The sequence below is a fragment of the Mustelus asterias genome, chromosome 6, assembly GCF_964213995.1.
Source record: "Mustelus asterias chromosome 6, sMusAst1.hap1.1, whole genome shotgun sequence".
Lineage (NCBI taxonomy): Eukaryota > Metazoa > Chordata > Chondrichthyes > Carcharhiniformes > Triakidae > Mustelus > Mustelus asterias.
The window spans coordinates 67,085,074-67,157,162 of record NC_135806.1 but is presented as its reverse complement, the minus strand read 5'-3'; positions in this window follow the sequence as shown (position 1 = coordinate 67,157,162).

Genomic DNA, 72,089 nt, shown 5'->3' with positions numbered 1-72,089 from the left:
AATTTTGGCAGATGGAGTTTAATGTGGATAAAGGTGAAGTTATCCATTGTGACAGAAAAAATAGAAAGGCAAATTATTAGCTAAATGGAAAGCAGATTCAAAATGATTTGATTTGATTTACTATTGTCACATGTATGAGCATACAGTGAAAAGTATTGTTTCTTGCGTGCTATACAGACAGAGCATACCGTTCATAGAGAAGGAATCAAGAGAGTGCAGAATGTTGTGTTACAGTCATAGCTAGGGTGTAGAGAAAGATCAACTTAATTCGAGGTAGGTCCATTCAAATGTCTGATGGCAGCATCCGGGCAGAGGGATCTGGGAGTCTATGTTCATGAATTGTAGAAAGTCAGTATGGAAATGCAGCATGTGCGTCGGGATGGGAGAATTGGGTCCCAAATGTTTCCTCTTATGGGACAACCTGGAACAAGAGGTCACAAGTATAAGTTGAGAGGCGGTAGATTTAAAACTGAGATGAGGAGGAACTACTTCTCGCAGTGAATTTGTGGAACGGTGGAGTCTGTATCATTGAATGGTTGGTTTCAAGAAGGCGATAGATATATTTCTAGTAAAAAAGGGGATAAAGGGATATGGGGAACAGGTGAGGAGGTGGATTTGAGATCAAGGAGAGACCAGCCATGATCTGATTGAATGGCAGATCAGGCTCCAAGGGCTGAATTTGCCTACTTCTGCTCCTAGTTCCTATTTTCCTATGTCCTATGTTCCTATGTTGTCTTTGCCTGATTGCCTTGAATTTTTCTATAATATCTTTAATAATAGCTTCTAATATTTTCACTGTGATAGATGTTAAGCTAACTGTCCTATAGTTTCCTGTTTCCTGTCTCCCTCACTTTTTGAATAAAGAAGTTACATTTGCCATCTTCCAATCTAAAGGAACCCTTCCTGAATCTGGGGAATTTTGGAATATAACTTTTATACATTATTGCACTGAAATTTACCAGGTGATTACAGACTTATATCTTCACGTTTTGAGCAGGTTTCAGATATCAGGATCTCACGTTAGCAAATTAGATGGACAAGTCCAAACTATCTTACTTATGTTGCAAGATCCATATCATGATACCATTTGATATATGTACATCATAGTCCTTGGCAAGGCTCTACCTGTATTCTATTTTTGGGTAACCCAGATTACAACATGTATATCTGGATCTAATGCCAATTGGCAGACCTTAACTGAAAATATATTGCGCTGCACTTAACACTTGGCCATATAAAATTGCAACGTAAAGTGAAATGCAGAGAAGTTGAGTGCTGGCCAAAATGAAAGCAGGTATGGAATATCCTGCATGTACTTAACACCTCTGCTGTTATAGCAGTTGTTGCTTGGCAGTCTTTAGAAATCAATTATTGGAACAGTCAAGTTCAGCCATGCATTGTATGCCATTCACTATCGCTTTGAGGAGTTGAAATGTAGCTCTCCTAATTTGCCCTAAGCACTCTCTCAGAGAATGCAGCAGATACATAAGCTTCCATAAGTGCCCAAATACTGATGACACAAACACTCAGACTTTTAGTGCATTGGCTGAAGTTCAGACACAGGATTTTGAGGAGACAAAGAGGCTGTGTTGTCCCATGGAATTCATTTTCTTGTTTATTTCCTATAATAACAAGAGCGCAATCAGCACTCACACCATCAAATGCGAGCACTGAGTTGTTGACAGAATAACGCTGGGCAGCCAGCTTTCCACATGAAACACTGGCCTCCTCTGATACATCCCTGATATTCTCAGTCGCAGCCAATTCTGGCTTGCTTTGAAAGCCAGGGAGATAATTAGCATCAAGTTCCAACACATATTTTGATGAAATACAAGTGTTTTACTTTAGTGCTTGTAGGTCAACAACTGTTTAAAAAGTAACCAGAAACCAAGCTAACAAATAAAGCTGATCAGAATGCAGTCATGAAGAGAAAGCAAATATACAACAATCAGTTTTTATATAGTGTCTATAATGTAGAAAAGTGTCCAATTATTTTATCTGCAATTTAAAACAATATAAACATTGACTGTGGCAGGAAAAGGAAAGATTCTAAAAGAATAAAGTACAAAGATGAAGTAGAGTGAAAGGAGTGAGGAATGTGCGTCATGCATAAACACCAGTATGGACCAGTTGGGCCGAATAACCAGTTTCTGTACAGTAAATTTTATGAAAGATGTGAAAGACACTTAACAGTGAATTCTGACCCTTTTTTAATGTGGGCTATAATGTGGCAGAGTGGATTTCCTATTCATTGTAGAAGCTTCCTGATTTTCACTCCAAATCAACAGAACGCGGGTGGCATGGTGGCACAGTGGTCAGCACTGCTGCCTCACAGTCAAGGACCTGGGTTCAATTCCTGGCTTGGGTCACTGTCTGTGCAAAGTCTGAACGTTCTCCCCGAGTCTGCGTGGGCTTCCTCCAGGTGCTCCGGTTTCCTCCCACAGTCCGAAAGAAGTGCTGGTTAGGTGCATCGACCATGCTAAATTCCCCCTCAGTGTACCCTAAGAGGCACCGGAGTGTGACGACTAGGGGATTTTCACAGTAACTTAATTGCAGATGTTACTGTAAGTGTTGCTAGCGGAGTGCCGCAGGGATCGGTGCTTGGTCCTCTGCTCTTTGTGATTTTTATTAATGACTTAGAGGAGGGGGCTGAAGGGTGGATCAGTAAATTTGCTGATGACACCAAGATTGGTGGAGTAGTGGATGAGGTGGAGGGCTGTTGTAGGCTGCAAAGAGACATAGATAGGATGCAAAGCTGGGCTGAAAAATGGCAAATGGAGTTTAACCCTGATAAATGTGAGGTGATTCATTTTGGTAGGACTAATTTAAATGTGGATTACAGGGTCAAAGGTAGGGTTCTGAAGACTGTGGAGGAACAGAGAGATCTTGGGGTCCATATCCACAGATCTCTAAAGGTTGCCACTCAAGTGGATAGAGCTGTGAAGAAGGCATATAGTGTGTTAGCTTTTATTAACAGGGGGTTGGAGTTTAAGAGCCGTGGGGTTATGCTGCAACTGTACAGGACCTTGGTGAGACCGCATTTGGAATATTGTGTGCAGTTCTGGTCACCTCACTATAAGAAGGATGTGGAAGCGCTGGAAAGAGTGCAGAGGAGATTTACCAGGATGCTGCCTGGTTTGGAGTGTCGGTCTTATGAGGAAAGGTTGAGGGAGCTGGGGCTGTTCTCTCTGGAGCGGAGGAGATTGAGGGGAGACTTAATAGAGGTTTATAAAATGATGAAGGGGATAGATCGAGTGAACGTTCAAGACTATTTCCTCGGGTGGATGGAGCTATTACAAGGGGGCATAACTATAGGGTTCATGGTGGGAGATATAGGAAGGATATCAGAGGTAGGTTCTTCACGCAGAGAGTGGTTGGGGTGTGGAATGGACTGCCTGTAGTGATAGTGGAGTCAGACACTTTAGGAACATTTAAGCGGTTATTGGATAGGCACATGGAGCACACCAGGATGGTAGGGAGTGGGATAGCTTGATCTTGGTTTCAGATGATGGTCGGCACAACATCGTGGGCCGAAGGGCCTGTTCTGTGCTGTAATGTTCTATGTTCTATGTTCTATGTTGATGTAAGCCTACTTATGACACTAATAAATAAAAAAAAGGGTGCTATTTGTGTCATCAGTATTTGAGCATTTATGGAAGCTTATGTATCCGCTGCACTCTCTGCAAGCATGTTTGGTGCAAATTAGGAGAACTACATTTCAACTCCTCAAAGCGATAGTGAATGGCATACAATGCCATGCTAAGCTTGACTGGTCCAATAATTGATTCCTAAAGACTGCCAAGCAACAACTGTTATAAAAGCAGAGGTGTTAAGTACACGCTGGATATTCAAAGCTGTGTGAGTGATTTTCTCCATCAGAATATTGCCCAAGTGAAGAAGATAAAAAATTACCCGCAATGTTTCCAAGTGAAAGCCTTACTTTGCAGCTTTCTCCTGTGGCTCAGTTGGTAGATGTATGGCTCGGCGAGTGGCTGAAGCTATCGCGACAGCATGTTCACACCTTCGAGGGGTTGTAGGTGGGATTGAGGGCTACAACCTACTGACTTCCAGGTTTTCCTGAGGCAGGAGAAGGGGAAGCCAAACAAGCCACTCCCAGTGGTTTTGAATATATTAATAAAGCTGCAAGATATGTATTTGTTCTGCTTTGTAGCTTTAACATTGGCCAGCTGTGTTTCCCAGGGCCGCTAAAACCTCAGCAGCAGAGGTGAAGGCAGCCTCATGGAGCATGCATTGTGGGCTAGAAGGAGTGGGAGCACCTCCTCTAAGCCCCCCTCCAAGCATATCCACCATTTGCCCACACCCATTCTTCCATACAAATTCTGCGTGGATTGCACAACTGCTGGGGTCAGACATCCTGGCTGCGGGGATCTGACCTTGTTTTGGGATTTGACCACCTGACCTCTTCACCATGGTTAGAGATCTGACCTACCTGGTCCTGTGCCCGAGAGCTATTCACTCATCGGGAAGCCAAGCCTATCAATCAGACTGACATCCAGAGAACTTACCAGGGCCAAAGATTATAGGTTGTGGAGCCGAATGTCCAAAAGTACACAGACTTTTGAGTTTTCCACATGCTACCAAGGATGCTCCCATTGTGTTTGCAGGTAAAATTCCCCATCAGCTCTGTGCATTTGCTAATCTCAGTTGGGATGGGACTGATGTGCTCTAACCGTTGCGTATCAAGGGAATCAAACACAACAGTTTTCCAATTCCTAAATGCTACCCAATGACTCCTCCTGGAAAGGAGATCAGTGGATATTGCAGAAGCACAGGATCAAACTTGGTTTCTGTTTGTCCCAATGTTGAATATCCCAACAGCTATGGGATTAACTATGGGATTATATAGGAATGCTGACCACTTTCATGAAGAACCAGAGATGAGCTGGTAACTGTGAAGATCTGCTCTTCCTAATGTAGTGATCTTGCTCCTCGGTAACAATGTTATCCCACCTCTTTTTCCTTTTTGCTTATCTTTCCTAAATGACAAATATCCCAAAATATTCAATTCCCAGTCTTGATCATCTTGCAAACTTGTCTCTGTAACAGCAATAAAATGATACAACTTACCTCTATTTGTGCCTTCAAATCATATCCCTTGTTGCAAGTGCTTTTTATTTCCTTTCCTAGATCCTTAAAGTCTGGTTTCAGGACGACATCCGTCTTCCTACCAATGCTATTGGTACCAAGGTGGACCAAGCTGTTCACCCTCCGCCTATAGTCAAGTACAAAAGTCAATAGTTATTGACTTGAGGAAGCATAGTGGAAGACATGCCTCTGTCTACATCAATGGGGACAAAGTAGAAATGGTCGAGAATTTCATGTTTTCAGGTGTCCAGATCACCAACAGCCTGCTCTGGTCCTTCCACGCCGACGCTATGGTTAAGAAAGCCCATCAATGCCTCTACTTTCTCAGAAAACTAAGAAAATTTGGCATGTCAGCTATGACTTTCACCAACTTTTACAGATGTACCATAGAAAGCATTATTTCTGGTTGTATCACAGCTTGGTATGGCTCCTGCTCTGTCCAAGACTGCAAGAAACTAAAAGGGCCGTGAATGAAGCCCAGCCCATCACTCAAACCAGCCTCCCATTATTGACACAGTCTGCACTTCCTGCTGCCTTGGAAAAGCAGCCAGCATAGTGGGGCAGCACAGTGATTAGCCCTGCTGCCTCACAGTGCCAGGGACCTGGGTTCGATTCCCAGCTTGGGTCACTGTCTGTGTGAAGTTTGCACATTCTCCCCGTGTCTGTGCGGGTTTCCTCCGGGTGCTCCGGTTTCCTCCCACAGTCTGAAAGATATGCTGGTTAGGTGCATTGACCCGAACAGGCGCTGGAGTGTGTCGACTAGGGGAATTTCACAGTAACTTCATTGCAGTGTAATGTTAGCCTCACTTGCGACGAATAAATAAACGTTATAATTAAGGACGCTACATACGCCGGACATACACTCTTCCACCTTCTTCCTTCGGAAAAAGACACAAAAGTCTGAGGACACGTACCAACCGACTCAAGAACAGTTTCTTCCCTTCTACCATCAGACTTTTGAATGCACCAACCTCGTATTAAGTTGATCTTTCTCTACACCCTAGCTATGAATGTAACACTACATTTTGCACTCTCTCCTTTCCTTCTCTATGTACTGTATGCTTTGTCTGTATAGCGCACAAGAAGCAATACTTTTCACTGTATACCAATACATGTGACAATAATAAATCAAATCAAAATCAAATCCCCCAGAAGAAAGTCCTGCAGCCAATCTGTAACATCCTTGACCATGGCACCAGGGAGGCAACATACCATCCTAGAGACACATCTACAGCTATAGAAATGCCTGCTTGTTCTGATAACCAATGAATCCCTGATCAGTATTGTCCTTCCACTCTTCTTTCCAATGTGCTGTAGAGCTGAGCCACCCCTGGTGCCAAGAACTTGGCTCTTGTTGCACTCCTCTGTGGAATTATTCAAAATGGAAAACTGATTAGCAGGCAAGATAGACTCAGGGACTCCTGTAATACCTGCCTGGTTCTCTTAGACAGCTTGGCAGTCATCCATTTTCTCTCTGCCTACATGCTCCAAATCTGTTGCATGACCACCTCGCTAAATGTGCTACCCACACAGCTCTCTGCCTCGTGGATGCATTACAATGACTCCAGCCACCACTTGAGTTCTGAAACCTAGAACTCCAGCTTCTGCAGCCAGTGGAACTTGCTGCAGACATGCTTGTCTGGGACACATGGTGTGTCCATGACTTCCCACATACCGCAAGATGTACATTCCAATCAACTGAGCTATAGATCATAGATCATAGAATCCTACAGTGCAGAAAGAGGCCATTCGGCCCATCGAGTCTGCACCGACCACAATCCCACCCAGGCCCCACCCCCATATCCCTACATATTTTATCCACTAATCCCTCTAACCTACACATCTTAGGAAACTAAGGGGCAATTTTATCATGGCCAATCAACCTAACCCGCACATCTTTGGACTGTGGGAGGAAATCGGAGCACCCGGAGGAAACCCACGCAGACACGAGGAGAATGTGCAAACTCCACACAGACAGTGACCCGAGCCGGGAATCGAACCCAGGTCCCTGGAGCTGTGAAGCAGCAGTGCTAACCACTGTGCTACCGTGCCGCCCCTATCATGAGATATCAGGTATCATGGCAATCTCAGTATCAGAATTGAACTGTTGAAATGTTGCCTTCTTGACTTGCTACCCTGGGCTGCTCTGTTAGTCAATGATGGCCACTTGTTTTTGTTCTGGAAGGGCACGTATTTCAGCATAATTTTCGTTGAACCAGTTTTGGTGACGACAGTGCGTGAACCCAATGTTCTTGGCACGGGGGTCTAGTACAGCTGACATTATTTGATCTCACCGTTCTGGAATTGAGTTGGATGTGTGGAGAATTTCCAGTTTGCTTGTGAGTAGCACTTGGAATTCCTCTCCTGGGTCAGGCTGTATTATGCTGCAACATTGATCTCCTTCTTGGACTTTTGAGTCTGACAATGTCTCGGTCCTGGGTGGATGATCATCACTGATTCAACAAGTCTACGATCTGTCCAGTTGGGACCAGTCACCAGCATGGATTGAGTGATACAGAGATCACTTAAGTTTTTGACGAGGAGGTGTTGGCATAGAGCAACTGCCGCTGGACTAGCAGTTCAGTAACTCAGGGCTAATGCTCTGGAGACTTGGATTCAAATCCCATCTTGGTGGCTGGTGGAATTTAAATTCAATAAATAAATCTGAAATTAAAAGGTACTCTCAGCAATGGCGGGCATGAAACCTTCATGATTGTCGTAAAACTGAATCTGGTTCACTAATGTCCTTTAGGGAAGGAAATCTGTGTCCTTACCTGGTCTGGCTTAATGTGACTCCAGACCCACAGCAATGTGGTTGACTCTTAACTGCGCTCTGAAATACCCAGCAAAACATCCTGCTTCAAATCACTACGAAGTCTGAAAAGAATGAAACCAGATGGATCCGGCATTGACATAGGCACTGGAAAGAACAACGGAAACCAGCCTGGTCAACCATGCAAGGTCCTCCTTATTAACATCTAGGGGCTGTCCCACAGACGAGTTAGCAACAGCCTGACATAGTCAGAGTCACGGAATTAGAATGAACAGACAATGTTCACCACCATCATCATCCCTGGGTATGTCCGGTCTACCCACCAGAGGTGGTAGCACAGTGGTATACAGACAGATGTTATCTTTTGAGTCCTCAAATTGACTCCAGACTCCATGGATCCTCATGGCATCAGGTCAAACATGGGCAAGGCAACCTCCTGCTGATTATTACCTACGTGTCCAACAACATCCATGAATCTGTAGCCTGTGTGCAGATTCTTGACGAAGGACTCCCAGGTTTACAGCTTGTCACCAATTCTCCATCAACACAGGACTTGGTAAATGGACTCTGGTGGATGTCTACGCATAACTTTGTTATACATGAGAATCTTGGGACACCATCATTGTCCACACCATAATGATGAATTGCTGGTCAGTGTTCGGTTACATGTCGAATCCTGATGATTGGGGCCAACTTGTCACTGCAGCCTTCTTCCGTCTTTGCAGCCAGTGAGTTGTGATGTCTTCCTTCGCGTGTTAAGCAACTGGGGACATGTTGAACCATACTTTGCATGGCAGCCCCCGCTGATCTTGCCCCAGTAGAACAAAGAAACTCCCGACAGCATTGCTCAACAGATAGTTGGAGCACACAAGTCTTTCCACCATGTCCAGGCTTCGATCCACAGAAAGGGCGTTGTGAGCATTGAGGAAGGCACAACTGTGTTACAAGGGAGACCCTGTGGTTTTAAAATTATAAATAATAATCATCTTATGAAAGTTCACTTGATAATTAAATATGGCATTTAATAAATTGAAACTTTGCATGCATTGAAGTTAATTTGTAGTAACGAAAATACACATTTTTTTGTTTTTATATAAAATTGCAGCCAAATTATATTTAATAGAGATTCTGAATATTGAATACAAATGAGTTATCAATGAGTTATCAGCTAGACTAATTGCTTCATTACCAATCACAAGGGCCCTCCTATTTTTTAAAGGATCACTCCAAATTGTTGGTAAAATTGAAAATGGTTTTAATTTTATTCAATTCTTTTTCATGTAATGTAATAGGACTTCAGCACTAAAGAACCACATAAATTAGCACTTGATTTCAATTCTCACTTGATTTGTCCTGAATTTTCATGGTACGCTGGCTCTCAAAGCTACAAAACGAGTGACTCAAACTGGCTTGTATTGGTTTACACAGATTTTCAGAATACTTTATACAAACTAGGTAACTCTGTCAGCTAAATAGTTGAGTGTGCTTAGAACTCTGAAATACCCAGTATTCCTGAAACAATCCCATCAATCTCTGTAAGACTTTAGAGTTAATTTTATTTAACCAAGCCTTCTGTGAGTGCATCTTGTAAAGTCTATGCCAATAAGCAGTTCTTTGTCATCAGAAAGTTAAATTTAAGACTGATGGATTGGAAATTAAAGTAGAAATTAGTACAGATGTTGATTTGGTTGATTTGGGTTGGCACACTGTCAATGCTTTCAATATGGGTGCCCAAACTTTATAAATCTGTCTTTTTTGTAAATGAGTCAACTAAGTCTATATTCATTGGAATTTAGAAAAATGAGAGGGGATTGAAATGTATAAAATTCCGACAGGGCTGGACATTCTGGAGGCAGGAATGTTGTTTCCACTGGTTGAGGGGTCCAGGACAAAGGGTCACAGTCTTAGGATACTGGGAAGGCCATTTAGACTGAAATGAGGAGAAATATTTTCACTCAGATGGTGTGAACCTGTCGAATTCTCTACCACAAAAGGTTGTGGAATCCAAGTCACCTAATATACTTAAGAAGGAGATAGATAGATTTCTAGACTCTAAGGGCATCAAGGTGTTTTGGGAGAGCAGGAGAGTGTGACATTGAAATAGATGATTAGCCATGATCATATTATATGGTGGAGCAGGCTTGAAGGGCCGAATGGCCTATTCCTGCTCCTATTCTCTGTGGTTCTATGCTTCTATAACAGGTTTATTGGCCAAGATGCAGCATGCACAAAAATACACATTACACATCATGGGCGGAATTTTACCGGTTCATCCCACCCATCAATGGGCAGAGCAAACCGGCAAAATCACGCGAGAGCCAAGAAATCAGGATCAAGCAAAGGTAAGATCTGATTTTTAACTCTCGCAAAAAAAGCCGTGGATTTCTCCTATTTTCTCCTGATCACCTCCTCCCCGCGGACCAATTGCCACCCTTCCCCACTGGACAAATTGTGGCCGAAACCACCACCCTGCCGCCCCCCACCCCGCCCCCTCCACCAATTCATGTTGCTAAGTGCATAAACTTGGAATCCGCCAGCAGGGGGAGTGGACGGGACCTAAATTGTCCAAAGGCCGGGTGATAGCAGCAGAGAGCGCAATTGCGCATGTGCAGATCTCTGTGCTCTATGAGCACAGAAACCTGTCGCTATCTACCCCAGCTAGAGCCGGCCTCCGTGGCCCATCCCAGCACCTGCTACCATGGGGCTCTTTGGCCGATTGCCACCCCTCCCATCCTGAGTGATCGCCACCCTCTGCCCGGACTGATCGCCACCCCCTTGCCTGGACCACCCCCCGCCCGGACCGATCACTATTCCTCCTCCCGCCTAGACCAATCACTTCCTGCCCCCAGGACTGGTCACCACTCCCCCCACCTGGACCAATTGCCACCCTTCCCCGCCAGACCAATTGGGGCAGAAACTGCACCATCCCCCCCACCCCCACCGATCACTGTTGCAGTAAGCGCAGCAGTGCCCCTCTCCCCACCCGGACTGATCGCCAAGCTACCCCCATCCCCTCCAGATTGACCATGGCCGAAACACTAACTCCCCTGCCTGGACCGATCGCCACCTCCCCCCACTCCACCCCCCCCGCCCCACCCCCCCACCCCACCAGAGCGATCGCGGTCGAAACAACTAACACCCACACCCCCCCCCCCCCCCCGACCCACCGATCAGCCTGCCACCAGTCTGGCCACGTCCACCTCAGGCCCCGCCCACCTCAGGCCCTGCCCACCTCAGGCCTCACCTCACTGGCACTGCCTGTGGTTCCACTCTGGCAGTGCCAGGTTGCCAGGCACTGCCCTGTCTGCCCCCAACCTCCCAGGGGGCCTCAGTGGCCTCCGGTTCTACCAACAAGGCCATCATGTCTAGTCCCCGTTGATGCGGACAATACATGATTCTTGCCGGAGAAAACCTTCACCGGCGAGGCCACAGAGGCAAGGGAAGCCAGACGATTCCATCCCCGGTTCACTTGTAATACTTAAATGCTATTTTAAATAGCATTTAAATATCGAAATCTACTTCGCGCCCTTTTCAGGCGCAAGGCTGATCGTGCCGGATATCCAGTGCCTGTAAGATCGCGAAAGGCAAGAAATATTTAATTTCATGGCGTCTCGCGATCTTGCTGGGCTGCCCTGCCATTGGTCGGCGGGGTGAGAGGGTAAGACCGTTCCCACAATGTTTTGGCCTCAACTGCTTCCCGTGGTAGTGAATTCCACACTCTCTGGGTGAATAAATTTCTCCTCATCTCAATCCTATGACCCTGGTTCGGAACTTCCACACCACCGGGAACATCCTTCTTGCATCTACCCTGTCTAGTCCTGTTAGAATTTTATAAGTTTCTATGAGATCTGCCTACATTCTTCTGAGCTTCTGCAAATATAATCCTAACCGACTCAATGCTGTGGTTGCTAACCGCCTCATGCATCAGTCCCGCCATCCCAGGAACCAGTCTAGTAAACCTATGCTGCACATCCTCTATAGCAAGAACATCCTTTCTCAGATAAGGAGACCTAAACTGCGCACAACATTCCAGGTATGGTCTCACCAAGATGCTGTATAATTGTATCAAGTACTGCTCCTGTACTCGAATCCTCTCGCTATGAAGGCCAACAGATCATTTGCCTCCTCTTCTTCCATTAACATTGCCAACAAGGGAAGTGTTCGTTGAGAATTCCATGCCCCGTATGAAGAATATGACACTGGGAGTGAGGGCAAATATATCCCAATGCTCCACACAGTTTTATAACTATCATTATACAAACAGATCTCCTGTGACAGTAATGGCTATGCTAGTTTACGATGTTGTAACAGACAACATTGCATGTATTATTTTACAATATGATTTATTGCTCACAAACAAAAATTAAAAGTAAAATTTTCCTCTCTCTTCAAATAGCTGTCTCAATACTTCCATCAATATCACTAAAGGGGACCTTTAAGATGTGACTTAGAAGATATAGAGGGCCTGATTTTACCATTACGTCGCACCCGCTTTCGGGCGTGAGGCCATTAATGTGATCCGTGTCCGCGCAGATGGCCACTTTACCAAGGCCCGGGAATGGCCGCGATCCGATTCGCGCCCGAAATGGGCATGCATGTATTTCAATTGAATTAATGAACTGCCCGCCCAACTTTATCAGCATTTCCCCCTTTACCACCGCATTCGCGCGTCCAGATTCGGCGCAAAACAGACATGCTCAGCAAAAAGTCTGTTTCGGGCGCTCCAGCTGCTGAAGAGGTATGTTCAACACTTCCAACGGCTCTCCGACTCAGATCGATGGTGGGGAGGGGGAGGGAGGCCCGACCGTTGTCTGGTGGGGGGGAGGAGCAGGAGGCGGATCAGATGTATCTCTGGTGGGGGGGAGGGCTGAGGGAGGCCAGATCATTGTCTGGTTGGGGGAGGGAGGAGGAGGCGGGTCAGATGCATCTCTGGTGGGGTTGGCGGTGGGGGGGGGGGGGCAGGGGTGTACGCTGCCACTCTGCGGGCGATTGATGGGGGAGAAAGGGGCAGGGGGCCACGATCGGTCTGGGTAGCGGAGGGGGTGGGTGGATAAGGGGGACAATTATGCTGTGGGGGTCAAGTGATGTCTGTGGGGGTCATCGCTCCCGCTTTTCGCTCCCGGGCCACTTCATCCGCGGCCCGCGAGCGATGCGACACAGGCGGGCTTTTTCAATTTTTTTTCTAACTGTGCATGGGCAGTTCAGAGATCCAATCGTCTCAGGCACGCTAAGCCCACAGTGTGAATCAGACTCGTGATTTTGTTTCAGGCTAAGTGTGTATGGGGGAGCCTGAAAGCAGATTTCCAACTCGGATTTGAATTGCGCCCAGATTCAGCACTTAGAATGAAAATGGTAAAATCGGACCCAGAGCGTCTCTGCTTCAATTATTAATTCCTGTTGCAGTTTAGGATCCATGTGGATCAGTAACCCAGAGACCCAGAGTGATGCTTTGGCAACACGAGTTTGAATTCCACCATGGCAGATGGTGGAATTTGAATCCAATAAATACCTGGAATTAAAAATCTAATGACGATCATAACACCATTGTCGACTGTTCTATAAATTCATCAGGTTCACTAATGTCCTTTCGGGAAGGAAATCTGCCACCCTTACCTTATCTGGCCTACATGTGACTCTAGACCCACAGCAAGGCATTTGACACTTTGGACCAATAAGGCACTCAATCGTGTCAAACCATTTAAAACAAGTCAATAAGGAATGAAACCAAATGGACCACCTGGAAATGACAACAGCAAACTCCGGCCTGTTGACCCTGCAAAGACCCCCTTACTAATTCTGGGGGATTGCAAAAACTGGGAGACCTGTTTCGTAGACTGGTGAAGCAATAGCCTCACAGAGTCATACTGAAAGAACCATACCTTACATACAATGTCTCAGATACCACCATCACCATCATTGTACATGTCCTGACCCACCAGCATAGCAAAGGTGGCAGCAGCACAGTGGTATAGGGAGTTGTCCTGGAAGTCTTCAACATTGACTTCAGACCCCATGAAGTCTTGTAGCTTCAGGTCAAACATGGGCAAGGGAACCTGCTGATTACCATGAACCATCCCCCCTCAGCTAATGTATATCAGTACATCTCCATGTTATACACCACAGGAAGTAGTGAGGGTAACAAGGGGGCAGAATGTGCTCTTGAAGGGGGACTTCAATACCCATCACCAAAAGTGGCTCGGTAGTACTGCTTAAGATCAAACTGGCAAGATCCTGAAGGATGTAGCTCCTAGATGTAGCTCCTAGCATCCTAGCAGCAGATGGTGAGGAAACCAACAAGAGGGAAAAGCAGACTTGACCTCATCCTCACAAGCCTGTCTGCCGCAGATGCATCTGTCCATGACAGCATCGGTAGGAGTGACCACCAGTCCTTGCACAGATGAAATCCTGTCTTCACATTGAGGATACCATCCATCATGTTATGTGACACTACCACTGTGCTAAATAGGATAGGTGGGGACAGATCTAGCAACTCAAGATTGTGCATCCGTGAGACTCTGTGGGCCATCAGCAGCAGCAGAATTGTACTCGAATACAATCTGGAACCTCAGGCATAAGCTCCACTCTACCATTACCACCCAAGCCAGGGGATCAATCCTGGTTCAAATAAGAGTGCAGGAGGGCATGCCAGGAGCAACACCAGGCATACATAAAAATGACATGGCAACTGGGGTGAGGATGTATTTTTTTGGGGGGGGGAATATTGTGGTGTGTATGTGTGCATATGTGTTTGGAAATATGTGTGTGCATGTGTGTGTGCACGAGCGTATGTGTGTATGAGCATGTGTGTGAGTGCGTGTATGTGTGTGTACGTGTGTGCATGTGTGTGTGAACGCATGTGTGTGCGTGAGTCTGCGTGTGTGAGCATATGTGTGTGTGTGTATGTGTGAGCGTATGTGTATGTGAGCGTATGTGTGGGTGTGAGCATATGTGTGTGTGTGTATGTGTGAGCGTATGTGTGTGTGAGCGTATGTGTGTGTGTGAGCGTATGTGTGTGTGAGCGTATGTGTGTGTGTGAGCGTATGTGTGTGTGTGAAGTTTCACAGCCTATTGTCCTTATGTCTTTCAGAGAGTTCAGACAATGATAGGTGCGCAGTTTATCAGGCAAACTGCCCAGACATGTCCTCAAGAAGCTTGGCCTATTTGTAAGTCAGGTGACATTTGCAGCCATTTTTAAAACATGCTCTAGTTGCTAAAAAAACCCAACTGAAGGCATTAACCAGCCGATGAAACTAATGGTTAATATTCCACATTGAACATGAAACAGTGTTGTGATTTTTTTTTCTTTTTGAAAATTTATTCTCAGGGTATGGATGTTTCTGACAAGACTGGAATTTATTGTCCGTCCTTAGTTTCCCCAAAAAGTGGGGGTGAGTGTTTTTCTTCAACTGCTGCTTTTGAACAGGGCTATATTTCAGTGTCAGGATGGTGTGTAACTTAGAAGGAAACTTGGAAGTGATGATTTCTCCATGCACCTACTCCCCTTATCATTCCAGATGGGGAAGGTTGACCTTCGGTTGACATTACATTGATGGATGTTTACCCCCTATGGTAGGTTCTATAACTTGATATCTGAAAAGATCTCTGATGCTCTGGGTGCGATTGTTGACTGGCTAACTTGCTGGAACTAGGCAAGTGAGTTTGTGCACTGCGTCCCAGACCAACTGAAACTTCACAGTGAAACATTTCACAGTAGAATAACCTAATCAAAGCAATCTCTCTCCCAGTTTGTTTTTCTCCCTTTCTGCCGCCTTTTCCTTTGTCGTGGACACCCACAATAGGGGAAGCAATTTCTTTGCCTTATTTCCGGCTTACAGAGGAGATTAATAATGAAAAACCTTTTCAGTTTTGCCCATTTTCGGTCTTCTTGGGGCTGGTGTGCCCCTGCCGGTTGGTTCCTACTGAGGGCAGGGAAAGGGATGTTTCCATGCAAACAGTTGCAATGTTTGCTCCATGTACTTCTGGCACAGAAGCAGACTGTGTTTAAGGTGGCTAAAAGCTCTTCTCCACACAACACTGCCGAGAAATCGCCAACATAACAGGACTAGGTATCTGGGTGTGTATGCATTCAAAGTTATAGTTCTTTTCAGCAAAGATATGGCTTATCTGAGTGTTAGCACACATTCATGGCTAAATTTAAATGTATCTTGTGAACTATTTAAGAATATTTCAGGAAGATATATTCAAAATGTGCACATTGGACACAAAAATCTACCCTACGAATAATCAATGTGGTCACACAGAAAAAAATCAGAAAAAGCTGAGAACTTTGTTTCCTTAATTTTCTGTTAGCTTTGGCAGAGATGGAAGCTCTGGATTGAAAGATATTTCATTATCCCTCTACTGTGCTACATGTGACATGCGAAATCAGGTAACTACACTGGTGCCACGCTCTCAGTGGGTAGCCATGCTCAAAAAGGTTGATGAATTTATCATCTATGTTAGACTTCGTTATTGTTTAAATAGATTGATCAAATCATTATCTATCTATGAGAGACATCATTTAAATGCAATGTTTTTTTTCACAGTCGTTCTGCATTTTCAAAAGTGATGTTTAATTAATTCTTCTATTTTGAAATTAATAGTAAATAAAATGGACATTTTCAGAATTGTTTGTCCATTTCTTTCAAATTTGAGTTGTCAAGGCCATAAATGAAGGGCTGTGATAGTTGGCGGGTTTATGTGCATTCTGAGGAAACAGACCATTACCCTGTATTACACCACAGTCTGCATCGATCAGATTACTCTTTTTCATTTAACCTAATTATTAATTTACTAGTTTATGAACAAATATGATAGGCTGGAAATTATAAGCGAAAAACCTTCCAGCATCACAAAATACAGAATTAGTTAATCACATACCATAACTTATTCAAAATAGCATGCCCAGTCTGTGTGTTGATCGGTGTGCTTTGGTGAATAATGTTTTATTAGAATCATAGAATCCCTATAGTGCAGAAGGTGGCCATTCGGGCCATTGAATCTGCACTGACCATAATCCCAGCCAGGCCCTATCCCGGGAACTCGATGTGTTTTCCCTGCTAGCCCTCTTGACACTAAGGGGCAATTTTGCACGGCCCATCAACGTAACCAGCACATCTTTGGACTGTGGGAGGAAACCGGAGCACCCAGAGGAAACCCATGCAGACACGGGGCGAATGTGCAAACTCCACACACTCACCTGAGGCTGTAATCGAAACTGGGTCCTTGGCACTGTGAGGCAGCAGTGCTAATCACTGTGCCACCGCATTGCCTTCCTTACTTTTGTGTCTTGGCAACTTCTGCTTGAAAACTCCACCCATTAATCATTATGTTGAAGATGTTCAGACACAATCATTTGAAGAGGCCCATCCGTTATGATGTGGCATTGGCTCAGGGACAGTTGCTTGCTCAGTTGAATTGACAGATTAGACTCAAGAGGCCAATATGCGTCTGCTGCTCCTATTTCCTATGCATGTAAGTTCCCCCTTTTTCATTATTATGTATTCTGATTTAACCAGTTTCACAACTGTAAGGATCATGCTAGTCATCCTCGATCTTATGCTCAACTAACACTTGCTTACATATGTTTTGAGGCAGGATAATAGGATGTTCAGGAAAAGGGACAGGCCTATTTAAGAGGAGACACATCAGAAGAAGTCTTGATTCACAGCCTGATTTTCCACGTTGTGAGGTTGTGCAACAGACAGCAGAGATGAGACTCTGGTATTTATTTAGTTCTGTGAATGCCATTGCATCAGTTACAGTCTAAAATGTCTCGATTGTACACAGAGGGGCTGATTTCCAGCCAAGTGTCTGATGACAATCATTTTGTTCCTTTTAAAACAAGTACACCTAATACCAGTCAATGCATTTATTGGCGGCACGGTAGCGCAGTGGTTAGCACTGCTGCTTCACAGCTCCAGGGTCCCAGGTTCAATTCCCGGCTCGGGTCACTGTCTGTGTGGAGTTTGCACATTCTCCTCATGTCTGCGTGGGTTTCCTCCGGGTGCTCCGGTTTCCTCCCACAGTCCAAAGATGTGCTGGTTAGGTTGATTGGCCAGGTTAAAAAAAAAAATTGCCCCTTAGAGTCCTGAGATGCGTAGGTTAGAGGGATTAGCGGGTAAATATGTCGGGGTAGGGCCTGGGTGGGATTGTGGTCGGTGCAGACTCGATGGGCCGAATGGCCTCCTTCTGCACTGTAGGGTTTCTATGATTTATTGTCTCGAGTGCAGTTAGTAGTATTAAACTATATGTGTACGTGTAATACAGCTTCATTGATTTTCAACGTTGATTTTTAAAAATCAACACCACCAACTTATAATGAAATGTCTCAAGGTGCTTTACAGGTGCATTATAAAACAAAAAATACGACACCAGGCCACACATGAAGTGAGAAGGTCAGCTTACCAAAAACATGGACAAAGGAGTACCTTAAAAGAAGGAAGTCAAGTAGAGAAGCAGAGAGGTGTGGAGTGGGAATGCCATGGCTTGGGGCTGAGGCAACTGAAGGTCCAGTGGAGTGATTATAATTGGGAATGTAGGAGCAGCCAGAATTCGAGGAGTATAGATATCTCTGAGGGATACGTTTTTGAATAACTTAATAACCAAGAAACCAATTGACAGAATTTTTCAGCCTCAGCGGAATTGTAAAATGAATGGTGGCACATCAGCCACTTGTTATAAACCTCCCTCAATTTGCTTTCCATTGATATCAACAAGCATGGCCAACATTGTCAATGGTCTAAAGATCTGTCGGTTAGGTTGATTGGCCATGCTAAAATCCCTGTTAATGTCCAAAAATGTATAGGTTAGATGGATTATCCATGGTAAATGAGCGGGTTTATGGGGATAGGACAGAGGTGAGGGCTTGGGTAAGATGCTCTTTTGGAGAGTCTGTGCAGACTTGATGGGCCAAATGGCCTTTTCCTGCACTGTAGGGATTCTATGGTTCTATGGTTCTGTGGAGAGACCAACTATGATGAGGAGAGATAATATATTACTGACACAATCACAGTCAGTTTTGTCTTTGGTTACAGCTAATTCAGTGCTGGGCAGAAACAGAAATCTGTTTCAAACATGGCAGGATAGGTAGGCATGGATTTGGGAAGTCACGTCACATTCACACAACATCAATTTCAGATTTGTAGGAGCTTTAATTTTGCTGTGCAACCAGCTTAATACTGGTTAGCATTTAGGTTAAAGCTGACTTTCAATGTTATGCTGAGTGAACAGCTCTAAGCAGACATTGTGCACATGATAAAATTGGGCAGGTAGGTCTGATGTAGTGTTACATTCCAGATAAAACTGTGTGGCATTATTTGAAGTCTTTGATGCTGTATTACAAGAATGTATAGGCCTCATGAGAGACCAAAAATGTCAGTGGAATGAGGCTAATATGTCTCACAATGAATAGGTCGTGGCTTTTCCCATGTGACTGAATGATAAGGCTGCAAAATTGAGCTCTGTAACATTCCACTTTTTGGCATCACAAGGATTGATTTTCTTCCAGAATCGTGTGTGTGGAATACTTCTGTACACTTTTGGTACTAGCCACACCAGATGTCATTTTGTGAAGGTGTTAGTGCACACAAACAATATCAACTGGAAAGACAGGATTTTCTTGGTCATGGGGTGACAGGCTGGGAGGTGAGGGGAACTTGATCAGGATGGCTCCCCAGTGCTGTCCCACCGCTAAGCAAGTTTTCAAGGTCACTTTCCTAGTCCACCAGCATTTTTACAGAGGTGGACTGGCATCCTGGCCCATGGGGAGGCCAACTACATTATGGAGGAGGTGTCTCTGTGACAGTCTGGGCCATCAGAGCTAGAAGCTCCATCCTGCATGATAGGAGCTGTGTGGGGGGAGGGGGGGATGGGGGGGGGGGCCAACCCTGTAACCCTAACAATGCTGCAGAGGAATTTCCCCTCCTGTCAGTGGGGCCTTCCACCTTCCGCCATTCAGAATTTTAAAGATACTTACCTCTCCAAGGTCTCCTAAAAGTCTCTACCCCTCTCAGTGGCGCTCCTCAGACTTCAAAGCTACCAACCCTTTGATTACTACTGGCAGCTGGAGGCCATTTCTGATAAATTCGCCAAGCCAAATGCGGGCAAGTGCGTGTCAGGACCTCCATTTGGTCCTGATGCCAGAGCTCTGGAACCCATGGTAAAATTTAGCCTAAAGTGAGTAAGAAGCTTCTGATATCAGTCAGCAGGTAAAACAGATTTGACGTCAACATTGCCATTTTTTAAATAGTTTATTTATTAGTCACAAGTAAGGCTTACATTAACACTGTAATGAAATTACTGTGAAATTCCCCTAGTCGCTACAGTCCGGCGCCTGTTTGGGTCAATTCACCTAACCAGCACATCTTTCAGCCTGTGGGAGGAAACCGGAGCACCCGGAGAAAACCCACACAGACACGGGGAGAACATGCAGACTCCATACAGACAGTGACCCAAGCCGGGAATCGAACCCGGGTCCCTGGCGCTATGAGGCAGCAGTGCTAACCACTGTGGAGTTCAACACTCCTTCTCCTAGTCTCTCCTAAACACACAGAGCTAAACATGTGTTTGTCAGCATGTAGGAACCCATATCATCAGCACTATTTCAAGCGATCATCAAATATTTTCAGGTAGTTGCTAATTCATTCCAATTGGCTCTTGTTGAGAGTGTAGATATGTTTGGTGGTTTCCACAATTGTTTACAGTTGCTGAAGTCTACAGGAAGTGATGTGGCAGATGCTGTGGGACTTTACTTCAAGGTTTCTGCACAAACCATTTCCTCTCTGCCAAGGGTACAGCAGTTGCATCCCTCTTGTTGTACAGCGTGACAGAGAGTACAATCGTAGAATCACAGAATCCCTACAGTGCAGAAAGAGGCAACTGGGTCCGTCGAACCTACACTGACAACTGTTCCACCCAGGCCCTATCCCTATAAGCCTATGTGTTCATCCTGCTAATCTCCCTGACACTAAGGGGCAATTTAGCATGGCCAATCCACCTAATCACACATCTTTGGAGTGTGGGAGGAAACCGGAGCACCTGGAGGAAACTCATGCAGATACAGGGAGAATGTGCAAACTCCACACAGTCACCTGAGGTCAGAATTGAATCCAGGCCCCTGGCATTGTGAGGCAGCAGTGCTAACCACTGTGCCACCCAAAGGAGTAGGAGCAGATGCGTCGAGAGAATAGAACAAGGTGCTGGACTGTGGAGAGGAAGGGGGAGAAGGATCCTCACTGGAGGTCATATCGGCCTGGAGAACAATCCCTTAGCCAAACTCAGCTACTGATGGATTTTTGATATCTCCTTTACACTAAGAACATGCTCACTGCCATCTGCCACCGACTGTAACCAGAAATGCACAATCAAAGCAGGGCATGGATGGCATTGTCAGCGTCTGTGAAAGTGACTATGGCAATGAACTTTCTGCTCCTTCAAGGCTGGAGGAGGGGATATTTACAACTTCTCAATTTGCCTTCTACTGGAGGTAGAAGGGAGGGCACTGAGGCTCCCTATTCCAAGAGAACTGAACCCATTTTCTTCTGTTTTGCTGGAGGAAGCAAGCTTGTGAAAATATAGCTCTGCAAGGATGCAAGCTTCTCCAAAGTGCATGGATGCCATTGACTGTACAAACCACACTAGTGATTCTGATGCAGGACCCATGCACATGTGAGCAGCATAATGAATGCCATGCATGTGATATAGCAGACCACCGGGGTCCTTAAAGAATGTTTCCACTGCCTACACTGCTCTGGAAGAGACCTGAGGTACTCAGCAGAGTATGTGTTAGATTTGTGGTGGTGTACAAATTTGCAATAAAGAGGACATAGCCCTTGATGCCAGGCAACCAGTTGAAGAGGAGGAGGAGATGGAATATGAGGGGATGGAAGTGAGCAGGCGTAGGCAGAGAGGATGCAACGAATGCAGTCTTTTCCATGTCTGGCTGTCTGCGATTGACTCAATCAGTGAACAAAGGCCCACTTCCCCATTCACCAACAGTCCCATACCTTACCTTGCTTCTTCCAATGACCATCACAGCCTCCTCTTAATACTGAAATAAGAGTCACCACAAAATAAATGTTCCAAACCACATTTCAAAATTAAACCATGCCACATTGCATATACATGCCATTAATCACCCTTAGTCTTCCATGTGCCTTTGTCTGTCCCAGTATCCCTAAATAATGCTATCCCAATGACCACAGCATGGCTGGTGGAAGGCTTCAGACTGCAGTGTGTCAACCATAGGTCAGCATCAAAATGCTCACTGAGTTTGAATTCAGTGTGTTTTCATCTATTTCATTGTAAAGTTTAACACCAAGCCAACATCGGAATTTATTGCATTATCACATGCTGGTGAGTGTTCAAAAAGCCCCTCCATCTGTTGACCAATGCCATTTAGAAGAGTCCAAACCTTCATAGCTGCTAACATTGCAGAAAAGTAATGTTCATGTGACGCAGTCTCGGGGAAAATGACCTTCCCAGGGAGTACAGGGCCATGAAGATATAAAGAAAAATGCCACACACAACCTGCTGAAACCAGGTGAATATTGATATGGCAGAGCCTGAAGACTGCATATTGAGATCATACTACATTAACTAAATCTCAAGCAAGTTACATAAAAGTACAAAAAAGCAAATTTACATCATGAGCACCTTTTACCTTTGTTCACAGAAATAGGACTTATTTTGGTAGCAAATTTAATGAGAATATGTTTCATAGATTTGCATAATTATTACATGTCTTTGTGTGCATAAGGGATTGTCAATAAAGATGATATAAGGCAGTCTATGCGATGCTTCAGATTAAGACTGCTAGATTTTACTTTCACAGACGAAACATGTTTGAACTTTTTCAATATTAATTCTGTTAAATTAAACCCATGTTATTATGTGGGGCCAAATATTTAAGGGACTAAATGCCTGAAGTCATATTCAGCGACGACTCAGATATCTGTGTCAATGTTCTTTCACAGTGTTTCTCCACTCTCATTTTTAACAAATAGCTCCAAAAGTAAACACACTCTGACAACTCTACCTTTGTGCTGTTATTAAGCAAATCTATATGATTTCAAATATTCCAATAACTCTTCTATTACATTTCTGTCAATCATTCATTCATAGTTGATTAAAACCTTTCCAAATCCAAATGAAGACAAGTCAAAGGCCAAGGAATTGGTTTGTGCCAACAGGCTGGCAAAAAAATGCACGCAGGGATTGATCACAACATTCTAATGGCTGGGCTTGAGGCCTCTGATGTTGGACTTATGTCTCTTCTAATAGAGATCAGCAAGTTGCAGGGATAGGCTGGACAATGGCAGGCAGTTCTCCAACAGATGGACACTGGAGTTGGAGCTGATGTGTCACTGGCAGTGGTCAGGTCAGTTGAGAGAGAAGAAAGGGGACAATCAGGAGCGAATAAAAAGCATTTGGAAGGAATGATGGGCAGTGTTGAGGAGAGAGTGAGTGATTGGGAATAGTAGGAAGTGACCAGGAGGGAAATAACTATAATAAAACCAGGAGCACATTCTGCTCCTACCAGTTCCACATTCAGATGTCACATTTTTAACAAAGTTACCTTTTTAATTGGTGGTCTCCACCAATCCCTTTATGGATTGCACATAACTCTTTTTTTTATGAATGTAACTGGAGCAGTTACAGTTTAAAAAGAGGACCTTCATTTGCATGTTAACAACTTGATGCCTGTTTCTGGTGAAGAACTTGAGCACTCCCTTATCCGCCTTTGCAAATTTAGTCAATGGTGCAGTTCTATTTTATGTCTGTACGTCATCCAAGTTCTAAACCCAAATCTTTCATGTATTGCTTTATGTAATTTTCCAGCCAGTAATATGATCATTACCTTTCTTAACCCAATAATTATTGAAAACTTTACAAACATATCTGCAGGAATGTGGATAATCTTTCATCCTGCACTGGTTAAGTAAAAGATATTTGTGTGAGGAACAGAAGGTTTTCCCAATTCACACAGGTGGTGGAGTGGCAGACACTCCCAGTTCAGGTATTACACAGCTAATTGCAGAATAAAATTCTGCCTGTTCAACCCTAACAATGTGACAGCTCTTTCAATGTACAGAAAGATATAGGAACAGGAATGCTGCAGCAGCAATGTTAGCAGTAGGTATATGTACTTCATGCAGATTTAGGTCCAAATCTCCTGGAATCTAGATCGTTGGACATAATTTGGAAGTTGCACATCAGGACCCCTGATGCACAGAATACGGTTTTTGATGTTGGGAGTAGGAAAACCCTCCAAAATGATTCATAAATTGTTATCTTGCATCCTTGTCACCAATGTGAAGTTCTTGGGACTTGAAACAGCCAGAGCAAACTCAAGAATTCAAAAAGCAAGGGTAAACATGGGTCTTTTATTAAAACAGCTCCTCCCTATTCTGCTTCTATTTGCAGAACTCCCTTTCCTGGTACAGTCTCCATGGTCCCAGATGACAAAGGGTGCTCTCCCCTTTGAGGGGGAAGAGCTGACTGGCGGTGATTTAACCAGGCGAGGGGCAAGGTTGTGAAGGCTGGCCCTCATTAAGAACCTCAGCCGAGACGGGAATTGAACACATGCTGTTGGCATTGTTCTGCATCACTAACTAGCTGTCAAGCCAATTGAGCTAACCGAGCCCGGTTAGGAGCTTCAAAAAGAGTATAGTAGCTTCAAATGAACAATATGCACATTGCAATTTCAAAACACTACAACACTACACCATTTACTAACTCATTCACCCATTCACTCATCCACCCACTCATTCACTAACCCACATTCATTAATTGAAAGATTTTAGAGGTTTAAAAACTTCCCTGAATATAGCAGTTACTGTTGTAAAAGGAATGTTTCCTCTCTTCATTGACTCTTCTATGCTCGTTGTTTGAAAGGATTGAGTTGTTCATTTCTTCAGCAGCTGGAATGAAAAGTTCCAGTTGAAAATGGGTAATGTTGTTGAGTTGGAAAAAATTTCACAGGCAGTGGCAATGCACCCAGCATTTCTACTGACTGGAAAAGCTGAGCCTGAGTTACTAAGCTGGGGATGGAGTCTCTCTTGGGAATGTGTTCGCTAGCTTTCCCTCCCCAGAATATGTTCACTTTTCTTTTTATTTTCTGTATTTTGCCACATTTTGGAGTGGACAGTTTATAATGACTTCTATGTTTCCTAATGCATTAACCACTTCCTGACCACCATGCGGACACAGCAAACTTATCCAGTGAGTAGCTTGAACTGTACAGACAGGGAAGTCCAGCCAATCTACCAACCTGCAACCAAGCATGCAGCCATGGTCAACCAACCAACAGAGGTTACTCAACTACTGGAACCGGTCAGCAGCCAATCCATCAGCACCAAAGCCATCCAAAGAAGTGTGCAGACCCTGACTTGGAATCCTTGTGAGGTACAATCATAACGGAAACTGCCAGCATGTCTGCTTCCATGCAGTGTAACAGAAGCCAGCTAACAAAATCCAGGGCAGCAGATACAAGAAGTTGAATGCAGATTTGCAGCAAAAGTGTTTGAGGTTTATTTATTATTGTCACAAGTAGGTTTACATCAACACTACAATGAAGTTACTGTGAAAATCCCCTAGTCACCACAATCCAGTGCCTGTTCGGGTACACTGAGGGAGAACTTAGCATGGCCAACGCACCTAACCAGCACGTCTTTCAACTGTGGAAGGAAACCGGAGCACCAGAAGGAAACCCACGCAGACACAGGGAGAACATGCAAGCTCCACACAGACAGCGACCCAAGCCAGGAATCAAACCCAAGCCCCTGGCACTGTGAGGCAACAGTGCTAACCACTGTGCCACTGTGCCAAAAGGCTTTGAATTTCCAGCCATGTGGAATTGGATTGTACTGGGTAAAAAGAGGAATCAATGCTCAAACTTGTGATGGAACTCGGCTAACAGTTCAGGACTGAGCTTTAAGGAATCTAGCTGCACCTCAGCACTTAGTCCAAATCATGGAGATTGGTTCAAAAACAAAACTCAGTTTCAGTGAAAAGAGCATACACTGCCAAATGTGCCACCATATCCAGATGATCTGTAACTGATGACTGTGCCACAGAGTGGGACAAAAGAAACATTTGCTGTGGTTGGAATTTGTTCAGATGAAAATTCACCAGAATTCACCGAGTGGTGTGTTATTCTTACTGACAGCAGTCTTTGACAAATTGTGAGACTCGGATTTTGCGCAAATATTTTACATATAATCCCAGCATTAAATGCCATAATGGTACTGAACCATTCCAGCTGCTACAGGACATCTATTTTGCAACAACCGAATCAGTTATGTACAAGATAATAGAAATTATACTGAGGACAACAGTAATGAAATCAAGTAATTGATAATTGAAAGTTGTGTGTTATTGAATTTTTGGGATATTCACTGGACAGCTATGAAGTGTGCATAACATACATGTTGGAGAATGTACATCTATGTGCAGTATAATAGAAATACATTTCACTGTTCTTTAATTCAATAACATTCATACTTCAGTGCGCTATAAACAGATATGTAGGGAGTACAATACTGACCACAGTTTTAAAGTTTTTTATGAGTCACAAGTAGGCTTACATTAACACTGCAATGAAGTTACTGTGAAAATTCCCTAGTCGCCACACTCCGGCACCTGTTCGGGCACACTGAGGGAGAAGTTTTTTTTAGCACGGCCAATGCATCTATGATGTGGAGATGCAGGCGTTGGACTGGGGTAAACACAGTAAGAAGTCTCACAACACCAGGTTAACGTCCAACAGGTTTATTTGGTAGCAAAAGCCACTAGCTTTCGGAGCGCTGCTCTTTCGTCAGGTAAGTGGAAGTTCTGTTCAGAAACAGGGCATATAAAGACACAAACTCAATTTACAAAATAATAGTTGGAATGCTAGGAGCTAGTGGCTTTTGCTACCAAATAAACCTGTTGGACTTTAACCTGGTGTTGTGAGACTTCTTACAATGCATCCAACCAGCACTTCTTTCGGACTCTGGGAGGAAACTGGAGCACCTGGAGGAAACCCATGCAGACACCGGGAGAACGTGCAGATTCCGCACAGAGAGTGACCCAAGCCGGGAATCGAACCCGAGTCCCTGTGCTGGGAGGCAGCAGTGCTAACCAAAGTGCTACCTTGCCACCCTGAGGTACCCCTGTGAGCATGACCAAGATGGTTTAAATTCAGTGTCCAATGGATCAGTTCATATTCCTTCACCTCAGCATGCTGATTGGAAATGTAGCTCTCATACACTTCTCTGGTTGTTTCACTGTCTTAATAACTCATCCTCAAGACAGCATCTTCGTGCAGTAAGATCTTCAAGTGGTACATTGAAATGAAAGCTGTGGTAGAATAGACCATACAAATCCAATTTAGATTAACTGTTTCCACAGGGCCGACCAAAACGGGAAATAGCTGTTGTAATGAGGTTTCTTCTGAAATAGCTGTGGGGGGGAACCTCCTTATTTACATAATGTAACTTCATTTGGATCCGATTTGGATTAAATCAAAATTATACAGCAACAGTGTGTCAATTTTTATCTTCGCCAGGCATTTAAGCTACAGTGGAAATGCCAAACATAGCTGCAAGACAGTGGAAGTGAACACAGATGGGACTCGAGATGATTGCCAGCTTTATCTGTGGTTAGTGAATATGGAAACATGAAGCTGCAACTTGAAAAAGAAAACTGACTTTCATCAGACTAACTTGTTAAGCTTTATTGATGTCAACATTTTTTCAACATAAATACATACTGCAACAAAAGGAAGTGGCCATGAACAAAGGAAACCTCAGATTACAGCTATTTAACATTTTGTACATAATGTTTTGAACACTGATACTTGGCACTAATGAGAAATGTGGGGCGGAATCTTACCATATGGTTTCAAAGTGTCAGGCTCAGACTGATGTGTAGCTCGCCAGTTGCACAGCCCAGTTTTCGCTCCAGATCTTCAGCCTCTCAGTGTAATTATACAGCAAAAGTGTGTCAATTTTTATCTCGGCCTTTTGCATCTCGGCCTTTTGGCTAAGATGCAAATGAGTTCAAGTCTTGGAGGAGGAACCTCCCCCTTCTCCAATCAGCTTGGCTCATGTAGATCAGGCCCAGGACAGGGTGGTTTGGTCGCTCGCCCTGTCTTGTCAGCCGGGATCTGAAATGTCTCAACTTGTTGAGACTCTGAATTGGATTTGATTTGATTGAATTGGAAAAGTATTTTTTTTTAATTGTTATCTCGGCCTTTTGGCTAAGATCAAGTGTAGTATGGATTGGATGCTGCACTTGGTTGAGGTCATTAGGTTACACTGAAGCTTCATATGTTTCATATGAAGCAATTTTTAAAAGCGGCATCTCGGCCTTTTGGCTAAGATGCAAATGAGCTCAAGTCTTGGAGGAGGAACCTCCCCCTTCTCCAATCAGCTTGGCTCATGTAGATCAGGCCCAGGACAGGGTGATTTTGGTCGCTCGCCCTGTCTTGTCAGCCTGGATCTGAAATGTCTCAAGTTGTTGAGACTCTGAATTGGATTTGATTTGATTGAATTGGAAAGGTATAAAAAAAAAATTATTATCTTAACTAGGCATGGGATTTATACTGTCACTGGTGAGGTGGGGCCTGATAGAACCGACAAGGCCGGCTCCGCAAAGATTGGGGCGTCACCTTCAAAGGGCCCCCTCAATCAGGGCTGAGGTTAAACTCACCCTCACCCCCCACCCCCTCCACCAAGGAGTTATTGGAGGCTCACCCCCATCAATCATCGGGGAACCACCCCCCCCCCCCCACACACACAATCATTATATTCCACCCCCTGCCACCCAATCATCAGAACCCTCCCCACTCCACCACCGTGGAGGTATCCATAGTGTTCCCTCCCTCTCACTGCCCATTCTCGGCCCCCCTCCCCCCCAAGCCATGTCTGCAACTTCTCCCTTCACTGCTCGCTCTCCTCCCTCATCCCTCACCACCCTTTGCTGGAAACTACCCCCGCCTCCCCTCCCTCCCACCCCTCCCCCCACCCAATGGAGTTCAAGGCACTGCCTCCTGGCACAGCCCCTTGGCGCAGGTTAGCACTGTCTGGATGGCATTACTGAGATGACACTGCAAGGTTGGCACTGTGCCAACCTGTGCCCGGGAGCAATGCCAGGGCACTGCCCGGGCAGGTCCCTCTTCCCGAGTGCTATCATGTCTAGCAAAAGCTGTTGTAAACCTTTGCTGATGTGACATCATATCAGCGAGGTTTGAATATTCAGTGAGGTGGGATCATGTGGTGAGTGGGCTGGCTAATTAGGTGTAAATGTATTTAAATCCATTAAAATGAGGTTCTTGCCCATTATGGGTGTGAACCTTGTGACATCATTGGCGAGGGCCGGGGAAAATCGAGAAACATGGGGGTGGAATTCTCCCAAAAAAACGACGAAATATCATAACGGCAAAACAACCGGTTTTATCAGTGAGCACCAGACCATGTTCTTCCCACTCTCAATCACCTCTTTGGAGAGCTCAGTGTTCCACGCCAGTAGTGGGAGGGGCATCTGCTAAGCACATCAGTGATACCGGCTTCAGAGCACTTGGCTGTTGTTTCACAATACTGCTCCAATCTCACAGTGCACTGGGAGACCCCCTCCTTTCCCCTAGGGCATCGGACATCCCCCCATCATTGGTGGCAAGTTCCCCTACCCACTGCCCGATACAGCTTACCAGTATCTGGGCATTGGGGCCCTCCCAATGGGTCCCCTTGCCTGACCCCTGACATGTCCCCCCCTTGCCCCCAACATGACCCACCCCTGCATGACCCCACCCTGCATAGTTCCCGGGCACAGCCCCCCTGCACAGCCCCCATGTCAGAGCCCCCCAGGCAGGCCCCACTCCCATGGCACTGCCCCAGCACACTGGCAGCACTGAACTGACAGAGCCAGAGTGCCCAACTGGCACTGCCAGGGTGCCTGGTGGTCACTGCTGGGGTGTCCGGTGGCCACTTCCAGGGCATCTGCTGGGCACTGCTAGGATGCCTGTTGGGCACTGCCTGAATGAGTGCCATCACTTGGGGGCTTCAGCGACCTCCAAGCCTTGCCCCCATCGCACCAGGTTTCCACTAGTGGAGACCATTAGTGATTCTCACATCATGCCCGAAGGCCGGAAAATCCCATGTGCTGGGTGCTGAACGGACGATGCATATTTAAATTTCTGGGTGGAATCCGGTTTGCGTCGTTAAAAAGGGGCCAGGAGGCTCCCTTGGCGCTGGCGTGAAACCGATTCTTTGGCCTTCACGTTATTCTCCTAAATCAGCGCAATCTGCACCTGCCACAGTGAAGTTAGAGAATCGCCCCCAGGATCTCTCCCACAAAAATTGTGTTTCCCGATTCTCTCCAGATTTTCTGCCCACACCGGTGATCCCCTGGATCACTGAGACAGGCTCAAAATCAGCCTCCCCATACCTCCCACCCATTGTCTTGAAATTTAACATCTAATTGATTTAGTGTGAAAATAGCGCACTATGTGGAACACACACCAAAGCACAAGTGTAGCTGATCATAATTTAAATTGCATTCTTTTGTTTTTCCAAAACCACTGACTAAAGCTCCACCAACTTTTAAGCTATGCTCGAGACTGCTAATAATGTTGTTTTATTGCCTGTTCGAAGATAGTGGGGCCCGCGGCACTGCTTTAGCCGAGAGACTCAAGTCAGAAATTAGCATGAAGCTGCATAATAGTGTATGGAATGGAATAGTGTAGGTTAGATGGGCTTTAGATTGGTTTCACTGGTCGGCGCAACATCGAGGGCCGAAGGGCCTGTACTGCGCTGTAATGTTCTATGTTCTAATGTATTGAAATGCTCATTTAAATCCCATTAGCAAGCCCAGAATGAAATCTCGGCCCCCCTGTCAGGAGTGTCTTACTCCAGTGGGTTTACAACTTTTCCCCACTTGCGGAGAGCTAGTGGCCCGACCTCACTGGAGGGAAGAGAGGCCATGGAGGCCTCCCAGGAGGTCGGGGATGAGGGGGGCTGGCCCCTGAGCATTGCCAGCTTGGCAGTGCCAGCCTGGCTCCCTGGCAATGCCCAGGGAGCATCTTGCCACTGCCACCAGGCATTGGGCAGTGCCAAGGGGGTGGGGCCTAATGGGCCTGGAGCCTATAGAGGGCGGGGCCTGTGGATTGAGATCGGTGGGAGTGGGGCCTGTGGGAAGGCCATGACTAGGACGGAGGGGGTGGGACTGCCGATGGAAGGGGGATGGGGAGATTTGGTCTGCGGGGCCGGGGCTAGATCAGGACTGTTGATGGGGGTGGGATCAAGGCAGGGGAGGCTCGAGGCTGACCCAGAGGCGACCAGGGGGTCAGTGATCAGGGCATGGGGGGAGGTCTGTGTGCCAGCGATGTGGAGTCGTGGGGCTGGTCAGCCAATGAGCTGGCCAAAGATCAGGAGGCCAGCAATGCGGGGCTACTGCGCATGCGCTGATCTCCGCTGTGACAGACCAGCGCACGTGCAGTGGCCCGCTCAGCGCTCTGCTGCCGGCCTCTTCAGTGGGAATAGGCCCCGCCCACTAATTTTTTGCGAGATTCACGCTAGTGCACGCTGCAGTGCACAGAGTGGAAGTTCATTTTGAAAATCCCATTGAAAGAAACAATAGGATTTACTCCAGTTTTTACGCAAATTCGACAAATTCCACCCATCAGTAAACAGCAATAATTACTTTCAATTAAAGCTTCTATAGTTCTGATTTTCAGAAGTTTAATAAGCACTGTGAAGTGGTCTTTGTACTATGGTAAATCTAAACACCATTCTTTCTTTAATGAGAAATATTTAATGGTGTATGAGAGCCTATTGGTCATGCTAATGGTCTAACCGCCCAATGGTTGTGAATTCATAATCCCAACTTTATACAAGGCAGCCAAGAAACTCCTGGTAACAGGAAGAACCCATTGTAATGGAGTGTCCAATTTTCTTGGGAGTTTTGCTGGTTTCCAAGTATGGTGGACAGACCTTTATCAGAGCTAGTTCACATCATACTGAACCTACTCCACATTGATGCTTCTTTCCCATTAATGTTTACCTACTCTCTGCCACTTCTCATATTTGCTCAGCTGTTGACTGTCACCCTCTATGACGGCACCCCTGCTACATTCTCACCCAGCGCCTATACTGTGATCTGGGCCTTGCTGCTCCTGAACATTGCCTTGTACTGAAAATATATCTGGGAACTGGGCCTATGATTGAGTTACTTTCAAATCACACCTCACCTCCTCGGAAACCGGAGCACCCGGAGGAAACCCAGATAGATACGCGAGAACATGCAAACTTCACACAGACAACTTCACCCAAGGCCAGAATTGAACTCGGGTCCCTGGCGCTGTGAGGCAGCAATGCTAACCACTGTACCACCGTGCCACCCTGGCTGAAGCTTTCTCTGTGGCAAATCCCACTTTCCCTTTCAGATCTTGCACTTTGCAACACTTTTCCAACATTCTTTTCCTGGTACAATGGTACACACTGCCTCGACCTCTCTAAACACCTTATAATCTTACAAAGCGAAAAGTATGCAACAGTTAATGAGAAAAAAGGACAAAATGGTTGAAAGATTAATAGAAAAAACAATATATAAAGAAAAAGCAGAGAAACAATTGCAAAGACCTGCAATCCTTTTTTGTTGTTCAAGTAATGGCTAGGTGATGCATTGTTTCATCATAATGTAATACGCTTAACCCTACTAGAACGTTTGGGGGCAGATAATTAGAAGGCAGAGTGGGATTTCCTGCAAAGGTGCTCAAGGTCCCAACCTAAGTTGTGGCACTCCCTTATTTCAAAGTTACAGCAGGACTACTATGGGTTTTAGGGACTGAAACACATTCTAATCAATTGTCTAAGATCCCAATCAGTTCATCACTGCACTTCCAGTCAAGAACTATATCCATGGGGAAAATTGTTGGTGCACAACTCCTGGAAAATTGTGGAACGTGCAGCCGTCATTTCCTGTACACACTTCCTGCAAATGCCACTTCCTTCTGAGAGCGCAGAGGATTATATTTGCTTGAAGCTCTTCCCTTCTGCAGCCTTGTGAAAATCTGTCCATGACTTTCGGCAAGAATGCTGTCCGTGATGTACTGTTCCTATCCATGAAAGGGAACACATAAATCCTTCTCAGTCCCAGCATTTCTAAAGATTCAAACAGCATGACAAAGAGTGACGCTGACACATCAACAGGTAAATACATGATTCCCTCAATAAAGTTATGTTTATGTGGAAACTCATTAAACTACAATGCTATATAAAAGGATAAAATCAAAAGTTCCCTGGACTTTGGTCACGGCAGAAGGAAACGTCTGTTCAAGTCATGTTATTTCTGATCCTTTTGGTCCAATAACACCATTTCTTGGCTGACATTATTTATATTTTTGAGGTCCACTCAGCAGTGACTTTACCACAGGGCAAATCGGGAGCTCCAGTAGTTGGTCTGGTCTCCTCCTAACAGGGCCACGCTCCTGAGCAAAGCCACAAAGCTACCTCCCTAACATGATGGCTAGCCAGGGAATACTGCTGGCTGAGTTACTGGGAAAAAAAAGCAACACTTGTAACAGTGCCTGATTGAAATATTTATTCATGTCGTTGCACCAATTATGTCTAATGTATAAAACTACACCATGGGGCCAGAATGGCTTAAAAGACGTGATATATTCAAAATCATGCTCAGCTAACTTTGCTCGTTAACTTCTATGGCAACATTCATACACATAACACTATGGTAGGTTTGTTTTTCATTTTATTGAAGGTATAATTCTTTTATGAATCACATCTGTGTTTATTAGGAATGAGTGTTTGCGTTTTCTTATATTTTGGCTTCATAAAGTCTTGGGTGTTCATGAGTATAAAGCCTGATCCCAATTACCAAAGGCTGGCACATGAGTGTCCATAGATTGCCAGGAAACATAGAAGCTACTTCCCCCCCCCCCCTCCAACAGAACTGGATTACCAGAGAAAGACTTGTGTCTTTAATGACTTCAGGGCATTCCAAAGTGTTTTACAGCCAATGAAATAGTTCTGCAGTGCAGTCACTGTTGTAGGATATGAAACTAAATCACGCACAGCAATGTCCCACAGCCTCAGAGTAATGATGCCAGAATCATCTGTTTTAGTGAAGTTAGTTGAGGGATAATTATTGACCAGGATATCAGGGAAAATTTGGAAACTCTCAGCAGGTCTGACAGCATCTGTGGAGAGAGAACAGAGCCAACATTTCGAGTCTGGATGACCCTTCATCAGAGCTCATCAAAGAGTCGTCCAGACTTGAAATGTTAGCTCTGTTCTCTCTCCACAGATGCTGTCAGACCTGCTGAGATTTTCCAGCATTTTCTGTTTTTGTTTCAGATTCCAGCATTCGCAGTAATTTGCTTTTATTTGGGAAAACTTCCCTGCTCTTCTTTGAATAGCATTGTGGAATATTATATGTCAACCTGAGAAGGCATTTGGGCCTCCGTCAATGTCCCAGCTGAAAGATGGCGCCACCAGCTGCACAGGACATCCTCAGAACTGGACTGAAGTGTAAAACTAGGTTATGTCCTCAAATCATTGGATTGGGGCTTAAAAACACAAACGTCTGACTGAAAGGTGAGAATGCTACCGTTTAGTCACACCTGACACTGAGTGATATGGGAGGATAGTTCTACTCAGTCCAACAGGGACTCACAAATTTTCCAGAGATCAAAGACACCTCCTTACGTAAACGAACAAAGTTTCCTCTATCTCCGTCGCATCCGCTCTGATGATGCAATCTTCCATAACAGTACTTCTGAGATGTCTTCTTTTTTCCTCAGTTGAAGATTCCCTTGCTCTTTGGTTGACAGCCTCCTGCTATGTTCACCACATTTCCAGCACGTCTGTGCTCACTCCTTTCCTTTCCTCTCAAAACCACAAAAGCGTTTCCCTTGTCTTCACCTTCCGCCCTACCAGCCTTTATATTCAACAGATCATTTTCTTCCACTTCTGCTACCTTTCGTGTGATGCCACCATCAAACACATCTCCCCCTCCCCTTTCAGCATTCCAAAGGGACCGTTCCCTCCGTGACACCCTGGTCCACTCCTCAGTCACCTCCAACACCCTATCATAGAAATCATAGAAATCATAGAAATCATAGAAACCCTACAGTGCAGAAGGAGGCCATTCGGCCCATCGAGTCTGCACCGACCACAATCCCACCCAGGCCCTACCCCCACATATTTACCCGCTAATCCCTCTAACTACGCATCTCAGGGACAATTTTTAACCTGGCCAATCAACCTAACCCGCACATCTTTGGACTGTGGGAGGAAACCGGAGCACCCGGAGGAAACCCACGCAGACACGAGGAGAATGTGCAAACTCCACACAGACAGTGACCCGAGCCGGGAATCGAACCCGGGACCCTGGAGCTGTGAAGCAGCAGTGCTAACCACTGTGCTACCGTGCCGCCCATGGCATCTTTTCCCATGGCATCTTTCCCATGGCATCTTTCCCATGGCATCACCGTGCCGCCCATGGCTATCTCTTCCCATGGCATGTTTCCAAGCAAACATCTGCCCTTTTCCCTCCTCTCCCCTCAAGACATGATGCCCCAAACACTCCTTCCAGGTGAAACAGTGATTGATTTGTGTATCTTTAAATCTAATTTACTGTAATTGCTATTCACAATGTGGTCTCCTGTACACTGGGGTGACCAAATGCGAATTGGATAACCACATTGCGGAATACTTCTGTTCTGTCCCCAAGCATGATCCCGAGGTTCCGTTGACTGGTCATTTTAATTCTCCCACTTTGCTCTTACACTGACATTTCTGTACTTGGACTGTTCCTGTGAAGCACAATGTAAGCTTCAGAAATGCACTTCATCTTTCAATTAGACATTTTATGGACTTTTGTCTCAACACTGATTTCAACAATTTCAGGCTGTATACTCCCTCTCTGATTTTGTTGCCTTGTCTTTGCTTATTTTAGTTTCTTTCAGTCAGCAGCACATTTCCTCTCAGGCACATCTTTTGTTTTGTTGTTTCTTTTCTTGCCCCATCTGTTTTACCTTTGGCCCTGAAGGACTAACTTTTCTGTCATTTACTCTTTCCTGCCTTCCATCCTATCGCAGGCCTTCCTTTTGTCCATGTCCCACGCACCCCTCGCTCAAAATCTATTCCATCTTACTTTTCCCAGTTCTGATAACAGGTCACAGATCTGAAACGTTGACCGGAATTTTACCAGCCCGCCCAGCACGGGAATTGGAGCAGGCGAGGGGTGGAGCATGGGAAGGTCCATTAACCTCAGGTGAGATTTTCCAGTTTCGGGGTGAGCGAGGTCGTAAAATCCCACCCATTTACTCTGTTTCTCTCTCTGCACAAGTTGCTGCCTAATCTGCTGAACTTTTCCAGTAGTTTCTGTTTTTATTTCCTCACCTGGACTGCTGATCATGGCAACACCATCTTGAAGTAAAGATTCAACATCAAACAAAAAAGCAGCTTTTTCCCTGCTGCCATCAGACTTTCGAATGGACCTACCTCACACTAAGTTGATCTTTTTCTGCACCCTAGCTGTGACTGTAACACCACATTCGGCACTCTCTCCTTTCCTTCTCTATGTACGGTATGCTTTGTCTGTACAGCGCGCAAGAAACAATACTTTTCACTCATACATGTGACAATAATAAATCAAATCAAATTTAAAAATGTCCAAATTAACCTGAATTGACCAAATTTTGTTCTTGTTCATCAATAGTTTTATCACAATTTTCCATTCAATTTTCCTCAGTAAGGCTTTAGTTTTGTGGCAGCTCAGAATCATAATAGAATCCCTACAGTGCAGAAGACAGCCATTCAGCCCATTGAGCCTGCACCGACAACAATCCCACCCAGGCCCTATCCCCACAACCCCACATACTCACCCTGCTAATCCCTCTGACACTGGGGTCAATTTAGCATGGCCAATCAACCTAACCCACAAATCTTTGGACTGTGGGAAGAAATGGGAGCACCCGGGTGAAATTCACACAGACACGGGGAGAACATGCAAACTCCACACAGCCATCCGAGGCCAGAATTGAACCCGGGTCCCTGGCACCGTGAGGCAGCAGTGCTAACCACTGTGCTATCATGCCGCCCTTAAGTGGTAAGTGGAACTTTATCAGTGACTGGATATTCTTCCCGTGAAATTTTGGGTGATGAATGGCAACAAACTATTTGATTATTAGGGAGCCATCACAACTGCACCAATGCTACCTTCCCATGTTATCACACGTACCTTCTGGCAGGGTTCAATGGTTAGCATTCATTAGCTGAACTGCAGTTGTTTTTCTCCATCAAAGATGAGAGATGCTGCAGGTTATACCTGTGATTTCAGTCCTGCCATAGCTTAGCTTCCCTGTCTTAATACTGACCAGCGATTCAACTTGGATCTTCTGAACCTGAGCGATTCAATACCACACTATATAGGCCCATACTCATTAACCCAAGAAGGAACAAACATTTCGTGTATTGAAATTGTGTTCTTTTCAATTGCAACCTGGGACATAATTTCAAGAGTTCTTGAAACTCAGTTTAAAGCATTTCACAACAAATAGTAACATTATGCAAGATTTGAATTCCCTTATGCATTCAATTATGGAGACATAGGTGAAAAATTTTGAATCTGCATTCATTTTCCTTGTACCATTGTTCCCATTGTGTTAAAATCAGTAATCCTGACTTTAACTCTGCCCACATGCCAGGAACACTGTGTGGGGTGGGGAGAGAGAGGGGGGGGGGGGGGGGGGGCGGTGGTGCGGTGGGGTGGGGTGGGCGGTTAAAATGGCAGCCGGCAACTACTCATCATTTTTCCCACAGTGTTTACATTCTCCTGTCATCTTAGCCCCCAGCAACTTTGGACCCTCAGCCTCATGCATCAATATTTAAATGTCATGTTATGATGATATAATTTGGACCCAATGTCAATTTAAATCTGAGATGTATAAATCTTGCACAGTCCCCCAAAGCTTGATTGAGATGGAAAAGAACCAGGTAACTCTGATCACTACTAATCATATTTAAAAAAGAACATTAGAGTAGAACTTTGACATCATATTAAAATAAAAAATGAACATTTTCCAAATCTCGTACAAACGATTCAGACATGCATATCCAATTTCCCCCTTTCCTTATTTTTTCTTGCATAAATTTATTGCACCAGTTAGATCTAATTTACCGTGTGTCTGCCCTTTGGTAAAACATGGCTGTAGCCTTGGTCCATTATGAGTAAATTTTGAATGTTTAAAAGTTGCCAAAGTATATCATTACTTATGGTTCCTCACATGTTGCTATGAGGTTATCCTCATGTTATTTACTTCTGTATTTTGTTTCCTGTTTCTGTGTTGATACATTTGATTATGCATGGAACTAAACATGAAATTCCACATATAATTAAGCTTTAATATATAAAACAGATATTTGTCTCCAATAGTAATCAGATTTCACATGGACCATAAATGGGGGCTGCGGTAACATGAGTAACTCGAACCAAATGTGCAGAGATGCATCCAAATTAGATTTACAAGGCCTGGACCTCATTAGTCTAGTAACTTCATTCAAATTACTAGAGAGGGTCAGTTTGGGAATGTGATGTAGCTCATCTGTAAAAGTTTAAATTAATAATACTTAATGCATTGGAAATGTTTACCTCATACTGTATTTAAATATAACATGAAGCAGCAGATTATGAGATTAGGCTAAAAGGTTGCCTATAATTGTTCTTATTTTGCAACAGTATGAAGCGAACGTTTTGCTTTTACCATAACAACCACTTAGCCTTCCTTAATACTCCCCATTATTTCACAATGTTGGCTTCTCCTTCTCTTTAAAAACAACAGCTATCATAGTGAAAAAGCTTTGACAAGAGTGAAACATTAGGCGGAAATCTCCCGTCCCACCTGCCACAGGAATTGGTCTGTTGACCTCGAGCGGGAATTTCCAGTCTTCGGGCGAGCATGGCTGGAAAATCCTGCCCATCAAGTCCAAATTGCTGATTCAGTTTTAAATTCCAATTCTTCTGTGAACATCCCTGAGCATTTGTTGATCGTCCCTGATTGCCTTTGAACAAGAGGACAGTTAAGAATCGACCACATTGCTATGCGTCTGGAGTCACCTGTCGATCTGACCAGTTAAAGGTGGCAGATTTCTTCCCCTAAAGGACATTGGTGAACCAGATGGGTTTTTAAACAACAATGACTGATTGTTTCATAGTCATCATTATGGAGGCAAGCTTTATATTCAGATTTATTAAGTGAATTTAAGTTCCACCACTGCAACGGTGGGATTTGAACCGAGCGTTAAGCTGGGCCTCAGGGTCACTAGTGCAGTGATATTACCACTACGCCACCATCTCCCCATTAAAAGAGTAAAAGAACTAGTATAAATATTGAAATTTGTGATAAGAAAACAAAAAATTGTGAATATACTGTTAAATGTGTTATCAACCTTTTATAGAAAGATTGGCAGCAGTTCAGTACTGTAGGTTGAACTCAATGATTCACAATATTAGACACAGATATTCTACCCATTCCAGTTAAAATGAATGCTATGGCACTGGAGTGTGATCACAACTTTTCACTGAACAGAAAAAACATCTGTTTAAACAAATACAACAATACAAAAGTCAAGCTCAGTTTCATCTTTTGACTGAAGAATGCGGAAGGGGAAGGGGAGAGAGATGGTTCAGTAAAATCTGGAAATGCAATTATGAGCAAATGGGGAGAGAGAAAGAGAGAGAGGAAGAAAGAGACAACCACTTGCACCTGACTAAATCCAAGTTCTTTTCTAGAGTAAGCGCATTTGTGAAAACCTAAACAGTGTTGCACTATGTACTGTATCGTGGGGAAAAGAAGAGATGTGTTATGGACTCATTTACCTGTAAAAATGAGTCGGGTATAGTTTGTGAATGCAATAAATTGAACAATTTCAGTACATGAATGGGGGGAAAAAGAGTTTCATTCTCAAGTCATTCATTCTCAAATTCCATTGAGTCTCATAGGCAAAGGCAGCCCTTTTGATAACGTTCTATATAAAATCATGAAGAGGAAAACGAGCGACCCTCCTCTTGACCAAACAAGTGAACTTCTGGCTACATTGCTTTATGTTCCACTATTTGTTGATATTCATTCCTCTGTACAGAATGTTCTTACAATATTTCCAAAGGATTGCTCCAAATTGTGGCTAATGGCAAAATTATCATCGATGCATTTGTTCTGTGCAGGTAACACAACCATTCCACATAGAACTTTTGTCTAATTCTGACTCGCTAGTTTATATGTTAACTAACTCAACACAGGTTAAGAATCAAAATTGGGACCATGCTACTTTGCATGGATCAGCTGGTCATCATGCACACTCTCACGGGAGCTTATCACAAAGCTTTTTGACCAAAATAGACAAAGCGAATCAAGAAAAAGGTACTTTTCAAAATCTGTCTGACATTTCCTAACTTATATACGAATGCTGTTATTTCTTTAATGGAAGTAACATAGAGTAAGCCGATGTTACACAAAATCTTGGCCAATATATCTCTTGACCAACATAATTTAAATAGATTACCTGATCATGTTGTTTGTGGGACACTGTTGTGCATAAATTGGCTGCCGCATGCCCTATGTTACAACAGTGACTACACTTGGAAAGTGCTTCTTTCATTGTAAACTACCTTAGGATGCCCTGGTCACGAAAGGTGCTATATAAATGCAAATTCTTCCTTTTTTAACTACTTTCAGATAGGTTTGTGAGATTTGGGGTTTTTGTCTTCCATGAGGAGGTCGATATATTCAGTGTCTGACTCTATAAAAACCCTTTCGTGATATAGCGTATTTACTTTTCAAGCAGGAGAAAATCTTTTAAGAATTGCATACAGCAATGATTTTAAATGACGCATATGCATTTAACATGTATTGAGGTAGATGAAAGACAGGTGAAGATACAAATGATACTTCCGTAGGGTGGCTAGCTACACCTCTGATGCTAATTACGACAAATTTTGTTTTAAAAACTTCAAAAGAGTTTGATTAACAAGTCTTGATTTTCAATTGATTGAGATACAATTTTCTTTTGGCTTCTTTTTTTCTTGATCCATAGCAGAAATGAAAGGAATTTTCCATGGATTTTGTGGTTTTTGGCACACTTGTGTTATTTGTATGAAAAAAAAAGCTGTTTTGGGTGTGTTTAATCATTTGCCAGGGCAGCAGCTGGTGCAGTAGCGATCTGCAACAAATTACAGGGCAGTTAAACCTAGATTTTCCACAATCAAGAACAAAGCAGAACCAGTTAGCAACAGAACAGCTTGTTCTGGTTGCTAATGTGCTTAAAAAGTTGCTGCATATAATCTAAAACAGCTTTGGAGTGGGGATATTGAGCCTGGCTTCCGAGGTCTTTAGACTAAATTATAACCACATGTAAGGATTAAACAAGAGAATGACAAATTGCACATCAGCTTGCTCATGCTCTGGTTGCACAAGCAGGGAGGTTTTTGCGTTTCTTCTATTATTAAATATCAATAAATATTAATTGTCTAAAACAGTGCCCTGTACAACTGTCATTAATCAATATAATAAAAACAATGGTATTGTGATAGAACTGTGCTTTTACATATCGATGTTCATTAATAGGCCATCCCATCTGTTCTTAAGTTTTTGCTGATCTATGTGGACATTTTTTTAAAGTAGCAATAGGCACACAGGAATACAGTGGGGTTAGTGGGTTATAATCGAGGAGGTTTGAAGAACCAGACCACAGCTGAAGTGCTTTAATCGTACAACTGCTGTCCTCAATTAGAGCTCACTGCTATCCCCAAAACACGGTATTTTAATCCAATTTAAATATGCAACAAGTATTTCCTAGCCTTTTGCTTTTATGTTCCCTGGAATGGAATTTGAGCATACTCAGTGGAGGCCAATGCTGTGGGAAGAATATTGGCTGGTACCTTTATTAATGCGACTCTGTAATATTATTATTGGATATTTGGGCGATGGTAAAAAAAATTGACATGCTTTGCCATCAGTGTAGATCATATTGCAGTTAGGTGTATTATACCTTTTAATCTGCAAAGTGGAAATCAGAGTCATTTACGTTCTCCTGGAGTCATGAAAGTGGTCGAGAATTGGAAAAACTTTGTTTGTTTCACAACAACTTCCCGCATAAAAATGGGTCCAAGCAATCTTCCCATTGGTACAAAGCTATTTGGTTTAGGGTCAGGTCATGATGTCCGGTTTGCAATTAAAAATCCGATCGGAAATTTGTACTTCCGGTCCCCCATTATTTTTATCAGGTTGGAAGGGTTTTGGAAAACAAAAATTATTTTGCTCATGAGTTTGGGAACTTTGGGAAAGGGCTGCTGAAGATCTGGGCACATTTTGACAGATTAAATGATCTGACAATCTCAGATATCATTGTTAAATGTTATGTTTTAAGGTAAATGTGTTTGGACTGCAGTGATTGATCATGGGGCTCTGTCCCGCAAAGTTAAGTTGACCATTGCATTGACCAGTGTTATTTAAGTGTTGAAATGTATTGGGGTACTTTTCCAATTGGAAACATGCTATAATGCATTCAAAACTGTAGAAGAACATGCTTGGGAAACCTTTGTCATGATCTAGACAAGAATTTAAATGTCCAGACTTCTTTAACTTAGAAAAATTTGTCCTACAGCTGAAATTTAGAAAGAAAATAGAACTTCTTGCATTCCTTTCATTGATAGGGCAGCACTCACCTGATGAAGGAGCAAGCGCTCTGAAAGCTTGTGGCTTGTGCTACCAAATAAACCTGTTGGACTTGAACCTGATGTTGTGAGACTCCTTACTGTGCTTACCCCAGTCCAACGCCGGCATGTCCACATCATTTTGCTGGGCTGACAGGGGTCTTGCCTTTCAGGACTTAAGTGGCCACCATTGGGCCTTCTCTGTGATTGAGGTCCCTGGTGGCAAAAGTTCCACCTGCCAAGAGCTGCCGGTCAATCAGAGGCTGGCAGCTCCTCACACCGCCAGCATCAATGGGATTGGCGGCAGCTGTCAACCTGAGGCCACAGATGGGTGAGGGTGGGATGGGGATCACTGGTGGAGGGTCATGGGAGAGTTGAGCCAGGGTGCTTGGAGGCAAGGACAGGGATGGGTGACTTTCAAAAGTCATCCCTTGCACAATGCAAGGTCCCTTAAATAGACATAGAGTGCCAGATAGCAAGGAACCCCCCCCCCCTCCCCTCCCCCGCACCTTCCCTCCATCTACAAGAAAGGCTACTGGAAATCTCAATGGGGTTTGTTGGGTGGCCTTCCAAGGGCTCAGGCATGTGTCAGTTGGTTCATTAATGACCCCAATTGACATCCTGCAGGCAATCGCTGGGAATTCCACATCAGCCCCTTCTGCTCACCAACTTAATCATGGAAAGTTTTGCCACCGCTGGGAGACTGATGAGGGGCCTCTCCCACAATTAAGTGGGTCCAGCTGCCATGTTTACTACCATAACTCACCATCTCATCTCTCAGTTTTAATTGGCTCCATTGTCTGAAATTGCGAGGGTTTGTTTTAACAAACTGAGTTCATTATGGATGCTTGGCTCAGTTTCAAAAGGGTAGAATCACTTAGCTCAGCAGGAAGTTAGGTACACAGTTTGTTTGACAGTTTTAAGAAGTTATTAAAAGATTTTTTTTTGATGTGGTTACTGACTAGAGGTTTTTTTGGTTTTGCAATTGAAATACCACCTCAGGGGATTGAAATCTTTTTATATGAAATATTTTTCAATGGGACTGACATTTTTTCTGTGAGTTTAGATAGTTTATGCTTGATTGGTACATTTATTCGATTGTTAAGAGGTTTATTTTTTTAAATCCATTTCAAAGGGTTCTCATTCTGAATGCATGGCTCCTGAGGATCGTACATAGTGTAAACTGTGTCAGTGGCTATAGAGGATACATGGCTGCATGAAGGGGTATGGAAGTATGAGGAGACGTTGAGGATTCATAGTGTTATGAGGGTCATGAAGGGAGCATGGAATGAGAATGGGGATGTGAGGAGCATGGAAAGAGTATGAGGATTATGAAGTAGCATGGAGGGAGCGTGAGGTTAAGGGGACATTAAGGGGGCATGGGTATGGTGGGACATGGAGGGAGAATGGGGTAGGTGGTGGACTGTGGAGAGAGGGTTAGGGGACATAAGAGTGATGTGGAGAGCTGGGTCAATGTCCAGTGAATTGAGATGGGCCCTCTAACCAGTCCACCTCATGAACCCACACATCTCCCATGCTGCCTGGAGTATTGAAAAACCTGAACACTGACCACTCAGGAGATGAAAATACGGTGGGTATGGGCAGAGGTGATGGGCAGGAGTTTCCAAGGTTGGGAAATATTGGATTTGACTTGGGTTTTCCAAGCTCGACTCAAAAATCCAGCCTTTTGACCAGCAGTCCAGAACATCCAGAGAAAATTAAGAACATTTTATTTTTTTCATTAAGCACCAGACATATTCAAATAAGCGAACTTGTGTACTGTTATTTATGTGCCTACAATTAATTTATGCATTGGTATGTTTCCCACATACACAAATCAAAGAGTTTTGATCATGGACATGCTTCCTCCCCCGTACTTTGCAATCAGTTGTAATAACTCATTATTCCATCAAAGATATAAATGATATGCGCTGAAAATGTAAAGTGTTAAACCTCTGAATGAGAAGCATGATGATAAAATGCACCCTATTTTCATTATTCCTCAGCATATAAAGCTCCAAAAAGTCTTGAAGATTGCATTAGTACCAGGAGCAATTTAAAATTGTAAAATGCTTCTAAAAATCAAGGTAGTGAGACAGGGTTAAAATTAACGTCTGCAATTTGGAAATTTGCAAAGGACGCTTGGTACAATTTATACTTCAGACTTTGTGTGCACACTGATATTCTTTGATACATTGGTACAACTTTAAGGGAAAGTGTTAATTTGCATAATTTTGCACTTCAATTGTAGTGTAAAGGGTCCAAGCCAAATTAGTAAATAGTTTTTTGAAATTTACATTTACAGTTCTGTCGTAAGTCATAAAAGAGAACTTCAAGTGAACTTCAGTCAACTTCAAGTGAATTTATGATCAAAGTGTGGCCCAGCACAAGTCATTCAAGGAAGAGTGTCGCTGAATACTGAGTTTCCTGGACTTGACATTTTGGTTTCACTGATTTTAGTACTCTGCTGCTCTTTTGCCATCTATTTGAGGTTCTGGTAGTATTTGCGACAATAGGGATGATTCCCCCAGGCTTCCCGCTGGGCGCCAAATTAAGATTTCCAGGGTAAACAGTTCAGTGGCGGAATTCGGCACAAAGCTGATTACAATATGGAAATCAGGATTTCCATTTCATTAGCGGGCCTGGGACAGAAATCTCTGGGCCCGCTAATGTCTCCACCCCCACCCCCACGCCAGGAGTGGTTCACTCCAGCAGGGTTTACTCTTGCTCCCCACTAATGGGGAACAGGTGGCCTGACCCTGCTAGAGAGAAGAGAGGCCATTGAGAGCCCCCCCAGGAGGTCGGGGTTAAGGGGCGTACCCCTTGGGCAGTGCCAGCCCGGTAGTGCCAGCCTGGCAACCTGAAATTGCCCAAGGAGCAATCTGGTATTGCCCACTGAGCATTGGACAGTGCCAAGGGGGTGGGGAGAGAGGGGGTGGAGCCTATTGGGGGTAAGGCCTATTGGGGAGTGATCAGTGGGCATGGGTGTCCCGCTGCCACTCTGCACTGGGATCACTGGCAGGGAGGGGTGACCGGAGGTGGCCATCCGATTGATGGGGGTGGGGGGGGGAGGCAGCGGGCTGTTAGAGGGTTGGGAGTGTCGGGGGGGTCCGGGAGATTGGGACTGCCTTGGGGGGGTGGGATCAAGAGATCAGGGCTGGCTGGGTGGGAATTCGGGGGGGATCGGGGCTGTCCAGGTGGTGGGGGGGGGGGGTATCACAGCTTGTCTGGGGAGGTTTGGGAGGCGAGTGATCAGGGGGTTGGAAGGCTGGCGATGGGGGGTTGCGGGGCTGGCCAGTGATCTGGAGGCCAGCAATGCAGGACCACTGCGCATGCACTGATCTCCATGCTGACAGATCGACGTACGTGCAGTGACCTGCTCAGCGCTATGCTGCTGGCCTCTTGGGTGGAATAGGCCCTGCCCACTGTGAACCCTGCTAGGACACTCTGTGATACACAGAAGCCCTGATTTTATCGGCACGACCGCCCGAGGCCAATGGGGAATGCCATTCTGCGAGCCTCACACACCCCGATTTTGGGGCGGCCATGTTGGTAAAATCAGGGCCAGAGGGCCCGATTTTGCCATTTTGATTCTAAGTGCTGGGCGGATTTGAATCTGGGCGTGTTTCAGATTTGACTTTCAGACCTGATCTCCAGCGCCCCCATACGCACTGGCCCCAACCCCACAACATAACTGATCCCTTTATCCCCCCCCCTCCGCTACCCAGACCGATCGCAACCCCCGGCCCCCTTCCCCTCCACTGATCGCATGCAGAATGGCAGCGGAGCCTCCCTGCCCCCCCCCCCCCCCCCATCAGAGAGCCATCTGACCCACCTCCCTCCCCCCACCAGAGAGCCATCTGACCCACCTCCCTCTCCCCCACCAGAGAGCCACCTGACCCGCCTCCCTCCCCCCACCAGAGAGCCATCTGACCCGCCTCCCTCCCCCCACCAGAGAGCCATCTGACCCGCGTCTCTACCCCCACCCACCAAAGAGCCATCTGACCCTCCTCCCTCCCCCACCCCACCCACACCAGAGAGCGATCTGACTCGCCTCCCTCCCCCTCACCACCAATCTGAGTCAGGAAGCTCTGAACTTACCTCCTCAGAAGCTGGAATGCCCGAATTGGACCTTTGCGGGCCATGTCTGTTACGCGCCGAATCTGGACGGGCGAACACGGTGGTAAAGGGGGAAGTGCCGGTAAGTTTGGGTGTGCAGCACATTAAGTCAATTTAAATGCATGCAAATACATTTAAATTGACGTTGCTCCCGTTTTGGACACGGTCCAGACAGTGGCCATTTTTGGCGATTGGTAAAGGGGGAATGGGCGCAGAGGTGGGCACGGATCACGCTATTCACCTCACGCCCGACTTTACCAAGTTTTCATGCCCGAAAACGGGCACCATTTGATGGTAAAATCGGGCTCAGAATATCAGAGATTCATTCTGGAAATCACATTACAAAACTAATGAGAATTATTCCCATTTTCCCACAAACTGGGGACTTAGAATTTTTTTGGGAGAATCCCAGCCTACAGAATTATCGTTAAGTGTGACTGCAGAGCCTTTCCTAGATATCAGATGGTAACAGCTACAGAATGGTGCTGCTCTCAGCTGTGATCTTTCTCACCATTAGAAGCAGAACTCATTGTCCTGTGATGATTCAAGGAAAATGCTTAACTTAGGCCATGCCGTATATTTGTGTTGCCACAGTGACAACTTCACTACAATCTACAGTGCTTTCCTGAATATAGTTATTTAAAATGTTGTATAATTATACAGCATGGAAGGAGGCCACTCAGCCCACTGTGGCTGCTCGAGATCATGGAAGAGCTACTCAATTCCTTCCACAACCTTGTTCTTTCCCCATAGTCCTGAGTGTTTATCTAGGTCCTTTTTGAGGGCAGAATTTTCAGAAAAAATGGCAGTGTCAGGTGCAGTGAGAAAACCAGTGCGTTTCTCTTCAGAGAAACAGGTTTTTCAATGAGATCTTCTCGCACTTAGCCAGTTTTTTTGAAGGCCGGGGGTGCGTGATTTGCGCCAAAATTGTGAGGGTCGGGGCCTAAAGATGCAGGCAAGCCTGACTCCAAAGAGACTGGAGTCAGGCTTGCCGACTCTCAACATCAAATTCAACAACTTCAGATGATATGCTCTACCCCACCTTGACCCCTTTGTTTTCATTCTATTTCATTTAATTTTTTACTGTTCTCTACCTTTTATTTCTTTATTGTTTTTCTTCATTTCTCTTCACCCCCCGACTCTTTCCCCCTCCTGTACCCCCCTTCCTTTACCCTTTCTCCCCCTTTGCTTCTCCTTTTCTAACCTTTTCTAAATCTTATCTCTGTCCCATCCATTTTCCTCCCCCACAACCCCCCCCCTCCCCTCAAACCCCCTCACACCCCCCCCAACATCTTCATTTTAGCTTTTCTGCCATTTGGCCATTCAGACCCTTTATTCTCTCTGCGGGCAGCTGTTAGCAGCCTTTTCCCCTGGTTTCTGTGGCTATGACTCATCTTTCATTCCCTCACCCTGCAGCATAAATATCTCCCACTTCCTGTGCCTTTTAGCTTTGATAAAGGATCATCTGGACTCGAAACGTCAGCTCTTTTCTCTCCTTACAGATGCTGCCAGACCTGCTGAGATTTTCCAGCATTTTGTCTTTTGGTTCCAAAAAGATTGGGCTGCCTTTGTTAAAGAACGCCTTGAATTCAAATTGAAATTAAAGAACCTCTCACCCTCCACCCAAGGACTTCAGGAGCCACCCCACCAGCCCCTCCGCCGCCCCCCCCCCCCGCCTCTCCCCCCCACCCCCCCCCCCCCCCCCCCACCCCCCACTATCACTGATGGCATGTTCACTGACCCTCCAAACATAGATCACTGGCAGGAACCCACTACTCCCCCCACACCCCACTCCCCCACCACCATCAAACATAGCACGCTGGCATTGCAGCCATCCCAATGGGTTGCTCTTCAGGCCCCTGCTCCCTTCAGGCCTCCACCCCTTCAGGCCCCATCCCTTGGCACTGCCACTCTGGTACTGCCAGGGGTAGTGCCGGGGCACTGCCCTGTCATATACTTGACCACCCGGGGACTTCCAAGTCCCCCAGCATGGTTATCTTGTCTGGTCTCCACTTATGGAGACCAGTAATGATACCTGCCAGTGCTACATCACGCCAGGGGGTGGGAACATTTAACACTCATGGAAGATCCAACTGTAAGTCAATTTTGAATAGGTACATTTAAATGTCTGGTAATCAGGGTCATGTTCTTGCTGACCATGTACCTGACTACATCTGCTGGGAGGGCCTGGGAACATCGCAAACTGTTCTGTGCCAGGCACAAATCCCGTTTCAGACCTCTCCCGTGATTTCCTTGACATACTGGGATTTGCGCCGGGCGCAATGCAGCTTGAAAACCAACCCCTGAAAGTTATTATCGAATCTGCTTCTATCTCCATTTCAGAAATCATTTACCAGATCTAACAGCTCACTGCATCAAAAAACATTCTAGCCCTCTCACCTTTGTGTTTTTTGTCAATTGCCTTAAATTGTGACCTTTGATCTTTGACTACTGATCTTGCTGCGAGTGGAAACAGGTTCACCCTATGCACTCTTTCAAAACCCCTCACAATTTTGAACATCTTCCCCTCAAAGAAGAACAAAGAACAAAGAAAAGTACAGCACAGGAACAGGCTCTTCAGCTCTCCAAGCCTGCGCCGATCATGATACCTGTCTAAACTAAAACCGCATGCACCTACGGAATCCATATCCTTTCATTACCATCCTATTAATTTATTCATCTAGATGCCCCTTAAATGCCACTATCGTACCTGTACCCACAACCTCCCCGGGCATCGTGTTCCAGACATTCATCATCCTGTGTGTAAAAAACTTGTCTCGCACATCTCCTCTAAACTTTTCCTCACGCACCTGAAACCTATATCGCCTCTTAACCTTCTCTACCCTAAAGGGAACAACTGCAGCTTCCCTGCTCTCTCTACATTACGGACGTCCTTCATCCTTGGACCACTCCTGTCCAGTTTTATTAAGGGCTTGACATTCTTCAGAAAAATGGTGCCCGGAATATCCTGACTGAGGTCAGTGATTCATCAAAGTTTGGCATACATGACTAATGTCAGATTTTCTTTTACTGGTTTAGTCCTGTTCTTAATTTCTTTCCCATAATAAATATCTTTTCCCTGAATGGTTGTTCCAACAGCTCCTGGTTTTCCTAGGTATCATTCAGAGGTGAAAGTAGGTTTTCGGAGTTAACGGTGCTACCTGTGGAGCTGTAACAGAAAACTATACAAGTGCTCTGTGAAGCATTGTGCAAACTGTTGTGTAGGTCGCACTCTCCTGCAGAGTTTAAGATCTGCAAACTTGTTCATCTGATTTACACACGTGTGATTAATGAGATTTTACTGGGAAAGGGAGACTTGTTTCACTGCTAAAGAGTGGTTTGTCAGAGAATTAATTAGTATATACCTAGATGGGATTTCAGCCACTGTTTGAATTTGCTCTGTTCTGTTAGATTTGTGAATTGTAGAATTATTGCTGTCAAATACAAGAGCTGGTGAAATCAGCATTGGTACTTTTTGTAAAGTCAAACCAGATTTGGTCTTATTCTCAGCCTATTTGTTACTAGCAAGGAAGTCATTAGGTTGAATGAAAAATATAGCAAGACCCCCTTGTGATGTTGAGCAGCACGTGGAGATTAAGCGCTACTGTGCTACTACACTGATAGTCAACCTTTCTGCAGCATCACTCCTGCCTCAGCTCATCTGCTGCCGAAACTCTGTTTCCAAGATTCGGCCTGATTTAATTTTGCCCCAACAGACTCAGGGATCCAACCTTTAAAAGACAAATGCTTCCTATGAATCAATAATTGCAGACCCCATTTACCTGCATCCTTGTAAGCAGCTGCAATGCATCAAAGAGTGCAGAGGAGTCCACTGTCAACGTCAGTGTGTATTGACACATTCACTCTGCTGTGAACCATGATGTATGGTCACTTCAATGGAAGAGGTAGCTGGGCCATGCAGGGGTCTTTGGCATCATTAGTAGCATTGTTCAGGGACACTCGACCTGAGGACATGAGGACCTGGGTGCCACCATCTCTTCTATTTTCAATGAGCAAAAGGATTAAATGAAGCAGAGCTTCAATCGCTTGTGTCACTGATCAAGAAGAGCCACAGAACCATTTTCTGGGTATTAATGCAATAGAAATGGAACATGTCTCAGGAGAGTAACATGATTGGATCATCACTAACCCCTCAATCAATGTCTACCTTGGTGTCAGTAATCCAACTGATCCTAACCGGCCCTGTAGATGATGCAGTTTGCAGTCGGGTCCTCCTAGGCCTGTGTTACTCCAGAAACATCTGAAGAGCACTTGACTGAGTTACCGGAATCTTCCACCTTTCTTGCTGAAACCATTGGGGGAAGCACCTATTAGAAACAACACTCTAGTTAAAGTAGTACTTAAACAGCCACCACAAATGTTAATTCAGGCATTTGTGTATGTCAGTGCATTGATAACTTTAATAAGCATTCTTAGAATGCAAAGAGTGTCTTTTTAGTAGTTGGTGATCCTAGGATAGTAATTGAGATGAAAATAAATGTTGGTCTGTGGGTAGATGCAGCTTAATCTAGGATGGATTGATTGGAATAGGTGTTGGTCATGATTATTAGTGGAGGAGTAGCTGAAAGGCTTGTCAATAAGTTACTGCTGAAGAGCCCTGGCTGCAGACATGTGTTGAAGTCCTCTTGCTCTCCTCCCAGTTACTGTGCCATCAGTTTGCTTATCATGCTGAGAGCCTCTGTCCAGTCGTGGCTCCACAAGTTGTTCCCATTGCAGAGACAAGTTATGCAGTTTAGGGCCAACCATAATCATATGGGACACTTTGTGCAGGCTGCATTGCATGAAGAAATGATGGGGAGGTGGTGGTAGAGATATTGGGCCCGATTTTACCATTGCATGCGCGCTTTTTCGGGCGTGAAAACATGGTAAAGTTGGGTGTGAGGCCATTAACGTGATCCGCGCCTGCGTCCGCGCAGATTGCCACTTTAACGAAACCCGGCGATCCGCTTCGCGCCCAAAATGGGCGCAGCGGCAATTTAAATGCATTTGCATGCATTTAAATTGAATTAATGAACTGCCCACCCAACTTTATCAGCATTTCCCCCTTTACCATCGCATTTGCCAATCCGGAACCGTGCTGTAATGGAGCTGCTAAATAAAAGTCTGAATCAGCGCTCCAGCTGCTGAAGAGGCGCGTTCCGAGCTTCCAACGGCTCTCTGACTCAGATCAGTGGTGGGGGGGGGAGGGGGGATGAGTGAGGCCAGATTGTTGTCTGGAGGGGGGGTTGGGTGAGGCCAGGTTGTTGTCTGGATGGCGGGGGGGCGGTGAGTGAGGCCAGATCGTTGTCTGGAGGGGGGGGGGTGAGTGAGGCAAGATCGTTGTCTGGTTGGGGGGGGGGGGTGGGAGAGGCCCGATCGCTCACTGGTGGGGGGAGGAGGCAGATGGATCTCTGGTGGGGGGGCAAATGGATTTGTGGTGGGGGTGTGGGGGGGCAGGGGTGTCTCCTGCCACTCGGCGGGCGATCGGTGGAGGGGGCAGGGGTGGCAATCGGTCTGTGTAGCGGGGGGTTGATAATGGGGACAGTAATGTGTGTGGGTAGTGGGGCGGGTGGATAAGAGGGACAGTGATGTGTGTGGGGGCCATCGCTCCGCTTTTCGCTCCCAGGCCGCTTTCTCTGCTTTCTGCGGCCCGGGAGCGATTTGAAACGGGCGCGCTTTTTAAAACTTTTTTCCAACTGCGCATGCGCAGTTCAGAGCTCCGACTGTTTCGGGTGCGCTAAGCCCCACCCACAGCGCGAATGGGACTGGAGATGGCTGAGTGCGTATGGGGGCACCAGAAAGCAGATTTCTAAGTCGGATGTGCATTGCGTCCAGATTCAGCACTTAGAATGAAAATGGTAAAATCGGGCCCAATGTCACTCGACTAGTAATCCAAAGACTGAGGCTAATGCTTTAGGAACCTGGGTACAAATTCCACCACAGCTGATGAATTGAATTCAATAAAAATTTGGAATGAAAAGTCTAATGCTGACTATGAAACCATTGTCGAATGTCATAAAACCCATCTGGTTCACCAATGCCAATTTGGGGAGGAAATCTGCCATCCTTACCTGGTCCGGCCTACAAGTGACATAAATGCTGACCGAGCCAGCAGTGCCCACATCCAATAAATGAAAAAAATGAAGGAAAAAGCCCACCAACCTGACCAGGGGTCGGAATTATTTCTGGGCCTGGGCACCTCCAGCAATCTGTTAAAGGAGGATTTTAGTTGGCTTATGAATCTGATTGTATAGCAACTGGAGGAAGCCATTAAAACTCAGAGCCCTTTCCTGCTGCTTCTGCGTGTGGAAGTATTTGCTTTAGCAAACATGGCATCTGACACCTCATAAACACAAACCTCTGCCGGGCTGACTGATGTTGCTGATATTTCAGCAGCAGCCTGAAAGAGCAAGGAAGTTGAGTCTATCGTGACCTTGGCTGTAAATGCTATGTAATATGTGGCAGTTGCTTGCAGAGTTGACATAATTCTATAACATGCTCCCTAGATAACCCAGCCTCCTTAGGCACTGCTCACCAGTGAACCGCTGCTATTGTAATCCCGAGTCTATACACTTCAGTGAAAGGATAATAATACCTCAGCAGTTATTTGATCTTGCTGTAACAGCAGTTATGTTTGCTCCTTCCTTCTCTCCCAATCCTAGCCACAGTGGAATACCCGGAAGAATGCCCAGAAAGGAAAGAGGGCATTAGCAGAAGCTCCGTAAGAATTCAAGATGTTGTACAGCCATGCAAAACATTTAAAACAATCTAAGGCCTGGACTTCTCCCTGACCCCAAAGGTCAGGGGTCAGGGAGATTACTTCTCCCTGACCCCCACCTTTGTTTTCAGCAAAGGAGCAGGTAAAATATGAGACATGCTCAGACCACCATCTTAAAAGGTTGGGTGGCTGGGCATAGAATTTAGCAGCACGCATCCATTTTAAAATGAATAATTAAAGATCAATTGAGCTTCTAACCAAGTTAACTGACTGGGGTATTATGCTGCCTGTGTTGTAGTGCGGTTGGTGTGGGTAGGTGGACGGGAGTGGGCAGGCCACTTTTGAACCCGAGTTGACTAAAGGCAGGGAGGAATGGGAGGCACATCATTCTGTGCACGCTTGGGACAATCCCCCACCACCACCCCTCAATCCTCATGGCCTGCCCTCCAAAACCTAGCCACCCACCCTTCCTGGATTCTTGGATCACTTCCCACTCTTAAAGGCTGGAACTTACCTTATCCGGCAGACATCGCTCTTCTTCCTGCTCCTCCTTGCGGTCCTGGCAATGCCCATTACTGAGCCCTGGCATTGCCAGAACTGCTCGAGCAGTGGGCCAATTAGATTGGAATTTTCCTCCCACTGAGTGCTGGAAGTCTCAATCTGACCAATCTTAGCCCACTGGCTGTGGGGCAAAGCTTCTTTCAAATGTGTCAGCTACCAGCCCGCTCATCTTCCAGGGATTTGAGGAGGGGTGGGGGCTAAGTGAGGGAGGGATGTGAGAAATCTCTCCCAGCCTGAAGAGCCAAATAAACCCACCATAGCATAAAACAGTAAGTCATGCAAAATGTTTCAATGTTTCATAAAGCATAGCTGAAAACATCTGTTCTGACTAAAGGCCATTGATCTGAAGCATTCTGTGGGAATTTAACCACACGTTCCCCGCCGGATTGGTGGTGTGGGGTTAAAATCCTGTGAGATTTGAAAAGCTCAGCTCATTCTGGTGTGACCACGCTTTCCAATTTTCATTGGCCTTCGCCGATGAGATAATCATGTTCATGGCCATAATTTATGGTGGGAGAGAGCGCGGGCACGGGCGCGTGATGAGGATGCCGCCAATGATCGTGAGGCAGGGGAGAGCCCTCAATACCTCCATGATCTGGGGAAGGGGTAGAGTGGTCATTCTTTGCTCGTATCGGGGCACGCTCATCGATCTTGCTGGCTCCTAGAGACCCCATCCTGCCAGAGAGATGGTAGAAACTACACCCACTCTTTTAGCCTTTGAAGCTCGTAACCTGGAGAGAAAACCGGTCTGTGGAGCTGGAGAGCTTCACGTCATTGTTCTGTGCAAGCCTGACACTTTGAAGAATTGGGTAAGATTCCGTCCATTGACTCTAATTCTCTCTCTATAGAATAATTCTCTCAGCTGCCAAAGCTGCTGAAAATCTCCAGTATTTTCAGTTTTTATTCTTGAACTTTAAATAATGGGAGCAACAAAGAAAAGTAGAGCACAGGAACAGGCCCTTCGGCCCTCGAAGCCTGTGCCGATCATGATGCCCGAACTAAACAAAACCTTCTGCCCTTACTCGATCCATTTCCCTCTATTTCCTCCCTATTCATGTACCCATCCCGATGCCTCTTAAATGTTGCTAATCTGCCTGCATCCATCACCTCCTCTGGCAGTGTGTCCCAGGCACCCACCATTCTCTGCGTGAAAAACTTCCCCCACACATCTCCCTTAAACTTTCCCCCTCTCACCTTGAATCTGTAATTGACACCTCCATCCTGGGAAAAAGCCTCTGACTCTCCACCCTGTCTACGCCTCTCATAATTTTGTAGACCTCTATCATGTCTCCCCTCAGCTTCTGTCTTTCCAGTGAAAACAATCCTAGTTTATTCAACCTCTCTTCATAGTCAACACCCTTGAGACCAGGCAACATCCTGGTGAACTTCTTTGCACTCTCTCCAAAGCTTTCACGTTCTTTTGATAATGTGGTGACCAGAACTGTGCACAATATTCCAAATGCGGCCTAACCAAGCTTTTATATAGCTGCAAAATGATTTCCCAACTCCTGTACTCAATGCCCCGACTGATGATGGTAAGCATGTCATATGCCTTCTTAATCATCTTGGCCACCTGTGCTGCCACTTTTAGGGAATTGTGGACCTGCATGCCCAGTTCCCTCTGTATGTTAATGTTCCTAAGGGTTCTGCCTTTTACAGTATAATTCACACCTAAATTTGATCCTCCAAAATGCATCACCTCACATTTGTCTAGATTGAACTCCATCTGCCATTTCTGTGCCCAAGTCTCCAATCTTGGTAGCTGTTTCCCTAGTCGTGACATCCATGATTTGTAAGTGTATTGTGAAACTAGTGGTAGCAACACAGCTTGACATGAAAATAGTATTGGGATGGTAACTGCTTCAGTTGATCTTGAGTTGCTTGTCTGAAATGAGCTTCCCACCAATTTCCAGTTGGGATTCTTATTGCTTAAGTCTGCCAAAAAAATCAGAATGGACAGTCAACCGGCAATTCTATCCTTCATGCGACATTTCTCTTGCTATCACCTGATACTAATGTGTAAATAGTGAGATGTCTCTCTTCCCCTTGTTGTCCCCCAGAGACATAAAACCAAATCTACAGAAATTAGTACTGAGGGTAGTTATAGAAACATAGAAAATAAAAGACGGAGTAGGCCTTTCGGCCCTTCGAACCTTATCTGCTATCCATTATAATCATGGCTGATCATTAAGTTCAATATCACGCCTTCCCCCTATAGCCCTTCATCCCTTTAGCCTCAAGAGCTTTGGAAAAATAAAATGTCTTTGGTGCTCAGAGTTGACTAACTGCCTGATCATCTTTATTCTTAAGTCAATCTTGCATGTGATTGGGCCACCCGGATATAATCTGATTAGCCATTTTAACCTTCAAAGCTGTCTCCAATGTTTCTGAAATTTCTGTTTATGTATTAAAGCACTAATGGAATGCTGACTTGGTCTTATTGACGCCTTGAGGAGTCTCCAGAAATTGCGTATGCTTTTAGATTCATTACTTTGTCACTAGCATCCATTCAATAGTGCTTATCCTCCGTGTAGTGATAGCTGGGTAGATGTGTTGTGTTCTATGTCACATTAAATACATAAAGCAACAAATAAATCAGCTCAGTCATGGAGATGTATCTTCTTCTGCACCATAAAAGCTGACAAAATCAACTCAGCAGAGAAAAAGAGAATAGACTTGCATCTCCCTGGGGATATCGTAAGTGGTTGGACTCCTTGGTGAGTCAAGCCTGTCATAAGCACTGCATTTTTCTGAAAATGCTCAAATGATTTGTCGAACAAGTCATTTGTGTTTACACTTGTAACAATGTAAAAGAATATTTAAATGCTTAAAGTATGTTCCCACAGGTCCTTAGATTCTAAATGCAGAACTAAATTACGAAAACAACTTTATTAGAAAGTAAAATCTAAAATTAGCTTAATTTAATCCACGTGAGCATGTACTTTCTTTCAGTTAATGGGACCTTTCCTCATAGTGAAGGAATGCAACAAGCTCCTTCATAAAAAATGTAACATTCTGCCAAGCCTTTTATCCCACAAGGCTAATTTAATTTATGTTATGATGGATGATTTAATGGATTCTACAGAAACAAGTTAAAGACTCAACATCACTCTGGTAACAACCTGACTCATTTTACTTACATGAATAATTAGAAGCACCTTTGGAAAAAAAGCTTTAAGGAGGAGACAATTGCATTCTAAATCTGAACTATTTATAATACGGCATTCTGTGTATAAAATGTTAATCCATTAAGAGTCTTAGAACCTGGGAATAATATCAGCAAATGTTAATAGCTTGTCAAAAGAAGAAGAAAAGCAGAAACCAAAAAAACTGATTGTAAAACAGTATGGTCTACATGCTTACAAAACTGCTTTTGGACTGGAGGATTAATGCATTGCGTTAGTGTGAATATACTGATAAAAAGATCCAAGGTTTATTTATGGATGATCAATCCTAACAATACCACCCTCTCCCCGAAAATGGCCCCATGATTCTCCACAAAAATTAATAGCCTTGCATTCTAATTTATAGGATGAAGGTGTTCAGTCTAAAACTATTCAAATTTGAAAAGATATGTTGATGAAAGGAGTGGAAATAAGGAAGGTTAATTCATGGCTGGAGAAATGGTGCAAAAGGGAGGGTTTCAGATTCCTGTGGTATTGGGGTTAGCTGCGCAATAGGAGGAACTGGAGCCAGTTGCACCCAACATGATTGAGACTAATGTCCGCAAGGGAGGTTCACGACTGCTGTGATGAAGGGTTGAAAGTAATTTTGCAAGAGGAGAGAAACCAAAGTGAGACATTAAAGAGCAGCTACAACTTGATTGGAAGAGACAACCAGCATCAGAATAAAAAGAAAGAGCAATTTAGAAATAGGAAAGATCAGCGTATATGCCCAATGTGCGGTAAATGAGATTGGTGAGCTGCAGGTACAAGTAGCTACTTGAGATTTTGACATAATGGGATTAATGGAAACCTGTTTCAAAAAAGGGAATGAATGGGCACTCAATATTCTCAGCTTTAATGCATTCCAGACAGATAGGGAAAGAAGGCAAGTTGTTGGAGAAAGGTGGGGTGGTGGCAATGTTGATCAAACAAACAGTTACAGCATGAGAAAATAATGGTATAACCTTCCTTAAACATTCTCAGTTGAGCAGGCATTCAGCTGCACAATGGACCCCAAACAAATGTTACTTATAGACATCACCATGGGACTTCAGCATTGTTGTTTTTAACTTTCTTTTGCTTCTGTAGAGTGAGTGTAAGTTCTGTGTATTGTGCTGTTAGAGGATTTCTGAAAGATTGTTGGAGCTGAAAAGGAGTAGTGTGAGTGCAACGGAGTTTGAAGACCAATCAGGTGAAGTCTGCGATCACTCTGGGAGCTATCAGTCCTGTTGGGTTGGAGCAGAATTGAGATATGGAGCAGAGACAGTAGAGAGGGAAAGGAGGATTCCCAATAGAAGGCCCTACCCACCAGGGGCCTTCAGCAGGATTTCTCAGGTCTTCCCCTCAGCTAGAAGTAGTGTCTGAGGCAGCCACGATTCTCCAAGGATTTGGTGCCTGAACTGTGCCTTTTTCTCCAACCAGACTTTTAGCTGCAGCTTAGGACAAGGACAGCGTTGCCAGTGACCATGAAGAGCATCTTTCCTTTATGTATCCACGCCAACAAATCCTTCCAGGCTGGAGTCAGTGACATTGACAATATCTAAGAGTGCGCCATGCATCAGGGAGCTTACAGAGATATCCAATACCCAAGGTGAGGAGATTTGTGATGTTGCAGGGAGTTATCACGCATGGCTCTATAAGCACTACTTATTAAAGGGGAAATGTATGTGAATTGTAAGGGTGACCACTTCATGAATGCACAGGTAGATGTGCAACAATGCAAAGTGTATTACATAGGTGAATGCCTGATATCCTAGCTGCAGCCACAATGCCTGTCAGATGTGTTCACAATCTGCAAGCCACCATGACAAAACAGAAACTGGATCCTTGGTGACAAGGCCTAGATGCTGTACTATGGCTCTTGTTGTTTCTAAGCCACTGACCACATGTGAATATCACATGTACAATGAGAGCCATGCTGTAATATTGTGGAGCAAACTATTGGCATTCTAAAGTAACAGTTCCACTGCCTGGGTCACTCGGTGAGATTATGTCCTCCAACAGTTGCCAGAGCACATTCCCAAATTCATAGTAGTCTCCTGTGTGCTGCACAATCTGGCTTTCATTGGGGTACAATCCTTGACATCTGCCTTTAGGGAACGCCACAGGAGGAGAAGGACAAAGGGAGAAGACATCCAGGACCCCATTACCCTGGACAGACTATCTGTAGGCAGTTATTCAGTCTGATTCCCCTAAAATCATCTCCATTTCACCACTGCTCCAAAATTCCTCACCCTTCTATCCCTCTACTGTGAACCATTAGAGATCTCCTGATAAAAATCCTAAAATAAAAGGCACCACAAAAAGACATTCTGTAACAACTTTATCTAACTTCCATTGATGTGTAAAAAACCATTGAACTATTCATCCTTTGTGCCTCTCTTACTGGTACCTCTGCCTAATCTAGTATCCATGATGTGGAGATGCCGGCGTTGGACTGGGGTAAGCACAGTAAGAAGTCTCACAACACCAGGTTAAAGTCCAACAGGTTTATTTAGTAGCAAATACCATAAGCTTTCGGAGCAGAGCAACAGACACCTCCAGACGCTGAAAGATGCCCTCATAAGAACAGGATTTGGCGCTCGACTCATCGATCAACAGTTCCGATGCGCCACAGCGAAAAACCGCACCGACCTCCTCGGAAGACAAACACGGGACACGGTGGACAGAGTACCCTTCATCGTCCAGTACTTCCCCGGAGTGGAGAAGCTACGGCATCTCCTCCGGAGCCTTCAACATGTCATTGATGAAGACGAACATCTCGCCAAGGCCATCCCCACACCCCCACTTCTTGCCTTCAAACAACCACGCAACCTCAAACAGACCATTGTCCGCAGCAAACTACCCAGCCTTCAGGAGAACAGTGACCACGACACCACACAACCCTGCCACAGCAACCTCTGCAAGACGTGCCGGATCATCGACACGGATGCCATCATCTCACGTGAGAACACCATCTACCAGGTAGACGGTACCTACTCTTGCAACTCGGCCAACGTTGTCTACCTGATACACTACAAGAAAGGATGTCCCGAGGCATGGTACATTGGGGAAACCATGCAGACGCTACGACAACGGATGAATGAACACCGCTCGACAATCACCAGGCAAGACTGTTCTCTTCCTGTGGGGGAACACTTCAGCAGTCACGGGCATTCAGCCTTGGATCTTCAGGTAAGCATTCTCCAAGGCGGCCTTCACGACACACGACAGCGCAGAGTCGCTGAGCAGAAACTGATAGCCAAGTTCCGCACACATGAGGACGGCCTAAACCGGGATGTTGGATTTATGTCACATTATCAGTAACCCCCACAGCTTGCCTCCTGGACTTGCAGAATTTACTGGCTGTTCTGTCTGGAGACAATACACGTCTCTTTAACCTGTGTTGAATGCTCCCTCCACCCACATTGTTTGTACATTTAAGACCTGGCTGGCTGTAGAGATTTGCATTCTAATCAGTATTCTGTAATTTAATTTCTGTGTCTGTGCCCTGTTTGAGAACAGATATCCACTTCATCTGACGAAGGAGCTGTGCTCCGAAAGCTTATGGTATTTGCTACCAAATAAACCTGTTGGACTTTAACCTGGTGTTGTGAGACTTCTTACTAATCTAGTATCCCCAGGCAATGTTACCCCAGTGGCTGTAGCACAGTTGGGCAAAGGCTGCTGACTTTCAACAGGGGCTGCAGACAACCTTACTGTATGTCTTAGCCAACTCTGGGCCTTGAGGATCCAGTGTCAGACTGCAACCTCAACATAGCCACAACAGAAGGGCTGGTTGAGAAGGAACAGCAAGGGCACTGACAGAATGGCAGATGCTGCAGAATGGCTCTCATTGAACACGGGAGCCGTTACCATGCCCCTGGAGTGGTTCCTCAGCAATCCGAGTAACCAGCTGGATTGTTGGATTGCCACAAGGACCTGCATGCCCTGTTGAGCATGCTATTCGCAGCCATGATGGCAGCGGTCTGAGCCTATGTGGCAACAAGCATGGATCTCCTAACTTCTCTCTGAGCTTCCACTGTCGCACTGAGATGTTTCATATCGTATCATTCTAATGGACTAGTTGGCAAAAACTAAGACCATGGGATTAATGGATACAAAATTGTCTTTGGGATAGAAAGCAGAGAGTAAAGGTTAAACAATTGCTTTTCAGACTGGAGTAAAGTGTAGCGTGATATCCCCTGGGGTCAATGTTCAGTCCACTGCACTGTTTGACATACATTAACCTCCTGACTTGTGTATACAGGGCATAATTTCAAAAGGGGAATTTTAACTCCAAAATGGTTGAGTCTGGTGGAAGGTTAAAGCCATGAAAACCTTTATCCAAACCCCAACCTGCCTACTTCCAGTTTGAACAGAGGGACGGGCAGCTAAACCACTTCTAAGAGGCAAATTGATATTTAATTATTGAATTAGACTATTATTCACGATTTGAAATTTAACTGCGGACGTCGGATCCAGAAGAATGGTGCCATTCCATTTATCTTCAAGATTTAGCGTGCCTGTTTGGATAACGTTCCAATGATTAAACACCATTCCCTGACCCTACCGATCTCCAACAACCTTCCCTATGAGGCCTCCATTTCCCATGCTAGATTTCCAACCTCCCTAAAGTCAACCTTCCTGAGCTTTCTGATTCCCTTCAGGCCACTGATGTCCCACGCCAAAGCCTCCAAACCTAGCCCAGTTTCTGCTCAGCCCCGAACTACAATGACCATGGCCCCCAACAGGCCTCCGACAATTATCTCCCAAACTGACTCCTAGGATCCTGCAACCTGGTATTTCACTCTTACCCACTCCCTCTCCCCAGGACTTCCCCCATCAATCCTGAGATCGGTCCTCCTCCTAGATCTCAAATCCTCTCCCAGAACCAGGCCCATATCCTTTCTTTGGGATCGTTGTACATTCCCCTCCCATCCCCACCCTCACATGGGATCAGCCCACCTCTGTGATCGTCCTCCTACCTCAGATTACTCCCTCACGAACACTCAGCCCCATACCCCTGGATCAACAACACGGAAGTAGAAATTAATTACAGTGGCAGGAGGGCTAGTGAGCAGATGGCACAGATTTAAGATAATTGGCAAAAGTAAGAGAGGTGGTATCAGGAAACAGCCCTTTATGGAGCTAGTTTTCATGATAGTGAATGCATGACTTGACAATCTGGTGGAAGCACATTCAGTAATAACTTTGAGAAGGGAATTGGATCAATAATTTAAAACAAAAACATTTACTGGGCTAAAGGGGAAAGAGTAAGGAAGTGGGACTAATTGAACAGCTCCATCACAAAGTTAGTACAATTGCAATTGGCCAAATAGCCTCCTTTTTTGATTCCAGGTATCTAAACTGCAAGCAATAGTGGAATGAAAACATGTACCCATATTTTTAACCAACAAAATCTATGAGATTGATTTACTTATAGTGTGCATGTCTATTCTAAACTGATGCAAATCACATTGAAACATAGTTTTCTCATCGCAGTCAATTTTCATTGATTATTTTATGTAACTATTCATTCCTCCAGATACTGACTTCTACTAATGCTGGGAAATGATAATGGTGGAGAATGGAAAGATACATGTAAATAAAATTTAGAGAATGGGGACAATTAAAGGAGTATGCATCAATCAATATTTGAGTGGCAATGAACCCTGGGTGTCCTTGTATACCAGTCACTGAAGATAAGCATACAGAAAGCATGAGGCAGTAAAAACGGAAAATGGAATGTTGGCCTTCATAGTGAGAGGATTCAAGTACAGGAGCAGGGATGTCTTGTTGCGATTATACAGGGTCTTGGTGAGGCCACATATGGAATATTGTGTGCAGTTTTGGTCCCCTTATCTGAGGAAGGATGTTCTTGCTCTCGAGGAAGTGCAGAGTAGGTTTACCAGATTGATTCCTGGGATGGCGAGATTGACATATAAGGAGAGATTGAGTCGGTTAGGATTATATTCACTGGAGCTCAGAAGAATAAGGAGGATCTCTCATAGAAACCTAAAAAATTGTAACAGGACTAGACAGGGTAGATGCAGGATCAATGTTCCCAATGGTTTGGGAGTCCAGAACCAGGGGTCACAGTCTAAGGATACGGGGTAAACTTTTTAGGACTGAGATGAGGAGAAATTTCTTCACCCAAAGAGTGGTAAGCCTGTGAAATTCACTACACAAAGCAGTTGAGGCCAAAACATTGTCATAGATATAGCTTTTGGGGTGAAAGGGATCAAATAATATGGGGGGGGGGGGGAGAGATTTTAGAAGCAGCAAATGGGAATGACCTGGAATCCATTGCATTAAGGGGCAGTGGAAACAGAAACAATTAATGATTTCAAAAGGAAATTACATGGGCACTGGTGGGGTATAAACTTCCAGGGCAACTGGAAGCATGCAGGGCAAAGGGACTGATTGGATTGTTCTACAGAGAACCAGCATGGATTTGATGGGCTGAATTATCTTCTGTGCCATTATGACTGGATGACTCTTCTGTAGTTTGTAGGGGAAATATAGTGTCAGTGTAACCTTGATTAGTTCTGGTATGCTTTGTACGTGTAACAATTCATTTAAACATTGGTATTTTGAGGTTTGAATTTCCCATGAGGAGCAATGTACAGCTGTGCCATGCATTGGATTTTTCAACAGTCTTGTCTGTTTAAAATGCCCCGGAGTCCTACTTGCTCAGCTGCTTAATGCGCACTGCAGTAGGCTGTTTGAAAACCCAATAGTAATTCCTGGACTGGAGGCTTTGTCTCCAATGGAACTCCTGCTCCCTGTCAGTCGCCTCCCTCCAATGCCAACACTGAACCAGTTAATGTAACAATTGTGAAAAATCCATGCTGAGCAGATGCTCCGCCAAACAGTTTAGCTGCTCCATAATTGAATTAACTCAATTCGGCAGGTCAGCTTATTCCTACCTGGTTATGTTAATTTTCCCCAATGGAAAACTGCTACACATTTCTACAGAAATTCATTAACAACACTGGAACAAGAAGCAGTGGCTTTTGGAAAATAAATGTCACCAATTCCACTTTCTTTTTGGGATGGGAAATAGGAAATAGTGGAAAAAACCTGACAGTTTTAGTTTATTACTGGATTCTTCGCCAGTTTTAAGATTCACCATTGCTGTTTTTGCCATGAAGCAACAGTGAAAATGTCCTTATATATGTCCTTTTCTGTTTGATTCACTGTGTGGTCTTTGTGCCTGTCCAATTCGCTCCACCTTCCCAATATTTTGAAACTCAGCTGACATACTTCATCAGTAGGATAATGTTTGTGCACAAAATGCTTAACAGTAAGTAACAAAATAACTTTAATTCCTTTCCTGGGTCCTACATTAGCTGGCATTGTGTTCCCAGTGAGTGGCAGAAGACAAACTAGTCTTGACTGGAGGTAGCAGAGGCTTTGAAAGGACATAGTGGGGGTGAGGAGGCCCTGGATTCAGTGCCGCAATGTCTTATTAATCTTTTGCAGACTGGCAGGGTGAGTGCAGCACTACACACAGATAGCAGGCTACCAGATCTGTGCTCACAAACATACATCGGAAAGACTTCGAGAGGAAATTCCAGGGCTTACCTTGTCATCTCTACGAGGATGCTCAAGAGGCCAGAATTAGATGAGCACAGATATCTCAAGGGCTTGTGGGGCTGGATGAGAGTACAGAGATCAGAAGGGATGAGATCATGGAGGGATTTGAATACAAGGTGAGCATTTTAAATTTGAGGTGTTGCTTGACAGTCAATGTGGCAGTCAGCACAAATTTGATGAGTGATCGGGTTTTGGCGCAAGTGAGAAAGTGGGCAGCAAGCTTACAGGAGGAGGCCACCTAGGAGGGTGTTGGAATCATCACCCTTAGAAGTAACAAAGGCATGAATAAGGATTTCAGAAGTGGATGAGCTGAGACGGGGTGAAGTCAGGTGATAATATGGAGGTGGAAAAAAGTGGTCTTTGTGATGATGTAGATATGTGGGTGGAATCTAACCTCAAGGTCAAATATAACTCCCAGGCTGTGGACAGACCTGGTTTGGCCTCAGATAATTGCCAGGGAGAGGAATGTAGTCAGTAGTTAGGGGACAGATTCAGTCACAGGGACTGAAAACAATGGCTTCAGTCTTCCCAATATTTAATTGGAGGAAGTATTCATGCTCACTGTTGACCTTAAAGAATGCTACCCAGAAAGATCTAACAATCTCTGTGGTGTAGATTTCCTCTCAGTTTAAATCTGATGCCAAGTGCAGGATGTGGTCCAATGGTATGCAGCAGCAGTGATGCCAAAAAACTAGTCAACTTTCAGCCGGGGCTGCTGAAAGCCTAAGTGACAAGTTACATTCATGCCACAAAAGAGACAGGCTATAACCAACGCTAGCCAAAGAGCATTTAACTCATTCGCCTTGATATTTAAAATATTACCATCACCGAATCCCCCACAATCAATATCGTGGGGGTAACCATTGACCAGAAATTTAACTGGACTAGCCATTTAAATACTGTGGCTACAACAGCAGATCAGAGGCTGGGAATTCTGTGGTGAATAACTCACCTCCTGACTCCCCAAAACCTGTTCAATATCTACAAGGCACAAGTCAGGAGTGTGTTAGAACTCTCCATTTGCCTGGGATAGTGCAACTCCCGACAAACTCAAGAAGCTCAACATCATCTAAGACAAATCAGCCCACTTGAATCATTCCACCATGTCTGCGTGGGTTTCCTCCAGGTGCTCCGTTTTCCTCCCACTGTCCAAAGATGTGCGGGTTAGGTTCATTGGCCATGCTAAATTGCCCATTAGTGTCAGAGGGACTAACTAGGGTAAATGCATGGGGTTGTGGAGATAGGGCCTGGGTGGGATTGTGGTCAGTGCAACTCAACGGGCTGAATGGCCTCCTTCTGCACTGTAGGATTCTATGATTCTATGAATCATACACAGCACAAACGATGATGGTTATGATTGTTGGAGGTCAGTCATCTCAGTCCCAGGATATCATTGCAGGCGTTACTCAGGTGAATGTTCAAGGCTCAACCATCTTCAAGATTTTATCAAGGACCTTCCATAATAAGGTCTGATGTGAGGTTGTTTACAGTTGACTGCACAACGTTCAGCACCATTCACTATTACTGAGGCGATCCACTTCCAAATGTAGCAATACCTGATAAGCATTCAGCCTTGGGCTGAGAAGTGGCAATGACATTTATACTATTACAAATGCCAGGCCATGGCCATTTCCAATAAGAGAGAATCCATCCATCTCCTCTTGACATTCAATGGCATTACCATCACTGAAGCCTCCACTATCAACATCCTGAGGTATTACTATTGACCAGAAACTGAGCTGAACCAGCCATATAAATCCTATGGTTATAAGAGTTGGTCAGAGGCTGGGAATTCTGTGGGGAATAACTCACCTTTTGACTCCCCAAAGCTTGTCCACCAATGGGCGGCACGGTGGCACAGTGGTTAGTACTGCTGCCTCACAGCACCAGGGACCCGGGTTCGATTCCAGTCTTGGTGACTGTATGGAGTTTGTACATTCTTCCTGTATCTGCGTGGATTTTCTCTGAGTGCGCTAGTTTCCTCCCACAGTCCAAAGATGTATAGGTTACGTCGATTAGCCATGATAAATGCTCAGAGTTATGAAGGTAGGGTGGGATGGTGGGCTTGGGTAAGGTGCTCTTTTGGAGATCAGTGCAGATTCGATGAGCTGAATGACCTCCTTCTGCACTGTAGGGATTCTATGATTGTATCTACAAGGCACAAATCAGGAGTGTGTTAGAATACTGTTCACTTAGCTGGAATAGTGTAACTCCAACAACACTCAAGAAGCTTGACATCATCCAAAGTAAAGCAGCTTTCTTGACCCCAAACACCACTTAACATTCACTGCCACCATCACAGCTGCCATGTGTACCATCTTCCAGATGTACTGCTACACTCAACAAGATCCTTCAACAGTACCTTCAAACTGCAATTCCTACCAGCTTGAAGGACAATGGTGGCAGATACCACCTTCCACAAGTTTCCCCTCCAAGTCACATACCATCCTGACTTGACACTATATCACCATTCCTTCATATCACTGGGTCAAAATCCTGGATTTTGGAATCCTGGGATTCCCCCACCAGCAGCATTGTTGATGTATCACACACTGCATGGATTGCCGCAGTTCAAGAAGGTGGCTCACCATCACTTTCTCAAGGGCAATTAGGAGTGGTCACTAATTACTAGCATTATATATGACACTCACAATTCCTGATAACAAATGAAAATAAAGTAAACAGCCAATCATAGTTAAGTATTAACACACATCAAACCAGGAAGTTAAAAGCACTTACCAGTAATATTCTATTCCAAAGAAAAGTCATATTGGACTTGAAACATCTGTTTCCCTCTCCACAGATGTGAGCAGCCTGTTGTGTTCCTCCAGCATTTTCTGTTTTTCTTTCTAATTTCCAGCATCCGCAAGTTTTTTTTCCTTTGATTATCCCATAATATTCTTCACGGAATTTAAATGGTTTAGTGAAATAAATGACAATGTTTGGATTATGTCAGAAGCTAAAGTAAAAGAAACAAGCTTATCTTAAAAATGTTTTGGAAAATTATGTGGAATAATCGTTACATAGAAATTTGACACTCGACAATCACAAAATTATCCTCTTAAGGCCACTGAGGGTGTTTGGTCAGGGTTAGGAAGTCAGTTTCCTGTTAAAAACCCAGTTACATGTCATTCAACAAGGTCTAACATTTTCAAAGCTTTCTACATTGAGACTAACAATGTAAGAGTGGATGTTCTCCACAACCCAATTGATTTCCCAATGATTGGGGTCTGAGGGTGCTCAAATCCAGATACTCCACCTCACCCTCATACACCTAACAATGCTGTCAGTTCACACTCAAGAACCATTGTCTCCACAATTGTCAAACAAAGTCAAACACAGTTACTAACATTCTGCCTTACTCTTGAGAGTATACAAAATTGGAGCAGTAGACTATATGGTTCATCAATCTTGTTCCACCATTCAACATGATCATGAGATCAGAGAGTCAAACAAAGGTTGTCCTAGGGCATCCTCTTGGCCCCATAAGAGGATCAGTGAGGCAAAGATGGACATGACACTTTCAGGTGGCAAGGGGAGTGGATATTCAGCATCACGGGGTCAGGAGAACATGAGGCAAGGTTATCAATCACAACAGGACAGCCACCTGTTGAAAAGGAACTGGCATTTTTGGTCCAGTGACAATGAGGCGCTGCACCCTCCACAGGAAGGATGGAACCTCGAGCTGCAGGAGGGCTTGGGAAAAGAAAGAGGCAGAAACTATATATTAATGCAGGACCATTCCTCAGGCGAGGAACAAAAACAGGAGGTAAGAGAAAGGGAGGAAGAGGTACAAAAGTCTGAGGTCACATATCAACCGACTCAAGAACATTTTCCCTGCTACCATCAGACTTTTGAATGAACCCACCTCACACGAAGTTGATCTTTCTCTACACCCTCGCTATGACTGTAACATTACATTCTGCACTCTCTCCTTTCCTTTTCTATGAACGGTATGCGTTGTCTGTACAGCATGCTAGAAACAATACATTTCACTATATACTAATACATGTGACAATAATAAATCAAATCAAATCAAATCAGGTAAAGGGAGATAATACTGAACAGAAGACTTCCAGCCACCTACAGGGAAGAAGACCTTGCTCCCTCCTCTCCCTATACAGCCTCTAACATTGGGTGCTCGAAGAGAAAGATCTGCTGATTGTGCAGTTACAATGAATTTTTATAAAACACTCGTTCAATTTCAGCTGGAGTATTGTGTTCAATTCTGGCCACCGCACTTTAGGAAGGATGTGAAGGTATGGGAAAGAGTGCAGAAAAGATTTACGAGAATGGTTCCTGGGTTGAAAGAGTTTGTGGATAGATTAGCAACCATGCAGCTTAAGCATGAATATGTGCTCAGGGCAAGAGACTGACGATTCTGTTCAAAAATATCACCGTATATCTTTAATAATACTTTGTATAATTATGATTTTGTTTGTCAAAGATTAGTGTACACTCCAAAGAAGTGACTTTATGATTTTTGGCTTTCGTTTATTGATAGATAAAAGTGGCAGAATCAAGAACCTGGAAAATAAAAAAAGAATGTCAAAGAGACTTGAGTCATGGTGAGACTGTCAGTCTGCATGGCACATCACAGCACAGGATATCTTGTGAGCCATATTTATGGCACAATTTATGGCAGAAGGAACTGTAGTTTGATACCATTAGGGTCAACCAAATTGGATTCAATTTTATGGAAGAGCCATCTTGTTGTTTGCTTTTTATTTCTGTTTGCATATAATCCAACTTGCCATCTTAGATATATGGATCTATTTTCCAAATTACTATCAGGCACAAACACCCTTTGTGCATTTTTTTTGTGCAAAAGACTTTTGAGCCATGTTGCATATTCTGATTTGAAAAGTTCAGTGATGCCTTTGTGCCAGATTTGAGTGGAGGACAGCAGGGGAGCTGACTTGCACAAGAGGAGCTGATTAAACTATTTTTGAACAGCTTGGCAACATTTGGACTTCCTATTTTTTCATCATTCACATTCTGTTACTTGGCACAAAAATGGCAGCAGAAAGAACATTGTTTTTCCCATCAAAATTGTAATGTTCTAGTTGCAGATGGGGCATTGATGAACCTTCCACATTATTTGTGCACAGGCACTTAGAGCCACAGGCAAGCCAAGCCTGGGCCACCCAATATGCATTCCTTTCTTATCCGCCTCACTGATGTGGGTTGCAAATTCCCAAATTGTTCTTTTCACAATGAAGACTCTTGGCTGAGGAATAAAGAACAAAGAACAAAGAACAAAGAAAATTACAGCACAGGAACAGGCCCTTCGGCCCTCCAAGCCTGCAATGACCATGCTGCCCGACATAACTAAAACCCCCTACCTTTCCGGGGACCATATCCCTCCATTCCCATCCTATTCATGTATTTGTCAAGATGCCCCTTAAAAGTCGCTATCGTATCTGCTTCCACTACCGCCCCCGGCAGCGAGTTCCAGGCACCCACCACCCTCTGTGTAAAAAACCTACCTCATAAATCTCCTTTGAACCTTGCCCCTCGCACTTAAACCTATGCCCCCTCGTAATTGACTCTTCCACCCTGGGAAAAAGCTTCTGACTATCCACTCTGTCCATGCCACTCATAAACTTGTAGACTTCTATCAGGTCAACCCTCAACCTCCCTCATTCCAATAAGAACTAACCAAGTTTCTCCAACCTCTCCTCATAGCTAATGCCCTCCATACTAGGCAACATCCTGGTAAATCTTTTCTGTACCCTCTCCAAAGCCTCCACATCCTTCTGGTAGTGTGGCGACCAGAATTGAACACCATATTCCAAGTGCGGCCTAACTAAGGTTCTATATAGCTGCAACATGACTTGCCAATTCTTAAACTCAATGCCCCGACAGATGAAGGCAAGCATGCCATATGCCTTCCTGACTACCTTCTCCACCTGCATTGCCACTTTCAGTGACCTGTGTACCTGTACACCCAGATCCCTCTGCCTATCAATACCCTTAAGGGTTCTGCCATTTACTGTATATTTCCTATCTGTATTACACCTTCCAAAATCCATTACCTCACATTTGTCAGGAATAAACTCCATCCGCCATCTCTCCGTCCAAGTTTTCAACTGATCTATATCCTGCTGTATCCTCTGATGGTCCTCACCACTATCCACAAATCCACCAACCTTTGTGTTGTCCACAAGCTTACTGATCAAACCAGTTACATTTTCCTCCAAATCATTTATATATATATTATAAACAGCAAAGGTCCCAACACTGATCCCTGTGGAACACCACTTGTCACAGCCCTCCATTCAGAAACGCACCCTTCCACTGCTACCCTCTGTCTTCTTTGACCGAGTAAGAAGTCTCACAACACCAGGGTAAAGTCCAACAGGTTTATTTGGTAGCAAATACCATAAGCTTTCGGAGCACTGCTCCTTCATCAGATGGAGTGGATATCTGTTCTCCAACAGTGCACAGACACAGAAATCAAGTTACAGAATACTAATTAGAATGCAAATCTCTACAGCCAGCCAGGTCTTAAAGGTACAGACAATGTGGGTGGAGGGAGCATTCAACACAGGTTAAAGAGATGTGTATTGTCTCCAGACAGAACAGCTAGTGAGATTCTGCAAGATCAGGGGGAAAGCTGTGGGGGTTACTGATAATGTGACATAAATCCAACATCCCGGTTTAGGCCGTCCTCATGTGTGCGGAACTTGGCTATCAGTTTCTGCTCAGCGACTCTGCGCTGTCGTATGTCGTGAAGGCCGCCTTGGAGAACGCTTACCTGAAGATCCAAGGCTGAATGCCCGTGACTGCTGAAGTGCTCCCCACAGGAAGAGAACAGTCTTGCCTGGTGATTGTCGAGCAGTGTTCATTCATCCGTTGTCGTAGCGTCTGCATGGTTTCCCCAATGTACCATGCCTCGGGACATCCTTTCCTGCAGCGTATCAGGTAGACAACGTTGGCCGAGTTGCAAGAGTAGGTACCGTGTACCTGGTAGATGGTGTTCTCACGTGAGATGATGGCATCCGTGTCGATGATCTTGCAGAATACTAATTATAATGTAAATCTTTACAGCCAGCCAGGTCTTAAAGGTACAGACAATGTGGGTGGAGGGAGCATTCAACACAGGTTAAAGAGATGTGTATTGTCTCCAGACATCTTGCAGAGGTTGCTGTGGCAGGGTTGTGTGGTGTCGTGGTCATTGTTCTCCTGAAGGCTGGGTAGTTTGCTGCGGACAATGGTCTGTTTGAGGTTGCGTGGTTGTTTGAAGGCAAGAAGTGGGGGTGTGGGGATGGCCTTGGCGAGATGTTCGTCTTCATCAATGACATGTTGAAGGCTCCGGAGGAGATGCCGTAGCTTCTCCGCTCTGGGGAAGTAC